This window comes from Falco punctatus (assembly GCF_963210335.1).
Source record: "Falco punctatus genome assembly, chromosome: 3".
Taxonomy (NCBI): Eukaryota; Metazoa; Chordata; class Aves; order Falconiformes; family Falconidae; genus Falco; species Falco punctatus.
In genome coordinates, this window is record NC_137582.1 from 59,499,392 (window position 1) to 59,571,480 (window position 72,089).

Here is a 72,089-nt window from a genome sequence, read left to right on the forward strand (position 1 = left end):
AGGCTGGAAAGGAGGGAAGTTCTGCATTTGATGTGATCTGTGGCTTCTGAAGGCCAATAAGTTGGATAACTAAATGCAGAACTGAGCTTTGTCCAAAATCACGCCTGTAATTTAGCTGTGCCATCCCATAACTTGTAATGCTGGGTATATTGTGTGGCTTGGTAGAATGTTGTGTAGTACTGGACTACATTTGTGCAGCAGACTTTAATTTCCTTGTGGCAGCTTGCCAGAAGGCACTCAGAGGTGACCTTCCCCCCTGTCCTGCCACAAGCTCCTTTCCTAACCCATACCAGGAAAGCTGGTGCAGAAGCTGTGGGTAGCTCCTTCCCTGTATATATGAGGGCTCACTCCCTCCCAACGCATCCTGCTAACAGAGGAAAGCAGGAAAAAAAAATCAACACGGAGGTTTTAGATTTTTAGACTTGCAGTCAAGTTACAGTTTTCATGGTGGTAACTGGGAGTCGGTTGTTCGTGTCTCTTTTGTTGTCATTGAAAGGAATGGTCCTTTTTGTCCTCAACAAAAAGGCATAAGCATCACAAGGACAGTCACAGAAGCGTGTTACAATATGCACTCTGTGGCATAAAAGCAGTAGTTCTTTACTTTCTCCATTGGTCATATTGCAGTAATGCATGTGGAAATATGTCCCAAAGAAAAACAATCAACAGAAGAAAAAAATCCCTCCCGCCCCCCCCCAAAAAAAAAAAAAAAGCACAGGAGGAACTTAAAGAAGTTAATTGGTATCATCTTGCTAGAGTGAACAGAGAAAGGAGCTTCAGGGATAGCTCCGTTTTCTTTATACACATAACTATTCTTCAATTTGAGAAGAAAATTACTTTCTTGATAACAGTCAAGAATCAGAAATGCTTTTTGCTCTGTTCAATTCCCTCTGCTATATGTTCACAGGACACAAAGGCAATGTATAAACTGAATGGTAGTTGACAGTTCATGCTTACACAATAGTATAATAGTGATGCATTGTGTAATTTCAGTATAGTCCAGTGTGTTGTCACCATTTCTGCCTTTAATACAAAATGCAAGTTAACAATGCAGGATTATTGTGCTGTACGAGGCTATGTTTATAACAGCATGTGCTTTGGACAATGCAAAAAAACCCACCACCAACAACAAAAAACCAAAACAAAACACAACAAAAAACCAAACAAAAATACCTTCTGGTGCTGGAGTGTTACATACAGCCTTTGTGTCTAAATGTGGTGAGCATATGAATGTGAAATGTAAGAGGAGATTTGCCAACTGCTGATATCTTTCTTATATCTCTGCCTCCATATGTCTTTCCACTGGCTGCCTCTTACGTCACATTTTCAATCCCTCTGCTCAGATGCCTCTATATCATCTTTGGAAGAAGGATCTGTGTACATCTAACAGAAGGCATGCATAATGTGAGCTACTTATTGAAACAGAAGCATTTTCTTGGACCATATATACATTGATTTTGCTGAGCTCTCCTTCTCAGCACACAGGTAGGGAGGCTGGGGGGAAAAAAAGCATTATCTTTCATATATGAATAAGTCTGCAGTCCCTCAGTGCAGGGTGAACCACAATAGGAGCATGATGCTGCAGAAGTGTGTGTTTACATGGCAGAAATAACATCCTGGTTGTGACTCAATGGTTCATTCTGTTTACATACACCAGTACACAAGATCATTATTATAAAACACACCTAAAATTCTTGGTATGGGTGATACAGATTCTTAAACATTTTTGAGACATATTCAGGTCTGCAGTCATATACAGTGCTGTGCTGCTCCAACTGAAGAATGGAAAATGCTGTTTCAAATGCTTCAGTAAAGTGAAAGATATTTAACAGGAATTGCTTTGCAAATAAATATTTAAGCTACTGACTTAAAACTCTTGTTTAAATATCAAAAAAGTGATTTCCTCATGTAACTTGAATTCTGCATAAATAAAATACACTTCCAACTAATATTTGTTCCTGGTTATACAATAGGCACAAACCAGACCTTATTAGGTATAACGTATGGTGTCAGAAACAGTGACTCCTACTACATCTTTTGGGCAATTAGAAGTCTAACAACTAAGTTTAAGATTAAAATAATTTCATAATCTTTATTTAAAGATCAGACTATTATTTTTTTAAGGGTACTTGTAAAATGGGTACAGTTTTGTTTCCCTGAAATAATCTCCAGTCCCCATGAAAGTAAAAAATAGGATGAGGTGATTTTTTTTATTTTATTTTTTTATGGGCTTGGGATGCTCTTTCTGGTCCTTGAAGTACACTCCTCTGGAAAGGATCATGTTGACCTTCAGTAGTGCTGTGCCTGCCTCCAGCCTGGCTTGCATCCTGGGCTGATGGGAGGCTGGATGCTGTGGGGTCATCAGATATTCTGCGGCACTGGCTGCGTGGCTGACATGTCCTGCCTGTACTGTGTTTTGCCACATATGCTTCTAGCTTAAAGAATGTGTTATCCTGAGTACTTTCACACCTCTTGCCTGACTAGTGTTTGTGTAGTTGGTTGATTAGCAAGGCTTCAGGCAGGTGTGAACTAAGGACCTGACACGAAGTGGTTTGGATGCTCATGCAGGGTTTGGAAATAGGCATAAATTAAAACTTGCAGTAAAGGCTTAGCTGTTCAGATACGGTATTCCCTCTCTCCAAGGCTGGGTGTTCAGTCACTTAAGATGGAGGCTTCCAGATATTCTAGTGTACCTGAAGAATAATTCTTTTAAAGGAGTGAATAATCTGTATTTGCTTTTCTAAGTGGACGTGAGGTACTTAAGAAGAGCCATTAGTTTACTGAGTAAATCCTTTAGACTTGCAGACGATTTCTGTGGCTGGCTAATACTGGAGACCATCATGAGCAGAAGCTGAGGTGATTGTATGCACCATATTTCCGATTATCTCCTTAACTGATAGCTGGAAAGCAGACTAAGTATTCTGGCTTGTGAAATACTGCTGAAATAATGGAATCTGTAGAAGTGTAACAAGAAATTCTGTGACAGTAAGGAGGCAGTATCGAGACTGTGCTGTCTCAAATGGACAAGTGTAGGCTTCTGTGTAAAGGTGACAGTGTTAAACCCTGGTTTTGCACACAAAAAGGGCTTTGAAATAGATGAACACTTGGGGAAGAAGTGTCCGTCCTGTGTAGAGCTGGCTTGGTTCATGGGTGCTTCAGAAGTTCTGGTGCCAAAGGGCAATGGGAGTGCCAGGTCTGGCTGAGCTGGTGGCAGCTGCCTGTCTCCAGGTGTGGAGGGACAGACTTGAAGCTCCTACCTGAGTGAGGAGGAAACCTTGTTTACCAGAATGGGGGTTTCCCAAATTAGTCATGGGTTTAGCCTTCCCACCTGTTTGTTTAGTGAGGGTTTAGGTGCTCCCTTTGAAGGAGTAAGTCAGGACGCTCCTGCAAGGTGTGCTGGAAAGCAGCTGATTGTGTGTAACCTCATCTTTTTTAATTATTACTTCAGTCCTGGTATTCTAGTTTTGCATGTATCAGGATTGATTGAATCTTATCTTTTTAAAGAATGATGTTTGCTTGCATAAATGATATGCCTACCAAAAATCAAAGTAGTCTCAAGTGTGCGCTAACTGATTATTTTATGCAAATTATCTTAAGTTTATCTTGGGTAACACTCTTGTTTCATTCTAGGGAGTGTAAAGGTGCACTTTGAGATGCAGACTAACATGACTAAATGAATTACACTTTAATTGAGTTTTGCTTCACCTGAGAGGTGTGTGGTGGGAGTGGGCAGCAGCGATAACAATTTAAACCAGCTAAGAAGGTAGAGAATATCTGCCTTTTACACCTGGAAGATCAGCACAGCATCAAAGATAATTGTAGTTTAATGGCTGTTCAGAGATCTTCATAAAGAAAAGCAATGACTGGGACATGTTTTATGGGTGTATCAGTTCTTGCTGCAATGGGAATGTGACACAATTGTATGATTTTTGTCATTATAAAGAAACTTCTACAAAAACCTCTTTAACACAGTGTATAATCACTATAACTCACAGGGGAGCATGTATTATTCAAGGGAGGATGGTTTATCTTGCATATCTGACACTTCTTCTAATTATGGTGTTTTAAACAATGGCTAATAAAGCAAGCTACACACTATCATTTAAAAGATAAGTGCAATCCACTTCAGGGGAATGGTGTTGGCTTTACTTCTCCACCAGATAGTGGTGGTCTTGTAAGATGCTGTAGTAGTAACCATTATATGCACATGCTGCATGCTAAATACTGAAACTGCCCTCATACAGATATGTTAATGGTAGATCATTAAATACCAGTCAAGCCTTTCTTATCTTTCATCTGTACTCTGGGAACAATTCATTCAGTGTGGTCTGACAATGTGTTGAATTGTAATGAACCACTAAGGAAAAAGAAACCCCTTTGTTTCTCTTATTTTCACCCTTCACCCCTTTTTCTTGGCCTCACTTCTGTATGTGAAGAAACATTATATGTTTACAGTCTCAGTAAGGAATTAGTGGCCTTCTGTTGAGTAGGGCATTTCAAGACGTTATTTGTTTCTTACTTGGGCTACTAGTCAGACAAAAATAGACATCAAATACAGTGTCAGTTTTGAGGTACGAGTTGCTTCATTTTGCCACTTTTATACTGGCAAAATAGAGCTAATAAATGAAAATGTCAAGAAACTCTTGAACTTCAGTGTGTCTTCATTAACGGATAATGCTACACAAAGGCAACTGATGAATTTTCTTTACTCTGAATGGGTTGGGTTTAGACTAAAGAAGCCTGTATACACAGACCTGAGAATACTGATGGTTTTGATCACTGTCTTTATTTTGTGTTAATTAACTGTGGCTCTGTATTCCCTCCCGCCTTCACCCCTCCTTCTCCTGCTGTATTAAACCTTTAGCAAAAGGTAGGATGAGACAGGATAAAATATGCCTCAGTAAAAAAGTTCTCTAAAGTCATATTGTACAGATGATTTGTTAATTTTATTTAAACTTGGTTCCTCAGTTCTTCTTCCTGCTATAATTTCTTGTCAACTGCAACAAACTTTTACACTTATGAAGGTGCAATGAACTAGTAAGAAGGAGAAACTCAGGCCCAACAAAATTCTGTGTGCTTTTCCCTGATCTCACTTAATTTAGATTTAATTGATGTGGAATAAAATCAACAGAACTTGTGGCATACTGTGATGACTTAGAAGATGATGCAACTTCACATAGAAATATTGTTTCTAAGCATATTTATGGCAGTTTCCTTGACATGCTGCTCCCTCCTCCCCTACTTAATAGCATGGGAGCTGAATGTTAGAAAGGCACGTTAACATCTCAGACCTGTATAATTTTCTTGTTAACTCTCCAAAGCATGCAGTTATTTCTGGCGGACATAAGGCCCGCTGACCACACAAATATATCATAAGATTGAGGAAAGTAACTTGTGTAACATGTCTTCTAACATGGCTGGGTGAGTTGAATGTTTTAGGCATGGGTTGCCAGAAGGCATATTGTTTAGAGGTGGACTTCTGCTGCTCTGAGGTCTGCTTGCTCCAAATGCCTTTTGCCTTATGTACATCAGATTATTTCAGGAAAGTGATAGTTCTATTGAGAAGAAGAATGGCGGGAGTACTGAGGCCCTAGGCAGGCATTCAGGTCTTGAGTAAAACACAAGAGGTGAATTATTACAGTAAGCAGGTGCCTGTGCTTGACCAGGACCTTGGCAACTCTTTCCGTTATCCCCAGCAATCTAAGCAGCCTCTATGGGCTTGGGATGCAAGCTCTTCCCCTCAGCTGATCAACTGCATCTGCAGCCTGCTCTCCTGTGATTTGGTATAGGGGAGAGGACTTGGGGCAGAAAACAAGGCCCATAAATAGACTCTTTATTTGGGGTTTCCCAGACCAGTGCCAGCTAACTTGCATGTCACTGTCATGCAGCTGAGGAGTTTCTGACCTACCTGATGAAGCAGAACTGTGTAAAAGCTCTCGTCATGGCTTGTTTTCTGCTCAGGGAGGCTGTAGCAGATTTCAACATCATCCTTCAGAGGTACTGAGGCAGTGTTATCCAGTCGGCAGTTTCCCATGGCACTTCCCTGGCATGCAAAAATTGTTTCTGGGTAGAAGCAAACACTGTCTGGCTTCCAGGGTTTCTGTATGCTATGGTAGTTTAACACTGGCAATGCAGTCAGCTGGACAAGGAGGAGGTGTTCCACACTAGAAGAATTAAAAGCTTAGAGCAGCAGAGTGTAATTATGTATTGTCATCCACATTGAACATTTGATTCCTGTAAGATTGAAGGTGAGAAGCAGCAGAGGGTAGACTGAGGTCTTTGGTTAAATGCTGCCTACATCGCCATGGAACAGGTCAACTTTCCTTCTGGTTACTCTTGATCAAGGGTAATGCTAGTTAGGCACAGTTAGTAGCTGTTTCCAGACTTTGGCATGGGACTCAGGGTGGGGTAGCTTGCCTTTGGAGCTTGTGCATTTGCTGTTTCAGAGCTGCTGGATGGGATGCAGGTGTCTGCACAAGCTCTGTTAAAAGGCTGAAAGTGGAATAAACAACTTACCTGAGGAGCTCCACTCATAGTTTAAGTGTTTTGGTTGCAGATGGGTGGTTTTCCAGCTTTTTTCAGGATCTCCTAAAAGTATATTTCAGGTCTAAGTGCTACAGGGGTAGGAACCTTTCCTATTTGTATAGCCTGCAGTCTTCAGCTCTTCACTGCCTGCCTGGCACTGGAGCTTGGTGCAGGTGGACAAGTATTTGGTGTTGTCACTTGGGCTCAATGGCTTGGCAGGGCTCAGAGCAACAGTGGGAGAGTGAGTTCAGGGCAAGCTTGGAATCATCTGGGATGCAGCTAGCACTCAGGATCTACAGCCACTTTTTTATTTTACACAGGTGCTGAAGTGTCTGAAGGACAAAGATGCTACCACTTCAACCTCCAAGGAGTTCAGGTTGTACTAAAGAAAGGCAGAAAACCTCAGAGACCTTAATTCTTGACTTGATGACAGCCATACAATGGCTGTAAGGACTCTGTGGACTTGCAAATAATGTAGGAATGGTTGAGTAACAGTTGCATCTGCTAATTCTTTTTAGGTGGTGGGGACATCAACAGAAAACTTTGCAGTAGATGTGCGTGTATGAAGCAATACAGGTTTAAGAGCAAAATAGTGTAAGGAAAGAACTAGTAATGTTGACAAAGCTACTTTGATGTCAAAAAACATAAAAATTGTCCTTTACCTTGTAAAGGACACTGAAGCTTCTTTCTGTGCACTCCTACACTCAGCCTGAGCTGTCACCTTTCTGTTTTTCTTACACTGTTGACAGCCTGTAAAATTTCCGATGAAGGCTACTGTGCAGGCACAAAGGCAAGAGATTACTTACTTGTAAGTGTTAGCTCAGGGGGAAAAAAAACCAAACCCAAACTACCAACAAATGTCTACCACCATGGCAGCTTATTACCTGTTTTAACAAGTTGTTACATTTTACCAATTGTTCACAGATCAGTTTAGGCTGAGTGCAAGAAAGGGTTTGTCTAAACCTCAGCTGCAAGTTTAAGGTTCATAAGGTTTTAGTGGTATGAATCCTGCTAAGTGCATTAAACATTATTTCTGATTGAGCTACATGTATCTAAATCCTCTGTAAACAATTATTTAGATAACGCATTCTCTGAGTTGTAATACATACTTACTGAGGCCTTATACAGCCCTGAGGATTAACTTATATGATGACTTCTGAAAGTGAAAAAGGTGTTTGCTTTCTCAAGTAGCCTGACTGTGAGGAAGGCAGAGGAGTGTAATAGTGTCTCAGCTGCTGCTATCACTTTACAAGTACCTTGAAAGTGCACACGTGTTCTACAGCGGTTCCATGTTTGGAAGGGACTCTCTGGTAGACTTCAATGTTGTTCTTTTCTTCCAGTTTTGCACCTGGACAGGGAAGAAATGACAGTAATGGCAGAGCTTCCTTTTGTCAAAGGTGATATCAGAGAGATATTTGAAAGTAAGTTCTGTGCAGTTTCAGGATGAAGTTCTGCACTAGATTCTGCCTTTTGTTAAGCATTTTCATTACTAGCTGATCAGGGACTTGGTATGTTCCTAATTAAACACTCTTCCAGAAGGACAAAATCCTCCATTGGAGCCCAGGCACAAATATCATGGGTAATTACTGATTTTATAATTAGTTTATGACCACAGGGCTTCATCTCCAGAGGTAAGATTTGTCTATTTCCATAAGCATTTTGTCTCCTGTGTTTCAAAAAATAATCTTCATTATTCTCTTAAGGCATTAGATTTGATACAGTCAACAAAACTCTTAGTGTAATTGAATACAAGAAATGGAGGTATCTGATTAATGAAATTGCCTATGAAATATATGCAAGCATGCCAATCTCCTTCTTTAAAACTAGCCCTTTCTATGGAACAACACCCCCACATCTGGATTCTGGAAGGAAAGTGTAATGGTCTTCATATGAATTCACGGAGAGTTTAAGCTTGTCATCTCCAGCCCAATGCAAAAATAAGTTTGGTTGGTTTTTTTTTTTTTTTTTCATATAGGAAGAGAGCTGCAATACCTGTGGCTTGGATTGCCCAATATTACAGTATTTAGGTTGTGTATGAATTTTTTAGGCTTTCTCAACTTAATTTTGACTTTTTCATGGATGTGGGCTTTGTGGGGGTGGAAAGGGATCTAGTCTTCCTGCAAGTTTTGAACAAACATTTTGGTTGTCTTGGAGAGCAGATATAAGAAAAATATATCTGCCTACATTTTTTTTATAGCTTTGGGGAAAAAATTAGTGTTGACATGGCTTGGAAGGACCTGAAGTTAAATCAGGTCATTATCTGGGGTCTGAAACATTTTCCCCCATATAGATGGATCCTGTTTGGTCTGTAGAACGTATTTACTTAGAAGTCTTCCTGGCACTTTTGTTCAGATGCAGTAGATCAAGCTGCACTGACTGATGAAGAAATGTTCTTGGTTCTATGGGCTTCTGCAGAGTTTTCCTCTGAAACAAGTAGAAAAAAAAACCCAAACTTTGGGCTTCTGGTGCTTTCTCTGTTTGTACCCAAACAGTATAGATGAGAAGCATCTCCTCTTCACTTTCACTGCAGAGGAGAGGGAAATAAGATAGGAAGGAGAGATGTGTTAAGATAAAGAGGTGGCAGGGGTCTGGGGTAGCAAAAAGAATAATGTGTGCTTGGTAGGAAAATAGTGTGTGCTGGTCTGATTAGATGAGAACATGTTGCTGTTACAGAAGACGAAAGCTTCATTGGCAAACTCTGTTCTGGATGTATTCAGCTTTTGAGTCTTTGGCTCAGATTATTCTCTTAATCTGAATCTCTGTAACTACCTTTTAGGTAATGTACTTGCAGTCCCTTGATAATGCCTATGTCTCTACACTGCCGGACGCTATGAGATAGAATGCTTCTACCTTAAAGTATGTGAGACCTAAACAGAGCAAGGTCAGAAGTCAAGACTACTACATAGTGACTACCCAGAGCACACAGCACTCCAGAACTAGTGGTTTAATCTTGAGTGGGCCTCTCCAGAGGTTTCTAGGTTGAGCTCTTTGACTTGGTTGGAGCTCCCTGTAGTGAGTCAAACTGCAGAGCTGAACCCAGACTGAACTATTGTAAGCAATTCTTTCTTTTCATAGCTGATGGGCTTTTTTCTTTGTTTTCCAGTTCCTTTGAAAAATTACTTCAAGACCCAAAGAAAAAGGAGGAGGAGCTTGGAGAATCCTCAGCTTGAGAGAAGAAAGCTTTGGTATCCTAGTATGAAGGTGGTGAAAAAGGAGTTGTGTAGAAGTAGGCATCAAGAGATGGTCCAGGAGGAGGTTGAGGTGGATGCAAGTCCAGAGGGAGCTCAGCAGCTCTGCTCACCAGTACAACTGGGGCAAGGAGGAGGCAATCTCTCAGCAGCACAGCTGCTGCCCCCTGGTCAGCAGCCTCAGGGAGGGGACGATGTCCATGTGCAGCTGGAGAGGCAGACAGCGCAAGAAGACACGGCCCCAAACATGGGACCACAACAAATGGAGCAGGGGTGGGAGTCCCCAGAGGTGACCGTGCAGGTGCAGCCTCAGAAGCTGAGCCAGGGGCGGGAGTCCCCAGAGGTGACCGTGCAGGTGCAGCCTCAAAAGCCAACACTGAGACAGGAGGCACTGCCAGTGACTGTGCAGGTGCGGTTACAGCAGTGGGGCCAAGGGCCAGCTCTCCCACAAGTAACCGTACAGGTACAGCCGCAGGAGTGGGGACAAAGTATGGCTGGCATCAAGGTTACTGTGCAGCTGCAGCTGGGCTGTGACCCAGAAGAGGTAACCTGCCTTCATCACCAAGGTGAGCAAGTGTTAAGGAATGGAGAGCAGCTGGCCCCAGAACAAAACCAGGGAGAGCCAATGGCAAGACCTGAAGGTGAGAGAGAACCAGCTGTGGTGGAGCTGGTGCCACAGGGGGTTCTGAGCCAAAAGCAGGGTCAAGGAGAGGTGACAAAACCCCAGCAGGACCAGAGCAAAGAAGAGGAAAGAGTGGAAGTGGTGGAGCTGCAGGACATAAAGGCTGGAGTCAAAACAGACCTGGATGGGATTCTGACAGAGAAGCAGCTGCATGACCAGAGCCAAGAGCAGGACCAGCTAAAAATAGACCTGCTCCTGCAAAAGGAAGGTCAAAGAGCTACAGAGATGAGGCAGGAGGAGCAAGACAAAGTGCAAGAAGGGCTCAAGGGGATGACGGAAGACCAGAAAGAAGACCTGGGGCAAGAAGTGTCTAAGAAACGTCCACGAGGGACTCCAAATTATTTTGTTGCTATTCCAATAACAGATGATCAGGTATTTTGAAGTAGCTGTTTTATCAAAACAATACAAAATTTAAACAAGAAGCTAAGCATCAGTTTAAAATTACCTTGGTATCAAAGCTTGTTAAGAAACCAAGAGTGAACAAACCTTGCTCCCTTACCTGAAGTGGTCTATTGGGTCTGGCTGGGATGGAGCTGACTTCCCCATAGCAGCCCTTGTAGGTGCTGTGCTTTGTTTTTTGTAGCTAGAACAGTGCTGATAACACACCAATGTTTTAGCTACTGCTAGGAGAAAATGAGGTCACTTGAGAATTACCTTTGCCCTTTCTATGAGGCCTGAGTGGATGTGTTTCTCCTCAATAATAGCTTCTATTCTGTAATTTCCAAATGAAAGCAGTGGCTTTCAGTCTTGCATTGTCCCATCCTACATTGTCTTACAGCCATATTTAGTGCAATAATATTGATTTGTTTGTTCATCTCCTTCCCCACTGAAGCTCACAATGGAGGATGAGACTTTCCTTCTGTTCTACAGAAGATTATACAGATTTGATCTATTGTCTCTTCTCCATCTCTTACCCAGCAAACTTACCCCAGCATCTTAGGTAGACAGTTAATTCCAGGAAACCTAGTATAGAGTCTGCATGATCAAACCTCATCCAGTTTTTTTTTGTGATTCCCGTGTCTGCAGCAGTCTTGAAAAAGTAATGGTTTCTTTTACCTCCATACTGTTAAACCCAAACACAGCAGAAATTCAAATAGAAAATTTTTCTTCTAGAGGCTTTGCAAGGGACCTAAAGCATTCCAGTTACCACAAGACATATTTCAGAAGAAACATTTAAAGACAGCCTTGCAGGGCTTGGATACTACAGGCAGTTGTACAATCTATGGAAGCAAATTGCAAAAAGGATACAAAAGCTGGGGAGACGGAATTCATACTTTGTTCTTTAACTTAGTATGATTGGTTTAAAGCCCCTAACATCTGCATAACTGTCTCTTTGTAAAATAAGAGGAAAGATATTGGCTCACCTTCAGCTACTTATTCCCATTCTGCTGGCATGAATTTTGAAGCCCACAAAAACTTTCTGAAAGGATATGGTGTGGCTTGTTCCCAAAGCAGTGCTGTCTGTACCTTAAGGAACAGGGTTTTTTCTTTTATGCTTTAGCCTCCCATAGACAACCGTGGCTTGCTGATGGCAGTGTTTTGTCAGCAGCTGCTCAGGCTATGCAAAAGCAGACAGAACCTTCACTTTGTACCAGTACCCACTGTACCCCTCTTGGCTGGGATGATGCTGGTGTTGCTGAACAGCAGCGTTGTGAGGTGAGACATGTCCCATGCTGTGGACCTTAACGTAGGGGCAGCAAGGGACTGTGCCCACAAATATATTATGCAAGAAAGAGAAAGAAAAGCTTTGGGGTGCAAAGACTAGAAACATCTGACAGAGGCAGGCAGGGGAAAGTCTTAATTTGAATCAGTAACTGCTGTGTCCCAGCTAACACAGAACTGAGAAGCAGCATATAAATTGTGTGAATTATTAATATTTCTAATATATATGCATCTTGGGATCTTTGCTTACAAGGCAAATACAAAAACTGAATGTTAACTTGTATGAATGCAGTGAAAATATAACCTGCTTCTGCTATTAGTTTATGGTGCTTTTTCCAATGAACAAAATGGATATTGCTTGTTGCAATATATATCTTGATTCCTTTTTTTCTAACTTAGGTTTCCATCTAGTATCTGGCATGACTGTATTTACACTACTGAACAGCAATAATTAAGTAGGATGGCTGTGTCTGTTGTGCATCTTTTTTTTTCCTCTTTTTCCTTCCCCCCTCCCCCCCAACGTGTCAAATTGTGACAAGCAGCTGTGGTGCAGTAGCTTGCTTTGGCAAGCTTTTTTTATTTTTACCTTAAAGTGTAGAAACTTTTCTGTATGTGTTAGAGGGAGACAACAAAGATGCCTTCCTCTTGGTAGGCAATTAGTTGCTCTGGCTTTGTCTGGAGTGGAGTAATCCCTGAAGGTTATCTGGAGGATGGCCTCATATAACTTTCAGTGATTCCTACATATGACTGGCTTTTGAGAGGTGAGCAAAAGTGCAGAGCACATCAGGAAGATAAATGCCAGGAAGGGAAAATAACTGTGTAAGCTGGAAGACAATGTTGGCAGGGGAACAAATGGGTATGAAGTGGGCAAAGAATAAATCTAGGCTGGAAACTGGAAAGTTTCCTGCCATCTGAGGAATGAGATCATGGAACAGCTTGAGAGGACATGAATGCCTAACTTATTCTGCTATTTTAATGAGATTTGAGTGTCCTAATATATGGCCTGTAACCACATCCTGTACAGCTCTATGAATGTCCTTTCCATCTTTCTCCTTTTTTTTTTTTTTTTTTTCTCTCTCTTAATTCTGTTCTTCCAGATTTCCCTGCTCTCACACCAGCTCTGGTAGTTTGGCAGCTGGCTGTGATTGTTCTGCCCAAGATATTCCCATTTATGTTCTTCTTAAGTCTCACCTTTAAGGGTGGCAGTGACCTGAGAGCCCCCTGGGTGAGGCCCTGTGACAGAAACACTGAAGGGCACAGCACTGTAAGGCTGGTACATGTATATGTGAAGGGTCATATATATGCATGCACATATAATACGTTATGCCAACAACTTCAGATGTTTTTACTTCTAAAGTAGTGGTTCCTGATCTCGCTGAACGTACAACATGGTTGCCTGTTGCACTGTAGGTCTTGCACTTTGTTACTACAAGGGTTTTAAAGATACTGTTCAATTTTTTTGGGTAGACTTAGTTTCCCTTAATTATATTTCTAAGGGAACTCCCCAGATGACAGGGCCTAGGCTGTCTCCATTCCTCCCCCCCACCCCGCTCCGGCCTTTCAACAGGACAAATGAAAAACCCCATTGCAATCCTGGTGGGTGCAGCAGCCTTTTCCCCTCGGTCACCAGCCTTCAGCAATAGGCTTGGGCTGGGGTAGGTCAAGGAATGCTGTGGTCTCAGGCTTTCAATACTCCATTACAAGTGCTTCCTTCCTGTCCCTCACACAAAAAACCAGTCATCCTATCAAGAACATAGTATTTATAGAAAAGTGCTACAGACTGATCCACCAAAAAAAAAAAGAAAAAAGTGTAGAGATAAGGTAGACTTTTTCTCATGGGAGAAGGATGAAGTTCTGAAGGCATATTTGTGAAGCTGATGAAAAAGGGTAAGAAAAGATGTTAAAATTGCTCTCCAGTAGATATCTACATGAAGGAATTTCACTCTAAACTTGGTTTCCCAGTTGTCTGAGTCTCCAACTCGGGAAGAAAAAGGATCTTATTTCAACATATTCTTAGAAAGATTGGGCAAGGCAGAAGAATGCAAGGCTGTTTCATGAAATTGCTGTTGATAGTTAGTCTAGTCTGTTGAAGCAAAGATTTTAGTTAGTGTGGTCATGCGACTTGTTGGCTTGATTCCTGCTCCATGTTTTTGAGATCTAAGCAAATGCACTGTAAATAGCAGGCCATAATAAACTGTGCCTCAGTTGCAGCAGGGATTACATAAATGTAAGTGTCATTTCAGTGATGTGTTTTTCATAGTGACAAACGTACTGTAAGGGTCTGAATTCATGGAGTTTTCTGTTTGTATCTTCACATGGATTCTCTTGTGTATGGCTTTATCCTGATATTTATCAGAAACTAGTTATACTAATCTCTGCTTCTGTGCAGGTTGTAGGACTATTTACTGGATTGTACAATGAATGCTGAGGCTTTATGTAGGAAGATTGTAAAACAAAAATATTGACCTAGCTGTTTCAACCTATGTAAGAATAAAGTGGAGCTCTAACATGTGTGAGCACCTAGGCATGTAAGCCAGAATTCACTTGGTGAAAATCTATAAATGACTTGGCTGCAACCAAAGCTTCCACCAGGTGCTTAGCCCCTGTGTGATTGAATTCTTCCCCCTCCTGCCTTGTTCCCATAACTGGCTTTTAAACCTTAAAATAACCAGATAATTTTGGAAAAAAAAATAAAAATTCTTTCTTTGTGCCTTTACACAACTGACTCCAGGTAAACCCAGAAAAGCTGGAAACTGGCCATGCTAGAGTTTTAGAAAATATCGACTCAGAAAACAGCATGCTCACCCAGTTGATCTCCTTCGTTTGCTGTTAACAGTTCCTTTTTAGGAAGAAACATCAGTTTAATCTGTGACCAGACTTGTAATCAGAAAATTGCACAAGATTGATTATGGAAATGCTATTCAATTTCCACAGTCTATTAACAACTGATAACCACATAAAGATCCCATTAATATTTACACAGTGCTGTGAGCTTTATTCTAACATGCTTAGGGTCAGATTCAGACCTACTTTTAAGATCTAGGGATAATGGCTCACATGAGAGCTATGAGTTTAGCCTATAGGCTTTAAAAAGGAAAACAGATGAATCAGTTCCTGAAAAATGAATTTTAAAACTAAAAGTTGTTTTATTATAGATCTCTGGGGGACTTTGTTTTGCAGTTTCTTGATTTAAAGTTGAGTTGCATTTCTGGGTGTGTAAGGCTTCAGCTTTCTGAACTCTTCCAGTAATACTTGGGCACTCTAAAATGAGAATATATTTCCCCATCTCCTGTTAACTGCACTACAGATTTTGGACAGAATTGAAGATGTCCAAGAGCTCATATTCACCAAAGAACCTGACCTGTTGAGAGCTCTTCTTCCTGTTCAAACTATGCACCTTACTATAATAGTAGCTCACCTGGGATCAGAAGAAGAAGTTAAAAGGTAAGAATACTGAAAAATTCAAATGCAGCTAATTTTTCTGTAAATGTAGCAGCCTTACTGTTGTTGTGAATAATTATGTTAAGCCTACACACCATTTCTTACTTTTGATCAGTTTCTGGCTGGCTTTCAATACCTGTGAGGAAAGACCTTTACTAAAGGTAGATGTTATGCTTCAGAGGCTGAAATTTTGTGTATCTGCCATGGGTTGAAGATAAAAAGCAGCAAGGCTTCAAATAGCATTACTGCTGTGTTACCGTATTATAACCGTAAATTAACTCAACGGTTGTGAAGTTCCCTGAGCTAATACCTTTTGAGAAACCACAGCTTTTCAAATCATCAAATCAAAAAAATCTGTGTTTGTATCAGCTGGAAAAATGTTAGCTGATAGGACATGTTACATGAAGAAGGTAACAAAACCTGCCTAGTCTCTTTCCAAGCTGCTGTCTTGTTCAATTACAGCTGTGGGCTGTTGCTGGGACTCTGAGTTAAGATGGGAATATGGAAAGATGAGTAAGGAATACTAGCCCATGGTCAGGAAGGCTCGAGCTGTGAGAAAGGTCCAGCAAATGGAGTTGGTATGCTGCAGGGTTTTTTTCTCTAATCCTTATCCTACTGTACCATACTGGGAAACCTGAGACTTCTTGGCATGAGGTAGCAGGGAGAGAAGTCCCTTGAGTGTCTGGGAAGGCATCATGTGGTGGAGGTGGAGAACCTGGTGAGAGCAGCCCTTTCTCTGAGGGCCTTGGTGCATGTGAGTGAATGAAAAACAGTGAGGCCTCAACAATATCTGTGACACAGGATCTGCTTGGGCATAAAGCAGAAGGTCTATCTGAAAAGCTGTCAAAAGGACCAACATGAGTAGAAAAAAACCCTCCTGCCCATACAGGCAGCAACAGTTAAACAGGATTAACTGTACACTTTGTAAACTGCAATGTTGTACATTCTAGAGGCTTTTTTGGAGGGCCTGAGTGGAAAAAGGATAGGAGGACCATTATGTGGCCCTAAGGAGCCTGCAGGCAGAAGACACTGTGTACAGTAATTCAGTAATAAAAAACCCGTGCCAGTGCTGCTGACTGGGCAGGCTGTCTTCCAAGATGGGAAGTTAGTGGAGAGCAGCAATGAAAATGGGAATCAACTGGTTAGGGAGGTGAGCGGAGCTAAGGAGTGTTAACTAACTTAAGAGTGGATGTGTGCCTGTAATATAGATATAATGGGCATACTTAATGAAAAGCAATCTTCCTTGCCAAATGCTTTTTATCCTTTGTCTTCTACCTACCTACAGAGCCCTATTAAATGAGGCTGTAGTTCAGTGGTTGCTGCTCTGTGCTGTCAAATAAAAGGCAGCCTTAAGGTGTTAAACCAAGTAATTCTTGCTTTTGAAGCTAATAGCACTGCTGAAAAGGTTGGCCCAGCCCCTCACAGCGGGAGGGAAGCATCTTCAGATTTCATGGCAGAAGCTGTTCTAGCAGCACTTAATGGTAGTTTAGACATTATGGACTTAAAGAGCTAGATTAGCCCTGCCTGTTATTAAGGTGGAAGAACCAAGATCCTCTGCAAAGAATTAATTTCCCCTCCACCTTCAGCCTGTCCTCACCAAATCTTCATCTGCAGAGTCTGCAGGAGTCTCAGAAAGAAGTAGTTCCCATGTTACAGCTGAAATAATGCCAATGTATTAGTGAGATTTGCTCATAATGTTGACGGGTTTTGGCTGAAGTGGCCTTTGTATGCATGAAATGTCCTTTCCTAAGGCAGTTTATTTGTGCTATGTGGTTTGCAGTGACTGACTTCTATTTGGGTAACGCTACATAATTCTAAGACTCCTAAATAATGAAATGAATGCTGTCAAAACTTATTCTAGGTGTAATGATAAAGTGGGCTAGTGTCCTGCAGTCCTCATGCAGTATTTTGTTATAAGTATGAAGCATTAGTAGAAGGTTTCTGCTCAAACTCTGAAGACTGACAGGATCCCCCTCCTGACACCCCAGGGTAGCTGTAAAACTTCAGGGGATATTAAGCTCCTGAAAGACTTGTTATCTATATCTAGAAACCTACAAGTTACACTTTTTCTGTGTCTTCAAGAAAAATGGTTGAATCTGAAGTATTAATGTCTTTGGGTAATTTGCTTTTTTTTGGAGATACTTCTGTGCTCACAAGGTGCACATCTATTTCCCATTTCAACAAAGTATAGAGCTCCCAACATAAGCATCAATTTTATATTTTGTTAGCTGTCCTGGAATAGGAGAATATAATGGAAGCAAATGCTATATGTGCTTCAGGGGGGAGAATTAATTTATTTTGGTTTAAAAATGAAACTGGTGTACCAGTTGAAAATGGCAACGATAAAGTTTTAAACTACATGACACAAATATAAGTTCAGTTTTATCCTTTCTAACTCTTTAGCAACATATATTCCCACAGCTGTTTCTGGCATATTAATGACTTGAACACTCACTTTGCTGGCAAAACCCGCTTCTAACATATGAGCTAAGGCTGAAGTTATTGAAAGACAGAATGTTTTTAAAATGCCTGTGCATTTTCTAAGGGTTACAAAGGCATTAGTGCTGAAATAGTCTGCTCGGTACACCTTGCATAGCACTGCAGAATGGGTATATTGTCTGGTATTAATAATGTAACAGTATTTCCATATGTAACAATGAACCTTCTTTCAGAGCATATATATTCTTGTAAAATTTTTTTAAGGGCTGTTATGGCACTGAAGCAAAGCAAGACTAAAGTGGAAGCCATCTTGCAGGGTAAAGACCTTAATATGACATTTAATGGGATTGGACAGTTTAACAATCAAGTGATATATGTGAAAATGTCAGAGGAAGACCAGAAAACACTGAGCAGAATTGCAGGTAAGTACCTAACGTGACTTCTACCACTTGTGGTAAACTAGTTTGTAGAGTCTGATAGCTCTTGTAAGCACTAGCCTGAGCTGCTGTGCATGGCCAGGATGTGCTACTTTTCCTCTTGTCTGCTCTTTCTTAATCTCTATACATGAAGCTGACAACAGAGATCCTGCAGAGCACAAGAGCTAAAATGAGATGCACAGACATTTGACATGTCAAGATCATATAGCAAGGCTCTCCTATCCTGCCCAGCAGTCAGAATCTCACAGGCCCATGGTGTATGTAGGGTCTTCAAAGTAACACCTCAAAGCCAGGGCTCTGTTCATTCTAATAAACTGGAAACCTTTAAAGTGTTGGCCCCAGTTGAGTTCACAAGCTCTTCCTTTAAATTGGAGCACACGTGAAATCATGAGTACCCCTGGGACAGCTGACAAACAGCAGTGTTTATCTGCATATATGTGTAGCACCAGCAAATCTTTTGCTTCCACTGTAGGCGATGGAACAGAAGCATGAGTGGCTTGTGTCCTCTGCTATAACTTCCCAAAGCACTGATGGGTTCATGCAGATGTACTGGATTTTTGACTGGCTTACCTGCATCTGAGTACAACTTCAGAAGGGCTTTATAACTTTCCCCTTCCCCCTTACTCTGTTCTGTTTTTAGGAGCTGCTTTAACCTGCAATGCAGAACCTAATCTATGTCCATGGGCTTCCACTTCCAACAGAGCAGAAATAATCAATATACATTATTTTTTCTTGCTATTTTCATACTAAGCAAAAAGGAAGCACAGTTCAACTAATGCTTCTCAAAGGCATGCAGTACAAAGACGCTATATAATCTTCAAAGGATATGACTTTTCAGAATAGTCTGTTTTCTTGTTGTTGAAGCTGCTTCCTACCTCCTCCAGTTCTTAGCTTTGATGTAATAGTCCTGCTCTCTTCTAGTCCTGTTTATTTTCCCTCTTAAGTCAGTGTTTTAACTAGATAGAAGAAGCTTCTTAATATGAACAGCTGCTCTGCCTTGGCTAAATAAAATTAGCCACTTCACTATCTATTACTTTTTGCTTGACTCTGGCCTTCATTTCTCTTATTGTTCCATCCGTGGCAAAGATAACTTTGACTTAAAACAGCTGTGCTTTCGTTGAAAGTACTCTGGTATTGCCCTTATTAGGATTAGAGTCTCAACAAATTCCCCATGCCCAAACTGTTTCTTCTAAAGTCTTTAACACAAAATGATCTTGACTGGAAGATAACTAAGTACAAGGTACATGATGCAATTTCCTTGAAGGTCATATTTGGTACGTGCCTGTCTAAAAAATGTATATACTCCAATGCCATTAAAGAAGGGGCTGCTTGACTGTTTTGATGCCTTCTTACCTTAGCTCTCTCCTTTTTCACTTATAAAAGATACAGAAGTGAATACCTCCTTTCTCTTGTCTGACTTCTACTGGTTTTCACTCCACTCATTGTTTTGTTTTACTGAGAATTTTATTCCAAATGAATCATAGCATATGAGATCAATCTTTACCGTGCTATTTTAGCACCAGCAGAAATACTTAATTTTGGTTCTGCAAAATGTGTGTGGTGATGCTTTTTTTTTTCTTATGCTGTTGGAGCTGCATTAACTCTAAAAGCCATTACAATAGTGGGTGGCAGATCCTTTGTGTTCTCTGCCTGTTTAACCTGCATCTTTAGCGTTCTGGAAACCTGCTGTCTAGCTTCTGACCTGAACCCCTTAATGAGATGGAGGAGAAAAATTTTGATTGCAGCCCCAGGAATGTTCTGTCAGTACTTGTGGTGTTTTTTTTTAACACAATATGTTTGTACACTGATTGCCTGAAATACTTCCTTGACTGTGAGACAAGCTGCCAGTTTTCCAGCTGTTAACTCGGTCACCAATGGCTTTGCTATTAAAAGAGAAACGTAACTTCCAGTGTTGTTCTCCTTTCTGCATAACTTCTGACCATTTTCAGAACTTAATGAGCCTGGGGGTTATGCAAATTTTTATCAAAATCTACCCTTTTAATGAAATTTCTGAAGAAATGTTTTTCTGATTTTTTTTCTCCTCCCTTTTTCCCTCAGCATAGCAACAGCATTAATTGTTATACAATGAATAGGGATTATTTTTTCTTACCTTTTAGTCAATATTTTTGGTTGCTCATAAGGTAGGTGTGGATTTTCAGATGCTGCCTTTTCAAAATGCATGATGGGTGAATGATATGAGTGGCGAAGGTCAAGCTACTCCTGCCAGCTGCTTCTGCATCATCATGCCCTTATTGATGATTTGTCAACAACAGTTTAACAGTTCAGCCTGCTCTAACGAAGTTTTTAAACCTCTGAAATATTCCTGGCATTAGAAAACTTAAAAATAGGTGGCTGGCTCTTCCTTTGCTTCTGTTCCTACATGACAGACTTCAGTTTCAGAGTAAAAAGATATCCTGTGTGTTGATCAGTTAACTGCAGCTAATTGCTAAATACTGACCGTTACTGGGTTTCTCTTGCTGCTAGTGACATCACCTGCTTTGAAAAAGAGGTACTGCTTAAGATGCCTTGAAATTTTCTTGAGGTATTTATCAAGTAGGCTAGGGAAGATAATGTCTAGAAAATTGAGTGCTGTCCTGACATGGGCAGGACATCAGCTATGAACCTTGTTCCTGGACAGACTTCTTGAAGATGATTCCTAGCTTTGACCTTCCATCATCAGTCTTACTGATGAAATTCTGCTCCTGGCAGTAAGACCTTCACCTTGCAGTAATAACTCCTTCCTGCTGTTTGGTAGGACTGGTGCTGGGCAGTGAACACGAGGAGGTGCTACTTTCAGGTTTTTGTCACGTTAAGCTTTAGCATTTTTTTTGTGCATCTGCAAGATGTTATTTGCCCAGATGCTGTGTGAGGAAATGTGGTTTTTTTTTTCCTAGAAGGAGTTTAGATGCTTTGCTGTATGTGTTCTCTGGGGCTTGTTGTGCTTTGATCTACTGATGTAGGAACAAGACATAATATGCAGAAACTCCTCATGTTAATGTTTTATTTGACAAAGTACCAGAGGCACTTCAGGGGTTAATTGATACCTAACCATAACCTAGTACCATTTTTAGATGTCCCAAAGTATTTGCAATGTCCACACTGAACCTACAGTCAGACTGTACCCTTCTGCAGTGGCAGCAGGAGACCAGGTGGGCATCCTGTAGGGCATCTAAAAGGGTATTAGATACTTCTTCAGGCAACTGGATGCTATTCTTTATCTTCCAGCTGGAAAACATAAAGCAGTTGCCTTGGCAAAGTGACCAGACAGCCCCAGCTGCTGTTCCCTCACAAATACTCTGAGATGAAACATTTTAATGTATTAATTAGCTAAACTCCAAGCCAGAGACTTGGCCTTGATAAAAAATGCATATGACAAACTAGTAAACATACATGTAGCTAAACTTCCTGATAAATGGAAACAGAATGGAAGTAGGGTGATTTCAAGCAATATACTCAAATATGATATGCTATTTTTAACACAAATTTTAACATTGAACTTGCTTCTCCCAGTACCTATGCAATTAAGGGGTAACAAAGATAGGTGGCAAGCTGGGGGGTCCGGCAGGAAAAGCCACGTGAATGTTGCAGGTTTCCAGGGCAGATGTTTACTTTTTACTCTTATCCCCTTCTTACAACCAAGGTATGAGGATCTCTGACAATAAAAGGAATTGCTAGAGAGAGGTCCTAAGCACCTCCCACTCTGGCCAAGGCTTTGTGTTATTTTGGAATTATTCTTTACAGTTTAAGCACAACTGTTGAAACCTTCGGCATTTGCCAGACTTGCAGGGGTCTGCCCAATGTATGTTTCACCTTACTATTCTTGTGAGACTCTGTATTGCCCTATTCAAGTTTCACGAAAACCAAGGATAAATCAACTTGGCTTGACTTGTCATTACAGTCTTTAGCTGAAAGATCTTGAATATAGATTCTAGAGTTGCTCACAGACACTTCTTTCTATGCAGAACAAAACCTTATTGCTTTATAACTATGTGGCCAATTTTTTCTACAGATAACACCATAAACACTTCATATCATGTAATCTGGGGAGGGGTGCTATGTTTGTGTAAAGTTTCCTTCTGAATTGTTTGAAGTGCTGCAGAGTTGTACTAGTTTTGGGAATCTTGCCACCTTTTTTGCTGGAAGCACTTTGTTTCTTTCATTGCTTTTTGCAATAATCATGGGGAATCTGTCTCATCACACCCCCAGCTGTGATCACTGATGGCTGCATCTTGTTCCTAGTGGGGCTGCCATGGGCATAAGCTCTCCTGAACTCACTATTGTAGTAGGAGGCCTGTGAATTCAGGAGGAATTGCATTGCAGACATAAAAGTTTGGATCTAATTTCAGATTTGCAACATATGTCTGTACGTCATGCACAACTCTGCTTATTTTTTCATTTGTGTGTGTTGCCTGTGATGGTATGACAACTAGTTATCTACTGTGTGTTTTGAATGGCGTCTTGCTCAGGAAAGGCATTTTGTCTAATCCTTCTGTAAATGTTTTTCTTTATCTCCCAACTGGTATTATTTTTTCTTATTTTATCTTTATACCAGAAGCTGTGGAAGAATGCTTTATTGAAATGAATCTCGACACTTCAGGGAGCAAGGATTTCAAACCACATCTTACTTTCCTAAAGCTCTCCAAAGCACCAAGATTGAAAAGAAGGGTAAGTAATTTGGTTTCAAATATTTTTTTTTTTACTGAGATCTGTTCTAATGATTGTTTTCATTTTTGATTAAATTCTTCGACTATATATTTAAACAATCATTGCAAGCAGAGAAAAATATAACTTCTGCTATTTAACAAAGCTTGTATAAAGGCTGGTCAACACAGTTGTTTGCTCATATCTGATTGCAAGAGATGGGGTCTCTTACTCTTAATGTGTATGACTATTGTAGACTACAGAGAGCTTTCCTTCTGCTGTGTCCAGTCAAATCTGCACAAAACTACAATGTCAAGCTGTTTCCATAGGGCAGGATGGTTTCTGAGCAATATTTATCTGAGAATAAGATTAATATAATGTTGGAAACCAGGCCGGTGCCTTGATTTATGCTAGAAATGCACAATGTGCTTTTCTAACCTTTACTGCAGCATTGTATAGGATTTTATCACATACAATTAAAATAAAAAACAACTCTGATGAGATTGCTTATTTCCCAGTGGAATATTGTCCTGCTTGTTCCCAGGAATAGTACTTGTATTTATGAGGTCAATATATTGCAAACCCGAAACATTAAAGGAGCATGCACAAAGAAAACAAACAAACAAAAAGCTATAATAGCTGAAGAAAATGACCTTGTATTTGTGTACTTCAAGTACTTCATATTGACTTGATATTTGCCTTCTGTATACGTGGTAGAATCAAAGTTGGATAGTACTGATAGTTCTGTGCTGGAGGCTTTTTCTTTAATACTGCCTATAGGGAATTTCATGAGTACAGGCATCAGCGATGTCTAATGCAAAAGAAAATATACAATAGGCATGTAGGAATTACTATTGACTTTTGCCCAAAGTATTTTCACACTTCCTTTTACAGTTCCTTTTTTTTTACTTTAAACCTGATAGTAATTTCTTCATGTTCTCCTCTGATCTCTAGCATAAATATGACTTATTTCTGCATTGTATGATTCATGTATGCAATCTCTTTGATTATAAATATATAAATATATAAATATGCAAGTGTATAGAGCTTTGAATGTTTGAATATCAAGTAAATGGGGACCCCAGAACTGGACCCAGGACACCAGCTGTGGCCTCACTAGTGCTGAGTAGAGGGGAAGGATCACCTCCCTTGACCTGCTGGGAACACTTCCAGTGCAGCCCAGGATACCGCTGGCTGCATTTACAAGGACAAAGTGTTGCTGGTTCATGGTGAACTTGGTGTCCACTAGGGCCTTTTCTGCAAAGCTGCTTTACAGTCATTCCTCAGCCTATACTGGTGCTTGGGGTTCATCCTCAATGGCAGGACTTTGTACTTCCCCTTGCTGAGCTTAATGAGGTTCCTGTCAGCCCGTTTCTCCAGCTTGTTGAGGTCTTGCTGGATAGCAGCATGACCCTCTGGTGAATCAGCCACTCCTCCTGGTTTTGTCATCAGTGAAGTTGCTGAGGGTATACCCTGCCCCATCATCCAGACCATTGATGAAGATACTGAACAGTACTGGACCTGGTATTGACCCCTGGGGTACCCACCTAGTTACCAGCCTCCAACTAGACGTTGTGCCACCAATCGCTACCTTCTGGACCTGGCTGTTCAGCCCCTTTTCACTCCAACTCTGGTCATCCAGCCCATATTTCGTCAGCTTCTTTATGAGGATCTTATGGGGGGAAAAAAATGTCAGAAGCTTTCCTGAAGTCCAGGTAGACAATATTCACTGCTCTTCCCTTGTGTACCAAGCTTTACTCATTCCTGTGCAAATTTGTTTGCACCTTACAATCATGACTCCTAAAATAGTCTTCTACACATCAGGGCTGTGCAACCAAAGTGGAGCAGGGCTGTAAAGTTAGTTATTAGGGGTCATGTGGACTCTGTATGTCCATGTACAAACTTCCCTGAGGTTAATAGGGCACAACCCTGGACATAAGTCTTAACCTCAAAGATCAGTGTGTATGTATTGGGAGAGCTGACATGTCAACTGAGAATATTAACAACTTACTGTGTCTTTTTCAAAATAAAAACATAATGGGAAAAGAAAGGAGGAAAACTGACTACTTCTATAATATTCCATTTCTAAAGACTGCAGGAGAGAAATCAACTTTCCTAAACATCAGAAGATGCCGAAGTAAGAATAAGACAAAAATATTACTCTAGTTATTATGATGCCATCTACTGGCTGTAATTACTTTCTTTATACCGTAAGTTTCTTTGTTATAAGGATGCGGTTTAAGTACTTCATGCAACTGAAGTGCTGTTTATACGAAGCTTGAGAAATTACTAACACTACCTGTTTATTTTACATGTCAAGAATACTTCAATGAAGACAGGTATGTGGTTATACTGGTGGAGTAGCTGCAGACCTTGCTTTTCGGTGGGGACAGAGGAGCTGGTTCTCTTTAAAACTACTACAACCACAAATCTGATTTTAGGAAATTGTGCATCTTTGACTTACGTGCCTAAGGATCCCTAGAGGTTGGAGAGCTTGGTTTGTGTGCTATTTAGTTTGAATAGCTACTGAAGGAACAGTATGTGCTCTTTGTTGATTAGGTTCAAAATGTGTAGTGTGTTCCTGGCATAAGTATAAAATATGGGCTCGTCAAGTTTTCTGACCTGTCTCTTTCCAATGAGTCAAAAGGGGACAGTTCACCTCTTAAGAGAATCTACTTCAGTATCTGCTGTAGTCGGAGTCTTGTCCAGCATGCAGACTGAAAACTGCTTTTGTCAGTGCTGGCTGTTAGCCCCAATGCTGGGCGCTGCCTGTGCTGTCCTATCCCACAGCAAAGCTGTGGATCAAGTACCTCAATACTAAAGTGGGTAATGCTTGTTCTTGCTTTTTATGGTGTTTAAAGTAGATTCACTTGGTGCAGGTCTGCAAATAGCTGTGGTCTAACCTAGGTGGTGAGAGACCAGCAATCCTGCAGAGTCACATAATTGTATTAAAATATTTGGAGTTTTTTAATGAAAGGGCAGTCTTAATCCTGCCCTCTTCTGGCTACTCGATAAGTTATCTTCAATGCCATGACCTTACTCGAGTTTCCATTATCCTCCTGAATTGTCCAGAAAACAGCCCATGCGCAGTGTGCCTCTGCATTTCAGCAGAACTTGAACCTGGTGGCGTTAAGGTGACGCATAGCTCCTGGCTACTGAACAGCCCGGCTGACTGACACACGGGTATCTCTGGGACACAGGAAAATGTGTGCAGTTTGCTTAATTAAACTTTGAAGTGTTCAGTCATCAGGTGCAGCAGTACCTTTGATGTCTTTGGATGTGAAGCTATTTATATCTGGTTTGTCCAGGTGACACTGGCCATTCTGGCCATCCTCTGGCGATCTCCACACTGGGAGGCGTGTGTGTTCACCTGCTAAAAAGGCTGTCATTACAAAGAAGGAAGCTTGTAAAGAAACTTTTTTCTGTTTTTAATTGTGCGCTCCTGTGCATTCAGGAGCAGGGCTGAACAAACTGAGTCATCTTTGAGGCAATGTGATGCAAGGGGCTCCTCGGAGCCTTATTAACTTGCTCGCTCATTAGGTTAAGAAAAGGCGGAGTCTATTCCCTCTTGCTTAATGATTCATCTGTCCTTCACTTCATCTCCGTATGTGACCCTGGCATATGTGGTTTGTTATAGGCTAAATGCTTTGTGGGAGCCCCTAATTTAAATTGGAAGCCTGTTGCTGGCTGTATTAAAGCTGTGGGCACCATGGAATTGCTGGATTGCCAACCCAACCCCAGCAAGACTTGTACAGGGGAGCCAGCGCTGCTGCGCCCAAACTCACTGGTGGAAGAACTGCAAAGAAACTGCTCAGATGGGGGACTAATTTTAAATCTTGACAGTCCGAAATTACAATGGTTTCTGAACGTGTGCCTTCATTATGGCAGTGGAAGTTACTTTTTTTCCCCTTAGTCTGAAAAGAACACATCAGCATCTGAAAACACATCTGTAGGAGTAAACACTTTCATTTATATGCCATGACTGCTGTAGCATTCATTTGGCCACTGGGACGCTAGCAATGCTTGGCGTCTACCTAAGACCTGCTGTGCTTTTTATTTTCTGGCTTGCTGAAATGAGCTTGCTTTCACAGTAAGTCACTGAGTTAAATTTCTTTTGAATACTTCTTTACTCACAAGGAAGTTGTATAAACTCTATTTCTAAACTCTCTAGCATGTGATTTAATTACTGTTGTGGAATGTGTACACCAAGGAGAAGGATTAATTTTTGTGTGTAAAGGTAGCAGTGGGATGAAGCTGAGAAAGGTAAATTTCAGGTGAAATAGAGAAATCCCTCCTAAAGGCAATTCAGGTGACTAGAGAATAGCTTCCCAATGGATGTGGTGACTGCAAACTTGCTTGAAATATCTAAAATTAGGTGGATGAATTTGAGTAACGGTGGGTTAAATTGATCTGTTTGGGTATCTGATGTGTTTTTGCTTGTGGAGGGCAAGGTAGATAGAGGATTCAGCAAAAGCCATACTTCCTATAACTTTCATTTGCAACATTTTCTCATTATCAGCTTAAACTATTACAGAAAGTTTATATTACTAATCTAAGGGGGATGGTGGTGCATTTTGCTAAGATATACTTGATATATCTTGTATCTTTCTAAAGTACATGTATTCTTGTGTGCGTACATATGTAATATACATGTCATGTTGCTCTTTTAATATTTAGGGCTTCAGAAAAAATTTTTTGGATCTGTATAAAGAATATGAAGACACTTACTTTGGCACAGAAGTCTTTAGTCAAATTGATCTCTGTGCCATGCGTAAGAAGAAACAAGAGTCTGGTTACTATTATTGTGAATGTTCAATTAATGTGGGCTCCAGTGGTATGGAAGAGAGTAAAAAGCAAGAAATGCAGACAGAAGATGTGGAAGAAACCACCAGTGAAGACCTTCCAAATAGTGCTGCAAAGGCTGAAGTAGGAGCAACTGCTGCAAGATGTAATCTTGCTTCAACAGTAGTAGCTAATGATAAACCATCTGAAAATACTGCTGAGGCTTCAATTGCAAGTAAAGAAAAAGAAATCAATGAGGTGAGGGGACAGCCTGAAGCTACAGATGGGACTCTTCTTGCAGCTGGAGGGATCTGCTCGAAGTCAGTACTTGGTTTGTTGCCAGCAAGTTCAGATGTGTTGAAAAGCATGGAAAAGGAACAAGAAAAAGCAAAGATAACAGATGGTAGCTTGCAGAAAACTGAAGCAATGGAACAGGCACCTAATCAGCCAACAAGTTCGGGATAAAGCTGTTTCAATCCTTGGTGAACTGAACCCACACTTGGTGATGGTGGAGAAAGCAGGCAAGCATGGTGGTACTGAGCTGCTCTGGGCTGAGGTGGGGGGTGGGGGTGGTGAACTCCATTTTTGGCAGAAAACAGTCTCTTTAGGAGACTGGCAAAAAAGTAGAACACAATCTGAGGGAAATATTATTGAATATTGTAGTGGTGAAAGCCTAGTCTAAACGAGAACCTACACTTATGGGTATGTAAGCATACGTATTACAAAGACAAATGAGCTCTGATTTATAGGATCATGCCCTTTGGACTCATGCATTGGTACCAAAGTTGTTGCAAGACACCTCTGGTGCCCAAATGCATGCTTTGTTGTGCTCCTTGTCGCCCTGCCTCCCCCGCTCTGACCCACCGCCCTGGTTTGCTCCTTCGTTCACCCACTTCCCGCAGGGTGCTGCCTGCGGACACCTCCTGCCCCGTCCTTGCGGCTGCTCCCACCTGCGCCTCCAAACCGTGACTGCAACGTGATGGTTCACTGCCTGTCTGTAAATGGTAGACTATCTTTGTTGTTAACATGCTTTTGTGAAATAATATGCTTTCCTTTGACGAGTAGCTACTTAATGAGAAAATTATTTTGCCTGACTTCTAGAAATAGTGGTTTTGGAATAAAATGCGGTGGAACACTAGTGTTCTTCATATAAAGAAAAGGCGAGGAAGAGGAATCCATAATGAATTTGTCTTGTAATGTGCCTTGAGGAAGAAATGAGGCACAACAGCCCCTTCCTAAGCTGAAGTTATGTTGTACTCTTGCATGTATGCACGAGTTTGATCCAGTTCTTTACTAACAACCATATTCATTTCTGGCAGAAAGATTAAGGGGTTTATACCATCGCCGGGGCTAAAGTTTTCTTGCTTTGCACGTTGCGGGCTGCAGCCGCGGAGCTGAGCCGTGCCTCGCAGCCGAGCCGGCCCCGCCCGCGGGTGGGGAGGGGACTCTGCGCGGGGGCACACGGCGGAGTGCCGCCAGCAGGTGGCGCTGCGGTCAGCCGGCCGCGGTGGGACTGGGCCCGGCTGCCCCCGCGCTCTCCTCAGCCGCTGCCGGGGCCTGGAGCGGCGGGGGAAGGCGCTGAGAAGCGCCTTACTTCCCAGTCCTGCTATAACCGCTCCCTGGAAAGCGGTATTTGGGCTCTTAAAAGCTCCATCTTTCATTGAAAAAAAAAAAAAAAAAAGTGCGTTTCAGAATAGCGTGTGATAAAGCAGCTTCCCCCTCAAAAAAAAAAGTGGCAGCTTTAAGCACGTGGTGTTTTGCCTCCTTGTACGTGGTGTGTGAGCGCACACCTTTGGGCAGAGCGGCTGGGGTGCACTCTGTTAAATTCATATCAGGCTGTTACAAACCTGTCCAGCTTGTTACCAGATTCCTTTAACAGGAAAAAAAAAAAGCAAAAAAAAGCAGCCCTGTATTTGTGCCTTTTTCCCAGGGAGGGGAGGAAGGCTGCCAGCCAGCCCTGTGCGTAGGAAGGGGAAGGCCCTGCATTTAATGAACCCGCTTTGTGCTCCCACCGGGTCCCTCGCTGCTCCCTGGCCTGCGGTGCTTGGCAGAGCTTTTATTTCTGTGTCACTTCACTGAAGGTTGCAGACTTTCAAAAGGCTGTCCCCAAATGGTATTCTAAATGCAAATCTGAGAGTAGAGATTCCCAGCTTCTCTGGGGTCTTCAGAAAGCGGCTGCATTGCTCGGTGCTAGAGGAGGACTTCAAAGCTGATTTGGGGGAGCAGTTAAAAGCAACGTTTCCATAGTACATCTCTGTATCTGCACATTCTGACAAATTTGTTTTCCAGAAAAGGTTGCTTTAAGTATACACTGAGAAAACAGTGTTTCTTAATGATTTCTTAATTTGGAAAAGGATCAGCAGTGTCATTCATTTTAGGAATTTAAGTGGATTCAACGGCCTAGGACTGAGTACGCTTTACAACAGGCTGTATTTTTTTCTTATTGAAAATGTTAATTATATTTTTATAGACAGATGGCACTGGAGTGTAGCAAATGTGTGGTGAACCTGCTCTCATAAATGTTTGGGGTTTTAATGTGTACAGGTTCCAATTTAAGTTTAATTCTGTTTTAGGATGGATTATTGTGGTGATTGTAGGATAATTAATTTCATTTATCTTGGAGTAGAGCACACTTGGTTGGGTGCGTTAAGTGAAAACAAATACTTAAGTGCATCATTGTGATTAACCTTGATAATTTAGAATAGTGCTTAAAACCAAATATCTACCAAATAAAGTGTTCAGTTCTTCAGTCTTTAATGACAATCAAGTCAAAATAAGCATCTATAATGCTGTTTAAATCATAACAGCATATTTTCAGCCTTATGATGGGGTATATAAAATAAGCTTTGAATTTTGTTGGTGCTCTGCTTTAGTCATGGGGATCCATCGTTTTGTTCCCTGGTGGTTTTTTTATTTAATTCAAATATATTTGGTTATTAGATATTTCTGATATGAGTAGGGCAGGTGGGAGAGTTTCTGAAATTAAAATAACTTCATACTGCTGAAGTGGACAGATTGCCCTTCTTTGTGACTACTGTAGGGGAAATTAGATTGTGAAATCTAGTTCCAGAAGTGATTTTGATTAATTTTGATTCTTGCATTTACCGTTCTTTTTCTATTTCCCCTCCTCTAACTTGCCTTTAAGTAATTTGCTTTACAAGCACTAGCAGTTTATGTGGAAAATAAATGCAGTCTGCTTATTTCTTCTAATTGGGTTTAGCTTAATGTAACTGGAGTTATTGAAGCAATGGTATAACATTGGGGTGGGAGAGAACCTGCATTAAATATTACCCACTGGCTGTGATTTTATTTTTTTTTTTTTTTCATTCTCCCCCTCTTTTGGAAAGTACTAAATGCCAAATTGCACCGCAGTGATGATTGTTTTCAGAGTAAGCTGAGAGGAGTCTTTGACAATAGCATCTCCCTGCTTCTTGGGTAGTTTTAATTGGATGTTTGCTAAACTACCTATTCTAATAAACAGGATGCAAAAGCCAAAGGAAGGAGTGTTCTGTTAATACCTTATTCTGAATACTGTTACTGGTTTCTGTTGGGCACTAAACATCAGATGGGTCTTTGCCATTTGAACAGCTGGGGCAGTTCTTGCTCCTGGACACTACATTTTTGAGGGGTTAGATGTAACTGAGCAAAAGCACTGTATCTGTGGGGTTAAGTTAAAATTAATAAAGATTATATTGGTTTGTCCAGCTGGCTTTTCTGTCCTATAGTCCTGTACTTCCTACATATGCAGAAGAGAGCAGATATTCCTCCTTGTTTACCTGTACTTCATGTCAGGAAGATGCCAGCATCTTCTGTTGGCAGAGCCGTCAGAAAAGTGGTAGCTTCAGGTTGGAGCCCTACAATCACCTGGCTACAGGTATTTTAAATGCCTCATGCTTCAGCTAGGAGCAGGCAGTTTCAGGGGTGTGTAGCAATTTGACCTTCTCAGGGCATCTCATTTCTGTGTGCATATTCTGTTGTCATTAGCCATGGCTTCTGCCTTGGTAGTATACTGTACTATAAAAGCCCTATTTTTTTTTTTTCTACATGCAGGTAGAAGGGAATAATCCCTCAATTAAAAATATTTACTGAAACTTTCTCTTGTTCCTCATAACCTCCAACTTAAAAAAAACAAACAAACAAAAAAACAAAACCATTCCAGGAGATAAATCCCCTACTTGGCCTTGAAGCAGTTTCTTGCACAGTCCCAGATACTTACATAGTCAACCTGACTCCCAGCTGAAGGGTTGCAGTCACATAGCCAAGAAAGGGGCGGGCTTATGGCACTCTGGAATGTTGATGGGGTAGATCAGACCAAGACTATGGATTTTTCTGTTAAGAAATAATCTTTTTCTTTCTTGCCATATTGTCACGAAACTAAAAGCAGATGCGGGACTGCAAGGCATTGTGTTTGAGTACCCCCATTCAAAAAGCCATCTCCCTGGGAACATTTAAACTGATAAATGTTCTCTTTGTGGGAATGCCTCTTCAGAGTTAGAGCCAAAAAGACACATCTGGGGGCACATAAGTCCTGAGCAACTTAGTATAATTGTATTGTACAGTTTCCTTCTCAAAACCACTCCCAGGTGGGCTTAAATCCTGGCACTGTGTAGGCTTAACACCTCTGAAGCTGGCTTGCTGCTGTGAGCTTTGGTCTCTGACCTGTGCAGCAGAAACATGGAGCAAGTCCCATAAGTAGACTCTAAAGAGCCTATATACTTAGACCAGAGTATGCTTTTCACACTCACAGGAGAGAAATTAATTACTTTCCAAAAAACCTAAAACCACCTTAGGTTTTTTTCTTTCCCATTCTGGAGACTAACTTTTAATCTTTTAATTAGAAAACTGTTTTTAAGATCAGCTGAAAACATCCTGACAATTGCTTTCAGCAATGTTAAAATTATTTTCCAAGTTTCAAGATGTAGATACTTAAGGTTTCTCATCTTAAATTTCAGTACTTGGATCAGAGGTAGAAAACCAAATCTTGGTTTTTAAACTGGACATACCACTTCAGCAATTCTGTCTTCAAAACTAAAAACCCAGCAAACTGCTGCCTGGCTGCTTGGTAACCTTGCAGCCTTCAGTTTCTTAATGTAAAGAGAGTTGATCACCTGTATAAGATAGTAGTTTACATATCTCTTTGCCAGAAATTCAGTATTTATTATCTGCTAGTAGGTGCCTGGTTCAACTCTTATGCTCTTGAATAAGAACAAAATAATGTTGAATAAGCATGAAATAGTGATACACTTACTAAGTAAATGCATCACAGAAATGTGACTACACATGTATTAGAAATTCAGTGTAAAGTTTGACTCTTTTCTTAGCTAAAGCAGCTGTTCAGCTCTACTTGTGAGTAGTGGACTGGAGCTGGAGATCTACTGAGGGTTTTCTGTGATAAAATCTCCTTAGATGGAGGGCTGAGCTTTAAATGCTGGTTGGTTCATAAGTATTCTTCAGAATTAAGTTGATTTGAGGTTAAATACTGCTCAGACTTTAGCTGACTCAGTGCTATCAGTGACACTGAGGTCTTAGCTGATGATGTTGAGAACAAACCAAACCTCCAGCTTTCTGCACAATAAAGTCTGTTATTGATGACTGGCTGGAATTCTGTTTAATGAAATTTATCTGGCAAATGCAGAGATTCTTTTGCACATGAGAAAAGTATATTTTTTTGTAATACTTTGCCTCCAAATACTGTATCTTGATCTGAGCATGCTGCTTCACAGAATAACTAGTTTTTATCTGTATACTAATCTATGGACTTGATTCCTGAGTCTTATCCTGGCTGGTGCTGTTTTCTTGCTTTTGGTGACCTGTGGTAAGCGTAGACTGAGCAGCGACCTTGGCCTGCTGAGAGGGAGAATGAGGTGGTTCCAAGAGACCCTGTGGCTCTGTTGGCAACAAGGTTTTCTTCTCTCAGGTTTGACTTTGTGAAAGAGATTGTTTTACTCTTGACTGGCTTTATTAAAACCCCCCAAACAGCCTCAGAGGTTGATAATTGAAATTATCGACTAATTCTGTACATAAAATAACTGGAAATAATTATTTAAATATGAACAATGTAAGGTCAGCCTGAATAACTGAAAGCCTTTAGATGCTGTTATGATGGGATTTATAAATTTATTTTTAGGGTCAATAACGTTGTTAGTCAAGACCTAATCAAATCTTGAGCCTGGCTTAAAAAAAAAAAAATACTTAAAAGTTTCAGTTCATTTTAACTTCCCTTCCACGCTGATTCTTTGTTGCTCATGTTTGGGTTTGATTTCTTTTTTTAACCCTTCTTTTGCTGGCACAAGAAAACTTAAAATGCATGAGAAGTGCTGTAAAGCTACCTCATAATTCCAGGAGCTTAAGCTTTGAGGAGAACTATTCATCTGATAAAAGCCTGACACCCTCATGCCTCTATTTGTTTTATGGAGTGGAGAAGAGATAAATGTCTTAGTATTCACTGAGGGCAAAAGCCGAGTGTCTGTTCCCCAGTATGCCTGCACACTATCTCTTGGCTTGTCCTGCACACCACCCACCTACCCCATGCTGCCACCCACCTTGGCTACAGGATTTGCAGTGACACCGTTCTGTTTTTAAGAGCAGGACATGAGCCATTGCTTAACTGACTGGCATTTTGTGCTTAGAAACGAGGTGGTAGTGCATGTGAAGGTGGTGCTTAAAATCAGGTCTACCTACCTCCTTTATACCCAGGAGATATACTTACATAGTTAAATCTGCCTCTCTGAGGCAGAAAGGCACTGAAACTACATCTCCTTTTCCCATCGTCAGGAGCACATCTTCGTAGAATCTGCAAAGTTGCTTCGTTGCCCCATCACTAGGCTTTCCTTTAACACTGCCTTTTCCCATTGCTGTTTATTTTCTATGCTACTTCAGTTTTATTCTCCCTCCACCCCATTTATTAGTTTGGCATGGGGTCCCAGACTTCTTCCTTTTTCATGATGCTTCTGCATCTGACTGCACTTCCCAGCTGGAACCCCTTGCTCCCTTTTTGAGTAGCAAACACCCTGCAGCAAGGGCAATGCTCACTGCACCATGTTCCCTTTATCGCTAGGATGCTTTTGTGACAGCCTGTTGCTGCAGGGCAGGGTGCTCAACATCACCCCTTCGAGCTGGTAAAGGCTCCAGGCTAGCTCACTTTGGCAGTTAGTCAGCTGCTTGCAAGCCTGTTTTGCTCTGATTTGCAGAGCCCCTGTTCAGTGGGGGTACTGAGCCATCACAAAGTCCGTGAGCTGCTGTAACCCTGCTTGGAATAACTGAGCAAGCATGCTGCTGGCTTACTGCAAATGGAAAGCACAGCCAGCACAAAATGGGATTGCAGCAAACGTACCGGTATCAGGGCCTCGCAGAGCAGCACCTAAACAACCAGCACCTACAAAGGACAGTGTAAAATCAGACAGAAAGGACACAAGTTCTTCCTGCAGTCTTCAATTTATGCAGATGACACAGAGAAGCAGCAGCAGAATGCAGGATTTAGGGTCATGGGCTGTCCCGTCCCAGGCTGGCTCTAACCTTGGACATGTAAACATAGGTCAGTACTAATGTGGTGTGAGTAACTGGGGTGGAGAAGGAGGAAATGGTTCCTCCATGTTCCTGAGGGTGCTGGGCTTCTCTACAGGGTGAGCTGAGGGATTCTGAGGTGGCTGCTGCTACCAGTATCCCTGCTCCTCGCTGAAGGACAGTCTCTGTGCTGCAGCCTGCAATACTAGGAAACGCTCCACCAGTCTCTGAAGGGGCAACATCCATTCAGGATGTAAGGATGCACCAGCCATGGTGCCACAGGGCCCAAAAGCAGCAACTTAGCACTAAGGATCTCCCTGCCATGGGGGAAATCAATTCTGTCTTAACATAGGCCCTTTCCTGTACGCCTGGTGTATGACGTAGTGCTGGTGGGGAGAGCTTCTCTTTCCTTTTGAGATGCCACTGCTTTCATAGGCAGCAGGTAGGCTCCTTGGCATTGCCTTCAGTTACTACTTGGGTTTTCTTCTTTTTTTTTTTTTTTTTTTTTTTTCCTCTTTTTTGGTAACTTTGGGTTGGCTCAGGCTAACCTCCTGTTTCAAGCAGCTCTGATCACCATGCTTATGCCTTTAAATCACTGCTGCGATGAGATGAGATCAGCTATTTCCTCATGACTTTCTCCATCTAGGACACCTGTTTTACCCTGAGTGCATATGTTACTCCATGTGTTGCAGTAGAATTTCAGGTTTCAGGATTTGGCTTAGTTCTTTGGGCTACATAAAAGTAATGTTTAGTTGTGCATAAACATGATGATTTATATCAGTTGTGTTGCTGCAGTCTGCAGATTCTAGCATGTGTAACATAATTGCTTACACTCTGTACTGTAACAGATTATTCATTTAAACAAAAGCTGATTAAGTTGTCATAGTTGATAGAGGAGAAACAGAGCAATTCTCAGGACTCTTCTTGACAGAAGAAGACCTTCTAATGCTTATGTATTTTAATATAGTAAACTTTTTGTTTTGATTGCTATTTCATAGTTATGAAGACTGAATACTCCCTATGCTTATCAAATACACATTTTAAGAGAAGGCTACATGCTAGATACTGCTCCCATTTACTATGTATAATGCAATTCTATGTGGCAGAAAAGAAAGCAAACAAAGATTAGGCAATCCAGCATCGTAGTAGTATGGAACATTTATCAGCATGTGTTTGAAATGGATATATTACTTACCAATGCTACCTCTGTCACCTAAAGCTCCTGTTGACAAAAACCTTCTCCACAGAGCAAAAACCTTCTCCAAAGTGCTCCCCCCACCCCCACCCCTCTTGCTATGTGTATTCTGGTTTTGTGTTAAAGAACAAATGTTTTAGGAATATCTGAAGATATTTAGGGAGTATTTTCATTTTCCCTGAGATTTATAAGCATTCCAACTGCCCAGAGGAATCCACATCTCATTTTAAAATAATTTGAATAACTTATGCCTTAATTTCCTAATGTTTTGACATCTTGAATCTACCTAAGTATCTGGGAATTTCTGAACACCGGTGGGGTAAAAATTTCCACTTCTACCAAGAGGCTGAGTTGTAAGATGGCAATTATACATAAAGGAGCTATTGTTGATACAAATCTGATTCTTGTCTCCCACCTAACCATTTCTCTAGGCTGGGATTAAACAAAATAATTGCATTCACTTTCTTTATCAGTTTTGCTGAAAAGCATAGTTCTGTCCTTGTTATGGTGGCAGTTACCTAAAGTATATTTGCCTGAATTGCCACTGAGATTTGTCTACAACTGTAAACTAAACTAATATATTCTACAGAACATTTTTAATACGTATCTAATACAGCTTGCTGGAAGACACTTCTGTCAAGAAATCTGTTGCCTATATGAGAATTAATTCAACCTGCTGGTGAATCAGCAGGCATAAAATGTTTGAGTAGAGGACTGCAGCAATTTGCTGGTGAAATGAAAGATATAGTAAACATTATCTTAATATTGCTTTACAAATGTAATTACTTTGAATGTGTCAGCTTCCTTTGACTTCAGGCCCCTTGGTTTCTCTGGATGCATCAGGTGGAGGCAGCTATGCAGGATGGATGTGTGCACCAAGCCAGGAAGAAATGGCTGCTGTAGCCCCAGTGGCCCTGGGGTGGTCCAGCTTCCCAGGGAGAGGACAGGAACTGTGCTACAGCTTTTATCCAGGTTTTCCCCCGTGTCTGCCAGAGCAGAGGCAGTAGATCCTTGCAAAGAACATCGATAGGAAGGCATCCTCATGTTTTCTGCATCAGTCCCAAACAGCTCCTTAAAAAGTGCAACCACTTCATTAAGGTGACAATGCACCAAAACTCTAGCTTAAGGGTCTAAAACCCCCAGCTTCCTTCCACAGCTTGCTTGTGTTATTCTCTGATCAGGTAGTGACACAGCCTTAGCAGCTGCCCTTGTTTCAATGCTGCTGCTCCAGACACTGTACATGTTGCAAAGACACAAGGACAGGAACTGTCCTATTTGCTTTTTCAAGCACTAAGGCAGCCTGTACTGTTAAATAAGTTAGCAGTGCCAGCAGCCAGATTAAAGTTTCCAAACCCCAAAGAGCTGCTACTATCATCACCTTATGCTGTGTTACCACAGTAAACTAATAAGCAGTGTCAGACTTTACCTCTTCTCATTTTAAGTTCCTCATTTGAAACAGAATGGCATCAGATGCCCAATATTGCTTGTGTCCTTAAATGTTCTGTGGGGAGGTCTTCAGAAAGTCTTAATGCTTCTGTGAAGTTATTTCCTGTAATAGTGTGTGTGATGAGTCTTAAAGATAGTGAAATAGGTTAGCACTTCAGTGCATGCAGAAAGAGGCTCCCTTAAAGACAAGGGATGGATCTCCTGTCAGAGGACAAGTGTTCAAGGCTCTGTTCCACAGTAGGCTACTCGCCTGATTTGTCATCGCTGCACACTGCCTATATTCTTCTCCCTGTAAAAAAAATAAATCTGGTCCTTGCACACTTTGTCTGTGGCTGGACCTCTCTGCCTTGTTTTTACAGAGGAAGATAGTCACCCAAGGCATGTTAGAGAGAAATACATTAAGAACTGTGAGGTTTTAATAGGGACTCTATAAGCATTTAAAAAAATAGGTTCTATTAGGTTCTGAGACCAAACTGTGTTTCTTTAAAATTACTTTTGATTGTAAAGTCAGTGAAGCAAAAGCACACTACACCCCTCAGAGAGACCTAAAGTACACTTCAGGGATGAGGGAGGAAAGCAATTTTATGGTTTGCAGAAGTATCACATTAGCTCATTGGGGATTTATCCTGATGGAGCTGCCTCTGGTGACTTTCCTGTGGTAGACCTCAGAAACACTGGTTTGCCAGGCCTGAGCAAGCTGGTTTTTGTGAGACCTTACCACAAGCTTCTGTGCTGCTCCGAGGTGTGAAGGGAGCTGCACCACACCCTGTACCAAGCCACCTCTGTTTGCAATGATATTAGCAGCTCCACCTCCTACCCAAACCGATGGTCGCGTTATGAAGTCCTGCTCCTTTACAAATGGCCGATTCAGTTAACGGCAACAAAATGGGACCTGCATGGTGCGGTATTAGCCTGCTCCCGGACAGCTCAGGGGGGATGTGCCAGCAGCGTGCCCAGTCTCAGGGAGTGGTGATGAACAAAGAGCAATCCTAGGGTACGTGATGGTATTGTACTGTCTTCTGTGATGGTGGGTATTGCGACGTCTTATGTTTCACAGTTCACAGCAAATAGAAAACTTAAACCAACCCATGATCCATCTTGATATATTTAGCTATTTCAGTAAAAATTGTGATGGTCTTCCAATTGTTTGGCAGTAACTATACCCTGACCTTGTGGGTTATGTTTTCCTTAAAGTTGGAGCTCATTTAAACCTTCAGGAAGATAATATATTAATCACTTGAATGCTGAACATTCACTTTTTACTTGTCATTTTTTACTTTAGCCATGAAGCGTAGTGGGGAATGAGCTGCTTCTCTAAAGCCAAACAATCTCTCCCCATTTCTACCTTCTGGTCTGACAGTATCAGTTATGTGGCCTCCCAGAACTAAATTTTTCATGGGAGAAAGGGGAAAGGAAAAAAGAAAACATAATACTCAAAATCTTAGATTGAGGAGAGCGAAAGAAACCTCACTGATGGAGTTTTTAATAGTGATTTTGCAACTTGTTTAGTTTGCATCTCTTTTGATACTTTCACCAAACAAGCTTTCTATTTCATCACAATGTAATTTAAGATGAATAACAATGGAGAGAAAAACTTTAAAAGTAGTACTGTGGCTCCACTGCATCTAATTAAAATATAGATAAAAGACTAAACAGTGAATAGACACAGGCCGTACTTCTTCAGTTCCTGAATTATTACGCTGTGATCCAGTCAGATCCTTTCTAGTAGCCTAGTTCCCCCATCCAGATTTTGATGCCATTTCACCTAATCGTGCCTGCCTCCGTTGGATGTCCAGGGGCTTCCTCTCTCTCCACACTTACAGCGAAAGCTAAATGGTAGAAGATATTATCTAGTGTGCTCACGTAAAGGTTTCCGCTTTGGAGGTTTTGGAAGTGGTAAATAGAAAGCCTGGCTTCTGAAATAAAATTGATAAGTGTACTCCTCCATGGAAGATTTTTTCCTGTGGCTGTGAGACCCTGTTTATCCTCTCACACTGTGCCTGCACATGCTGTGCATCTTGTTCACTGTTTGTGTGCCCCAAGTGAAAACCAGTAATTAAGCAGCCTGGATAAAGCACTGCATTATTGCTACTGACAGTCTTGGAGAGGTGATATGGAAAGTATTTTTTTTCTGAGGAAAGTTTGATGTATTGGTCTAGAAGAAGAAAAGGCAAAAAACCCCCAACAAACCCTGTATTTTTTAAAAGATTTTAATCATCAGCTACCACTGAGAACTTGTGTTTCATGTGGGTTTTATGTAGCAAGGTCTGATTTCTGGCTAGGTTATGACCAGAGGTTGGTTGTTACTTTCTTTGCTTTCTCCCTCTCTCTTTCCCTATTTTGACATGCAAAGAGAAATTTGAGGGACTGAAACATGTTAATGAGGCAAAGCATTAATTGGTGATCTACTTAAATTATTAGTAATCCTCATTTCTTGCTATATATACAGTCCTGTTCTATTGCATCCGCATGAACATATTCTTTAGAAAGAAAAACTGTTAAGCATTATCAAAGGCTGTTCTTCCTACTGAAATGCAATAAGCTTTATCATTGTGCCATCTCTATTACTTTTTAATAAAAATTACTGTTTAATTGAAGTCGCGTTGCTACTTCTGTGTAAACTGTTTTGGCTGTTAGGGGAATTCATGTTCTATCTCAGACTGCAGATATACAGCTATGTTAGTTGCCTAATTTGATATCTGTATGTGCACTACTGCACTACTACTCACTGTTGGGCAGCACCAGTCCTTGAAAACGTTGTTTAAAATGTATCTAAACAATACAGGGTAAGAAATCTGTGCTACAGTCCAGATATATAGCTGGTATGTCAACAGTTGGGGACTTTGGTAAATCAGTTCAGCTGAGCAGGTTAACACAAGGATTTAAAATACATTGGTAGCCAGCGAAAACTGAGCCAGAACTGGGTTACAGTACAATCATGTCAGCAGTTTCTCCAGAGTCCCGATGATTTTGTAATAAACAGCAGCAAGACTGGAGTACAATTAGGGCATTTGCCTGTGTCCTCAGACTGGTCCAGCAGCATCATAATGTACAGACATGGCCTTCTACCTAGTGAGGGGAGTATTCTGAGGGCTCAGGCAGAAGTTAATTGTTCATCTTGAAATTTAATATAAATGTCACAGCACTTCTATGTTAAAAAAAAATTAAACCAAACGGCGTATTTCTGGACCAAAATCTGATCTTTCCATAGCAAAAATGTATGCCTAGGTATTCTAGCTTAACATATCTTCAGGGATATCACTTTTGAAATAGGGGGACAAATGATTCCTTCTTAATAAACATTTTGTGTGGGAGCACATCTCTTTCTGCAACATGCAGGCAGGCAGATACTGGTAAGTAGAGGCAGCTTGTTGGCTCTTGAAAAGACTGTGCAGGAAATACTTGGTGGCAGGACACTGGAGACGAAGGTTAAACAGAAGAGACTAGATTGGAGAAAACATATAAGCATATGACAGGATGTACAAATGATGGCCAAGAGGGAGCCTGGCAGTCTTGAGCAGGGTCAGGACCACCTGGGAGAGACTCAAAACGGGTCAATGCACAAACCCTGGCACTCCCATCACTTGGTGGTTTCACCAGCAATGGCTCAGCTCCTTACCAGCTGCTGCATTTCTCTCCAGGGCTAATGGTACTTACAGCAGTCACAGCTGGTGCACGGGGGTTGGATTTCTTAGCTGTTTCCAACACACAGGCATGTTAAACCTACTTGTCCATCTTGAATTTTAAACAAAAGTTTCTGACTCCCAACTCCACCACTGAATAAGTAGCTGAACAAATAGTTTTAATTAATAAATTTTAAAAAATATTGACAGGTTTTTTGGTAACTTGCAAACAGAGAGAGGCAGCTTTCTCTGCTTATGAATCTATGTTACAAATCACTTCTAGCTGCTGTTATAAAAAAATCCAGTTTGATGAAAATTCATGTTTCACACCTTTTTTTGGCAACACAGGAACAAGCTATAATTTTATTTATTAAACCCAAATTCTGCTGTAATGTTATTATTCAGGAAGCTTTGCAGTAAATTAATCATCATCAGAATTACTGCGCTGCTTTGTTTTAAATCAATCTAAGGAGCACCCAGAGGCTTTTTTAAAGTTGTTTTTTTCCAGAGCACACTGTAAATTCAGATGACTAAAGATTTACTAGGAATATTTAAAAAAGCATTTGCTTCTCCCTCTCAGAATATAACAGCCCCCTGCCACATCTTCACAAGGACCCCACGCCCCAGTAAGTAGCACACATGACTTGCCTCTTCCCTTGTACCTCCGTGAAGGGTTTTTACATGGAAGGTAACAAACAAGGTGTCTTCAGTTGTATCAATAACTAACATCTCTGCCAGCACCAGGTAACACTGCTCAGATACATCATCTCATAAATCTTGCTGGAAGTCCCAGGAGAAGGATCAGATGTACAGGGGCATCGCCCATGGGGAACTAAAAGGAAAGACCCGTGCAAATGCCAGCACCAGCCGAGCTGCCTGCTCGCCACTTCACGTGGCACCTAATCCAGCCCATGCCAGTCCAGGCACCTTTACAACGTATTTTTGCCAGCTCTGTGCTAGCAGTTTGATAGAAAAAAATGCCACACTGATGTTCCTATTGTCAATGCACTCATTGCCACTGACAGGAGGAAAGATACTGCTGCCCGGATGTCTCTGTTGCTCCAGAGAACAAGCACTTTCTGCTTCTCCAGTTTCAAGATTCTGACATGGCAAATTGTTCTTTTTTTTTTTTTTCCTATTTTTCTTCTAAATTAGCCTTATTTAAGAAAGAATTTTGCTGGATTACTAAATGCAATTGCATTTAGTGATAGTTATATTCCATTTTGCAATGTATTGTAATGTAAGTAGGTAAATATGTAACTAAGCATTTTAAAACACGAAACTGTAAGAAAAATTTTAATTGCAACAGAAAGACTCTTGCCTGCCTACACATTGTATTTGTTTAATGTCAATTCCTCTTCCCGTAGTAGTGAAATGCCACATACATATTTAAAATCTGAGGTATTGACAAAATCTTCTGAGCACTTAAAGCTGTTTTAGCAAAATAAAAGAGTGCCTGCCATGCTGCAGCTACAAAAATGAAACAGATCATCAATTTACCAAAAATCTGCCTACAGACAAGGCAATCTCCAGCCTTTGGGAAACCTGATGCTTTCCTCACGCAGGAAGGAATCCTCACCATGCTGAAGTCAGTGAGAAACCTCCGCTGACTTCAATAGGGCCAACTGCTATGAGATTGACAGGGCTTCAAAATGAAGCTTATGCACATGCATTCACGAATAGGAACTGTAACAGCAGAAATGCTTAATGCAACAGTTATCAGGGAAGTAAAAAATCCAGAAAGAATATGCTGCACTTTGAGATTAATGTGTTACTCGTGAAAAGTCTAATTTTAATAGGTCAAAACTCCTTAATTTTTTTTTCTTTAGCATGTCAAAATCTCACAATTCTTCAGCTGTCACACAGCACTGTTAGAAACAGAGACAGAATCTGCTGATCAAATTAAAGTGTGGTTTCTCAGACTGAACCAGTATTTACTCTGAAATTACTCCTAAATTATTAATTACCCGCTTGAAAGCATAAGCAAACCTCTGGCCTCATAGCATCTCTATAATTTCTCACAATATAAACACAAAAGGTTTCCGATATCTGTAATTACTTACCAAAATAAAGGACTTTTGTGTGTGGCAGTTTTGTTTGTAAATATTTTATTTAAAAAAAAATATCTTTTAATGCTATTAGTCAATACATGTGTAATAATACTTAATAAAGTATCATGTAGTAGCAGGTATTTTGGATTCAGGAATGTAATGGTTTTAAATAAATCATCAGAGCTCTGTTCCGCTCTAATCTCTTCTAAATTGTCATTTTTTTCCCAGAATTTAAACAAACTCATTCTTTGTCAAGGTACGTCATACTTAAGGCCTTGCAAACTTTTCAGTGATTGAACCAAAACAAAGAGAGAGCTCGGCTTTCTTGATCTGAAGACCACGTTGCTCTTGAGCTTATAAAGGTGCCTGCAGTTTTCAAGCAGTTAGTGGCAAATCAGCAAGAAAGAAATCAGAGAAGAAGGGGCACTTGGAAATCAAAACAGTAAAGTGCACAGTTATACTGTCTGAAATTGTATTAATCTGATCCAAAGAACTTGCTGGACTGTGGATATTTAATACAATTTGGTTTGCATGGAACATACAATCACGATCAGACAGAAGGGATTTTCTTTTTCTTCCTGAAGTCATCTACAGGATTTACGGAATTCAATTTTCAAGGGTAACATACTGCATCTCTTTGGATATTGATCTCTTTCGTAAGTCCACAAGGAGATGGAGAAAGGGGGAAGGTGAGGAGGGTTGCAAGGTGTCCTTGTGCCTTCTCTGTTTTGTTTAGATGCCAGTATTTTCCAGTTCCCCATCCTCCAGCCCTAATGCAGCATGCGACCTAGAAATCATAAAGAGTTTCTCTTTATTTGTGTACTGTCTTTGAGTTTGCTGGGATTGCTCCCCTGTTTGTTCTCTGCTGGTAGCCTTGAGAGGGTCTGTCTTCTCAGCTGGTTCCTCCTCACAGTCCTGGATTTTACTGGCTGGGGTGTTGGCAACTGACTCCAAGGAGGTGCCTGCCTCCTCCAGGTGGCTGTAGCCCTTATCACTGCTGGAAGGCTCAAACTGGGAGCTCTGGGAGTCCGTCCCAGTGATGACAGGAGGGGCTGAGGGCGGTGACCCACCCAGATCCAGAGATTTGGAGTAGCTAGAAGATGCCTTTACTGAGAGGCTGGAGTCCAGGCCCGTGCTGACAGCCGGGGACTGAGGTGGCTCGGGGAAAAGGGGACGCCTGGCATCAGGCAAGCAGCTGGTGCTCTGCCGCCTGAGGACCAGCTTGTGCCTCCTCGTCCCACAGCCTCCCTTGATGTGGCTGCTGCTGAGGTCAGTCAGGCTCAGTTCAAACTCCCCCCGTGGGATCTCCTGAGCTCCCCGCTCACCTGGGGGCCTCCACCAGCCTCCCCCTCCACCGTTCGGCGCCAAAGGCAGGAGGGCAAAAGCACTCAGCGAAGAGCCAACAATGGAGCTGGCTGTACTGCACCGGCCCCAGCTCTCTGGTGGGCTGCAGGGTGGGCTGGTGACAGTGCGGCCAGCAAGGGCAGCATGCTCCTGGTAGATGCTGTACACAGCCTCAGCCAGGCTGGGTGGCGGCGGTGGGGTGCAAAAGGAGGAACACCGTGGCGAGGATGCCAGGTCCGGTGGGGAAAGGGAGACGCCCAGTCCCGGTGGCCAGGAGCTCTTGGCCAGCATGGCTGCAGCACCCAGGCCTTCACTGCCAGGCTTTAGCTCCAGGCCCCGGGACTGCACGTAGTTGACAAAGCCGTTGAGAGGGGCTGAGGCTGGGGCGCCTCTGTCCTTGGCCCGCAGGCTGTGGGCATCGATGACAGTGGAGTAGAGGTCACGCAGGTTGATGATCTTGGTCTTCTTGTCACGGTTCTCGTGCAATACTGCATTGGCGCAGATGAAGAGGAAGATGCCGATACCCATGATGAGGGGGCCCAGCACCTTCAGCTTGTCTGAATGCAAGTAGCTCGAGAAAAGTCGGAAAAGGAAACCCACCGAGGCCTGGGGGGATGAGGAAGTAGGGGACGACTGTAGGGACCCCCGGGTGGTAGCAGTGGTGGAAGTGCTGGCTCTGGTGGGTGGCTCTGGATGGATCCCTGCTTGTGCCCCTTCCTGGCTCCAGGAGCGGTTTTTTGGGGTGCCACCCTGCGGTGCCAGCTTCTGGCCCCCAGTGAAAGTGCCTTCGCTGTACACCTGGCTGGGCTTTGGCCAGTAGCCTACCACAGCCAAGGCGATGCCCACTAGCAGTACCAGTATGCCGCAGAGGGCGATGAGCCCCGAGAGGGAGCACAGCTTAAGCTTGCCTTTCACCACGACCACATCGTTCTTGCGCTTCTTTTTGGCCTTGCGTTTGCGTTTGGGGACTTGGCTTTGGGGTCGCAAGGGGTCCTGTTTCCTAGCAGAGATCCTCAGGAGGCCTCCAGTGGCGATCATGGCTGGCTACCCAGAGCACTGCCCCCTAAGGCCGCTCCAGCTCCTGCAGTGGAAGCAAGAAAAGAGGATGAGGACCAGCGGCAGACCTGCAGCACAAGGTGTTTCTGTTTTCTGTTCCTCATTCAAACTCCTGCTAATGAAAACCCTCAACAAGCGGGACAGGAGTTAACACCAAGAGACCAATCTCCCTTGCCCACACAGCTCCCATGTATGAGAAAGAGACCGGCAGACTGACAGCATTGAAGCAGCCATGTGCCCCACTACATTCTTGCCAAACAGCTAATTAATTTCTTAATTTCTCCAGGTAAACGATAGAGGGAGTGATATCTGCTGGTGTAAACAGAGAAATGACCCTGCTGGTCCCAGAAGGGGCTTGCAAAGCGCCAGAGCTCAGAGGATGCTGAGCCCCTACTCCCTAACAGGATCCGGGGTTACACTGCACGCTGGCTGTGCTTAGCGGTGTCACGCAGGATTTGAGGAGATGGGGCAAATCAAAGCAGGATATTTGTACTAGAGATGCCATTTGTTTCAGTACATGACTTACACATTACTGGGGGGAAGGTTAAACGTATTACTTGCCTTGCTTAAGTGAGTGGGAAAGGAATTACTGTGAAACGCGCAAAGGAAACATTTGAACAGTGGAATGTGGTGCCCTGTGAAAGTTTCTTCCTGGCCATTTGCACTTGATCTGCAATATTACAGAAATTCATCTCCCATCTGCGGTCCAGAGGCATTCTTGGTTTGGGAACATGTGCAATGCTCCAGGTAACATTATGTAACAGCAGTGAATTTGCCACCCCTACCCCCCCTTCCCTGAGAAAAGGGAGATGGTGGCTGGTGGGTAAGAGCTGGCATGTTAAATCTTATTAAAGGAGGAGCAAAGCCTCAGGAGTCACCTGGGGAAACGGCAATGGCTGCTCATAGGGAAATGGGCAGGGGACTAAACACTGAGCATTTTTGGCTTTTGTTTTACTGGCCCATCAGAAGTCACCTCTCTGTTCCAGCAATCTGAGCTACAAAATGCAGTGTGTAGGAGCAATTCCTGCACTACTGCAATTCTTTTTGGAAGATAATCCTTCGTGCTACAGAGAAGCAGGATCCCCTCCCCGCTTTCTCTGAGTGTCCAGTTATTTTTTCTTTGAGGGAGCAAAAGATGACAGCACCAAATATAATATGATTCACAAAGTTCCATTAAATGCACTGGAAGGCAATTAAGTAAGCACCTAACCCCCACCCCCACCCCCAAAACCTTGCTCCCTTTCTCCCATTAAGCTTTTAAATCTCATTTATTTTCTGTTCTATTCCCAGATTTGCCACGGATGCGGTATTTTTTTTTTTGTCCCATATACTCCGTTTGTATTTTCCCCAGAAAAAGAAGGGTGGTGTCACCCAGGACATTGTTAAATTACTCTCCGAGACGCTGCACGCTCAAAACAAAGGGCAGAGACTTGCCTTCTCTTTCCAATCGCCGAACTATTTATTTAAGAAAAAAAAACACCCCAAACACCAACACAAAAAAAAAAAAAAAAAAAGAAAAAAAGAAAAAAAACAAGCCAAAAACCCAGAAGGCAAGAAGAGCATTCTTTGTCGATGCAGAAGTGTAATTACCGGGGCACACTTTCCTCAAATTGTCAGTTCGCTGATCTCATTCTCTCTGCTGCCCCAATAGCCAGCACCCCGTCACCTCTGCCACAGCAAAACCCGATGATAACCGGCTCCGCGGAGCCTTCCCATCTCGGGGTCGCCTGGCGCTCCGTTCTGGCGACGGCGAACGCGGAGCTCGGCGCGCGAAGGAGGCACCGTCGGGCCGCCGGCCATTGCCAGTGGCCGCAACGCAACAAACCCGCCCGGGACCGGCAGGGGCTGGAGCCACCCTTCGCACAAGCTGACCGCGACCTCCGCCCGCACCCCAGCCCACGGCCGCCGGCCCCGCTGGCGATCCCCCGAGCGCTGCCCCGACCTCGCTCGGTAAAGCCCGCAAACAGCCTTAACAGGGCTGACGGCACCCGGGTTAACCCCCCCCCGCCCCTCGGGCGCCACGGACGGGGCTCGCCGGGCTCCGGCTGCCGAGCAGTGGCCGCCGCGCACCGTTCTGACGGAGCTCCGGCCCCGGTGCGCCGGCCGGGGGTGCCGCTGGCGGCGCCGGGTGCCCCGCGGGCAGGGCGGGGGCGCCGCGCCGGCCGGGCTGGCCCCGCAGCTCCCCGCTGTCGGGGCAAGGCGCCCAGCCCCGCCGGCCGGAGCGCCGCTCGGGGGTGGCCGGCGGACGGCGCCGCCGGTCAAAATGGCAGCGGCGGGGGGACGCGGTCACTTACCGAGGAGGACCGGGGAGAAGTCCGCGCGGGAAGCGGCCGAGCCGCCGCGGGGAAGAAACTTTCCAGCCCGAGCGGGCATCCCCTCGCGGCGCCCGCCCCGCCGCCGCCTCACCGCCCCTCACGGCCCCGGGCGGGCGGGCGGCGGGTCTGGGCCGAGCGCCCCCTCGGCCCCGCCGCCACCGGCCGCCTCAGGGAGCTCCGCGGGAGCGCTGCCCCCTCGCCATGCCGCATCCTGCCTGCCGCGGGGCCGCCCCCCGCAGCACCCGCCCGCCCTGGCCCCGGAGCCGGCCGTCCGGCAGAGCCGCTGCCTGCGCCGCCGCCGCTGCGGGCGGTGCGCGGCTGCCGCGGCTGCCGGCCGGACTCGGCGCCGTTGCTAGGAGACGGGAGCCGTGACACAGGGAAATTGCGGCAGGATGGCCGCGGCCGCCTCCCCCCGCCCCCCACCTGCGCACCTGCGCCCGCCCGCGCCGCCCCGCCCCGCCCCGCCGGCCCCGCCCTCGGAGGCCCCGCCCCCAGCGCCCTGCCCGGCCGCGCCTCGCCCCGCCATGTTGTACGCGCCGCGCCGCGCCCGGCCACCTTGTCCTGCCCGCCGGCCGGCCGCCGATGCGGTGCAGCCTGCCCTCGGCTTCCTCCCCCAGGTCGGGAGGTCCCGTCCTTCCCGAGCCTTCCCAGGGACTGCCAGGCCCCAGGCTTTGGAGCTCAACAGTGGGAAGAACATCCCACACCTTCCCAACGGTGATGCCTCGGCAGCCTCGGCCCCTCGCCTTTGTTAGCCACCCCCGTCCCCCCCAAGTTTGGCAAGGGAGGAAGACAAGAAGCAGGTGGAAAGATGAAGAAAGAGGGTGAAAGAGGAAAGTGGCAGCTGAGATATGTCAGTGGTGTCACCCAGGGCCTCTCATTTTCAGCAGAGACCGGGAAACGATGTTTTCTCCTGAGCTGCTTCATGAAAACTGATGGAACTGAAGCAATCACCTAAGCCAGACATAATCTAGCGTGTCCCATCACACTGCCGCTCTTATTCATGAGAGGCGATTACTGCTGATTGCCTTAGTCTAGTCTTGTTACGGGTGTGCCATGAGCTCGAGAGGCAAATCCCAGGCAGGTGTCTCAGTAAATACTGAAAACTCATCCTGTGGCTTGGGGTTTGCTCCTAACGTACATCACGTGGATTTCCAGGGTGGGTAGACCGAAGGTGCCTTTTTGTACACTGGCTTTAGATTCCTCCTGAAGCTGGAGCGTGACCTAGCCCGGGCCAAACCAGCCCTCTTCTGCTGCTGCTTGAGCTCTTGCGTGGGAAGACTATGCTGTGGGCTTGCCAGAAACTAAGGGGCAAGAAGGAGAGTGTTCATGGTGTCAAACCATGTTTTTAAAAGTAAAGGATCCAACACGGTTTGGGAAAATTGTGACTTTATGCCTATTCAGTTAAATTGTATATATTCCAGCCTCAACAACCCTGTGATTCTGTGTTCCCCCAGACTGTGCTGTTACATGTCTTTCACCCCAACTATCAGTGCCTGGTTTGAGAACAAACAAATCCTAAAGCTGCACATATGCATTTTAATGTCATTTGCAGTTTGTCTGAGTAAAATCACTTGGGACACATTTCTTTTAGTACATACATAAATTTTGGTTATTCAACAGGCTTGAAATTAAAGGTTTGCTATTTAAGAACTTTTTTTTTTTTTTTAAAAAAAGTGTATCTTGAATGGTCTCAATGAACCTCAATCTTCTGATGTTCAGTAATTTGCTTTGTGTTCAGCCCAGACTATCAGAGAAAACCAAACATACCACATCTGTTTCCACTGGAGACCTGTATCACATCAATAATGCAGCATCACCAGACTCTTCCTGAAAGGTTCCTGTGTTAGAGAAAGGGGAAGAACGAGAATGATTTTTTTAAAGGGCAAAGAGCTTTTTTCTCTGAGTCATATTTTCTATTTTTGTCAAACTAAACCATTCTATTTAGCTATCTTTTTATACAACAGCTTTTTCCATATTTTCATTGCTAAAGTTTTGAGTGATTATGCTACCATCCATTCACAGTTTTCAAATTACTCTTAGCAAAATGTGCTGTAGGTGAGGCCAAATCCTGGAAAATAAGAAATATGTTCTTGGATGAAAAGCTGCTGAAGGTGGTGTTCCGCAGTAGCTAGCAATCCGATCTTAATTTGCTGTACGTGTTAAGGACCAGTTGTACAATGGGAGGCTGAATCCCTCAGAGCAAGTTACCTTGCCGAGTTGCATATCCCTACCTATCCTACAGATTCTTCTCCAATTCTTCTTCTTGTTTAACAAAGGCGTTGCAAGCTTTAATGAAACATTTATGGATTTTTGTGTTCCCAGAAGCGGAATAGTTGCAAAAGGCAGCTTTCCTACTGGTCCGGTTTACTGGTTGCCTGAGTTAATTTGTAACTGTGTTTCCATTGACTGCTGAGCCCTCCTGGCAGGCTCAGCTCCCGCTTTATTAATATAACATTCTGCATGGTGCCGTGGATTTATCTTTAAACTGTGGTGAAACTAAATTATTAGGAATTAAAAGAGGATATTGGAACTAGGTTTTTTTTCTCCTTTCTTTCTCCTTTCCCATCTCCTTTTCTTTTTCCCTTTCCCTTTCTCTTTTTTCCCCTTTCTACTTCTCCTTTCCTCTCCCTGTTTATCTACATAAAAATCACTGTTTTTTAAGCATATATTTACTTTTGCTAGGTTGTTTGAGCATAAGATGGTAACCTTCATGTGGTCCTTCTTGGGACGTGCTTCAGTACAGCAATGACATCAGTTTTGGTGTATCTGCTTGAATAGGTTCCACCCCAGGCTGGCTGGATATGTCAGCTCTAATCCAGGAGATATGTAGCCAAATTAATATTTCTCAGCACTCAGCAGGCCCAAGGTCCAAAAACAATTCAAAGGACAACCTAAAGTACTTGCTGTACTTATCTGAAATACTGTAGCATCTGTGGGTTCCAGCCATGGACCTGCAGTTCACAGCGTAGAGACCCTACAAAACGGAATCAGAGAGAAGGCCCTTACTTGGCATCTGAGCACAAGATCACAAGGATAAATATGGAAAGGATTCTTAGAGGAGGAGTGTTACAAGCATAAGAGAGAGACATTTTGCACAGGCTTCAAGTTTCCCCCACTGTTTTCTCTTCACAGTTTCTCAGACACAGAGTAACAGAAGTACTGAGGGATCATTGCCATCTTAACCTATCTCCTGCTAGCAAGAATGGCTTCCAATCATAGCAGTGCCTCTAGCCTGAAAGCCTATTTAATTGTAGCTTATTTAGCTATTTTTAATTAGCTAATTTATTACATTACTAAAAATAAAAGCTGATGTACATTTTGTACACATGCTTCACAGTATATTGTGCCACATGCCAAGGTTTCCTGAGTCTTTGTTGCTGGAATTCATAGCTTCATCTTAATCAGTAGTTCGGAAAGTTGTAGGACCATCACTGTCAGTCTGGCCACTGGCCTCAGTGTTTGTTGTGTCTTATCTTAGCCCCATATACTTTGCTTGTTTGTTTGTTTCCCATGGCAGTGGGGATTTTGATATGCTTAGTGGTGGAGACTCTGGTACGATTAATGATAATTTGATAACCGATGCAGAAGAAAAGAGCAGCGCTGTGAATGAACTATAAGAAATCATCCTAAATGAGAAAAATATGTTTGAAATCCTTACAGGCCTACATCAACACAGTGAATCCACACTGTGTATTAGATTCGTTCAGCTTATTTGATATATGGTAGAATAAGAGGCAACTTTTCATTGTGTAGCAAGCCTGAGTCTAGATAATCCACTGAGAGCGAATGGCAATTTGCATGTCTGTTCTTCTTTCAAAATTAATTATAGCAGAGATACGCATTGCTGGGAACATTTGCTGGGGTGAAGGAAATACACAACTATGAAATCTGGTGATTGAAAGGTGAAGGGAATGAATACTTTAAGATGAACAAGCTTTTTCACATACACAAAGAAAGGAAGGAACTACTAGTTTATCTCACTTCAGTTCTTACTGACATTCTCTATGAATAGATTTTTATTTTTGAGGCATTAATGACACCAACCACTTTATAAATATATATATATATTTATTTGCATTTTGCAAAAGGATTGAAATTAGAGGACACAATGTGAAATACTCTTGGGTCAGTTCTGACATGTTGCAGGAAGTCTGTGATGGTCACACCCTCAGGTTATGAAGTGTGCTCAGGGGCAGGTGTCACCCAGTTGCATTTAAATATTCTGTGCATGACTTCTCAGCTGGCTTAAATAGAAGTAGGAACTATTCAACCATGTTATTTGCCTTCACTTTTGATTTGTTGTTACACGACAACAGCAAATGACAGCAAAAAACTGTGTCTGTTATTTGTGAACACAAAACCACATAAAGGCTAACCGAGACCGCTTCCCAAACTATTTGCCTGAAAGGTAAGACCAGTGCAGCATTTCCCTCAACCCACTGCAAACATTATTTTTTTAATGGCCTTCCGCCTCAGCTTACATTGTTGCTCTCTGCAATGTAAGCTCTTTGAGATAGAAGCCATCCCAAAGCAGCTTGGCCCTAGCTGCAATGAGATATCTGAGTACAACTGTTTTATGATTAGCAACGTCTTACTGTTTAAACATTTTTGTGTGAATGTCTACAGCAAATGATGGGGATGTGTATTTTATAAGACAAGTTCATAAAATAGCTTATTTTTTCTTCAAGCCTTAGCAATACTATTTTGAGTCAGCAGGACAACACTTATCTATGAGAAATAATGACAAAATATATTGGACAGAGGGTTGGAAAATGTTTTTATTGTAAGTGATATTAAAAGTACATTACTTGCATGCCAAAGCGCTTGTTGTAGGAGGAGAACATTAGAATGCACCAATAACATATGGCTTCCGCTGTCTTTTTTTTTTTCTTCTGGGGCAGTAGGTGCTAGAGAGATTTTTTAGCCGTGGTAATTTAAAATTGTAGATGTTCAAAAATAAACTTGATACCAGCATTTTTGCAACTCTGTGCAAAGGTTTTTCAACAAGGAGAGAGATGCTCATGCCTTTTATCTGCATTGCTCATTGCAAGTCCTGACGTCTGGCGACACAGAGAGTTCTGGTGACACAAAACCAGCTCAGTCGAGAAGTGGTCAGGGAGGAATGGCGGACAGTTTGCCATGGGGACAGGGTGTCTGTGAAATGGAGTTGGTCCACGCAGTCCATGAGCTGGATTAGCCAACCACGAGGAGCCACTGTCACACAGACCCTGACTAGTTAGCAGATATTTTACAATTTTAATGACATCAGTGTTTCCCCCTGTTTTTTGGGGATGCACCTGCTGCTTCCCAGCATAACCTCAGGCTGCTGGGGCGCAGGGCTGACTTTTCATCACACAAAATACACAATGCCTGTGTTAGCTGGGGAAATTCCTGACTGGTCTGGTGAAACACTGGAACAATGCAATCAAGCATAATCACACTTACAATTAATAATAAGATGATTTTCAGCAATCTGCATGAAAGCACAGTCTATTAGTCAGGAGAATAAAACAATGATTGCATTCTTCCTCTTTCAAGAGAAGGGTTTTCTCAGACCAGCACTTACTGCATACTTACATACTCATGCAGTTTGATAGGTGTCTTTGTCCTGCATTATTAAAGGATTACCTTAGCATTTAATAAATGGAAACTATTACAATATCTTTTTTATATGCTGTCAAAAGAGATTAACCCAAATTTTTGACCTGGTTGGGGTTTTTGTTTTGTTTTGGTTTTTTTGTCATTTCCCTTCCCCCATGACCTGCAATCACAGTTTTTTACTGTACACTGGACATCTGATCATCACTGTGGAAAGACAACAAGGTAACATAGAGTACTTGTTGTTGTGGATGGAGTGACACTCTTCACTTGTAATAAGAAGCATCAATAGGCTTATTGGTATAAAACAGTGGTTTAACTAAGTTTCATAGTAAATGCAACATAGTAAATGTTTAACAAGATTTGATGACAAGGCACACTTGATTATTTACTGTACAGAGGACAATCAGGAAGACCCTCCCTCTGAGTCATGAGGTTCAGAAAGGACCCCCTTGTGTTCTAAACTCCTTCCCAGGAAGGTGTTTAGGTGTGGCTAGATCCAGACTTAGTCTCAGACTTGGTCAATGGTTTATATCTAAAGGGTTGTATGTGCACATTCAATCCTTTATACCACTTAGCTAAGATTTCAAAGTTTAACACACTATTAATCACTTATCAATAGTCTGTTGCAGCAAGGAATCTCTCAGCATCAAGGAATAACCTTGAGAACCATCCCAACTCAAGGGGAGATCCTGTTGTACAGCCCGCTACAGTGCAGGAGACTCAAGGGGCTCTAGGCTGTCCACTATTTATGGAGTAAGATAAGTGACTCATAGTCATATTTGCACAGCAATGACAGAAGTTAGTTTCTTTCAAACCTGGATTGAGTTTGACCTTGACCAGCGCTGTTAGGTAGGTGCATTGTTCAAATTAGCCCTTGGCTGTCATGTTGTTATCTGTCTCCCCCAAATCCACTTTGAGTCATGTACAACCATCACGACCAGATGCATCCGTTGCAATTGCTGCTGGGGATTATCACTTGAGCATTGCCACAGAAACAAAGGTCAGGATGTGTGTGTGTGGGGGGAGCGCACCACCACCACGCTCATCCAATAGAAACAGATTTTACACTAGTAATGCAATTTATCACAACCCTGATGAACTGTGAAGGTCTTTAAAGCTCCATGTTTCATTGCTGTCACTTTCAGACTGGTACAAGATCTGCTCAAAACTGAAGGTCAAATTTGCCTAAGATTTACTGGTATATCTTGGGAACATAAAATAACCCAGAAAACATACTAAGTCTCTGATGGAGGAACCCTTGGGTTGCCAGAAGTCATCTTGTTTCTGCCAGCGCTTCCACAGCTTCTGTGCAGAGAAGGGACCTTGGGGTAAAGTCAAGAGCGTGTCTTAAATGTGCTAGGTACTGTTACTAACGAACATGGGTGTGAACAGCCTGGGGATTTCTTGCCAGTGGTAAGAGCTAAACCCTTCCCAGCCTTAGGGTAGCACAAGAGTGAATTGTAGAGTTCTTTGAGCTCTGCCATGCTCTGGACCCAAGTACCAGGGTCAGTGTGCTGATATATTTTCTCTTCAGTCACACTTCAGTTATGTTTATAAATTATTCTAATAGACAAAGGTAGCAAAGGATATTTTCATAACTTAATGTTAAAAAGTGAACTTTGCCTTAAAGTTGTAGAATGGTGATTTAATAGTGTTCAGTAGTTGCTAAGTCCTAAAAGTAGACAGAAAAATAAAAATCGTATTCAGAACTAGAACTTGCATTCTCTAGTTAAATGACACTTATGCGCTCAGATCTTAGGCCATTGTTTATTAAATATAATTCATAACACTTTGAATGGAGGACTTCATCATTATTCTTTTGATATTCATGACATATACTGTATTTGTGCTTTGATTTTGAATGCTGCTGTTGCAACATTCAGTTATGTTAGTCAAATGCCTGGTATTACACTAATTGTTCTCAATCAGTATTTTAACTTTAAAGGTATCAGATTATATAACACAAATAAAATACAACTTGCTAAATTACTTTCCTGCGTTGATACAGGAGAGATGAATTTACAGAATTAAGAAGATCTACGGGAAACATTGTGGTTTTGCCAAAGCTAGGGTATGTTCACAGCAGAAAGCCAATAGGGATTTTTTTTCTTTAGTATAGGAAACATTGCCATGAAAGAGTGAAATAGAATAAATGAAAAGGATTAGCAGCATCATGTGTGTTTGCTGTTCCTTTTGCTTTCGTTACCAAATAACTCTTTCCGTAAATTTAAAGAGAAGAAATAAGGGAACCTTTTAATTGTGCAGACTAGCAGGATGTTGCTTGCTCTGATCTTTTCAATGCTCCCAGTGGGGTAGGTTATGACCTAGTTAATCTATATATCTGAACAAAAGTCAATTAACTTGCTATAGAGTCTCACCAGAGACTCTGAAAGGAAAATTTGGCCTGCAGGTGCAGTGGGATTACGTATGTGAGTAAAGCAACTAGGCTTTGGCCCCAAATGGAAAGCACTAACTCTACTGCTCATGGAGCAAGGTAAAAGCTTTGGGAGCCTATAGAAGCGTGGGTGTTCCTTAAAACACAGATATTCCAGCCAGGAAGGAAGTGCATGCCTCATCTTGTGAAGCAGAACATAGATGATTGTCAGTCTGTGTTTATATCTTTATAGTCATTTGTAGAGAATTATTTTGCTGACTTTTGTTTATAGATATTAATGGTGCAGAGAAGGTAATTGTGCACTAAAGCACTCTAAAAGACACCTGGAATGATTTTTGCTTTTCGTGAAATTGAATTGTGAGTAGACTGGGCTATTGAACAAAAGGATGGGAAGGGCCTTTTCCTCATCTTTTTTCTCCTTGCCTGTTTGAGTATTTTTGGTGTGAAATGAAGCTTGTCATGTACACTGGTTAAAAAGCCTTAACTCCTTCATTTATTATGCATTCTTTTTTCAGTGAGTGCTTATTACTCATGCATAGCCAGGAGTATGAGGATCACAGATGCATTAAGAACTGCTTATTTAACTTTAAAATAGCCAATCAGAGCTTATGAAAATATTAGACAGGTATTTCCAAGTAATACCTGCAGATATAAATCAGGCCATAGCTAAACAAGTAACTGTTTTTATCACAGCTTCTGGTGAGGACTCAACCACAGTCAGAGCACTTACACTCTTGGTACTTTTGCTGTTCCTAGGTGTCCTCACCAAAAAAACCTGTGTCAGTTCCTATCTCAAATATAACATATTACATCACAAGTGGGTGGAATTTATCTCACCTAACTTTGGAAGGCTGTCACATGCCTACATCACTTCTAAAGCATGACAGATCTGGTCTTCTGTAGGAGCGGCAGTTTGAGTAGGGTGGTTTTCTGCAATTACCTGTTTCTTCCTACTGATTATAGCAGAACTGTGAACTCGAGATTTTGATGTTGCAGGTTTTCACATTACAGGCTTTTCCTTCTTCTTACCTGTACTATTTACATGACTCCCTCTGGAATGTTTTTTCATAGCATCACGATAGTTCAGAAAAGTACTAGTTCTTAGGGTCAGGTTCCCCAGGTTTCTAGTCTACGTCTCGTAGTGCTTTCTACATCACAATATCTAGCTATGTACACACTTCAGTGTCTTCACGCCTCTCTTCTTACTTATGGATCCTTGAGGGAATTCTGTGTCCATCTTCTACATTAGTCAGCTTTTCTCTCTGTATTCAGAAATTGAAATTATTCCTGATTAGAAGTTCAGCTGATGGGTGTGCTGAAGTGTAAACCACAATTTTTGAAGGGAAATGAATGGATTGGACAAACACTTCAGAAGAATGGCAGGTTGTTGCATTCCACTAAGCAACATTTTTGAGAATGGCAAATATCTCCTGAGTGGCAGGATCACATTGTAGTGGTGACTTAAATAACCACATAAATAGTTGCAGAACATTTGGGTGTGGAAAGACGTGTACATGTTACATATAGACTAGTCACATGCAACAGAGAGATTGGGCATGGAGAAGAGCCCATTTAAGCTTTTTCCTTGGTTCAGGAAACTAAATTGGGGCTCTTTCCATCCCTCGTATGATGTGCTTGCTCCAGCCTTTCAGCACAGATACCAGAATGAGAGGTACTTTGCTAACAGGGAAAAGTGCTTTGACTGCACAGGAAACCCTGCTATCCTAATCTACTGTTGCTCAGTGGGCAGTATGCCTGAGGTTGGGAAAGCCTTGGAGGAGGTCATAGATAAAAACATGTGACTAAGACCACTAAGCATATTCTTATTCACCAGGCTGAGATCCTGGAAGTGTTTCACAGAGAAACTTCAAGCAGTGATTGTTCTGAACCGAGGTTGGGACAATACCAAATGTTAAGTATGGCCTATGGGCACCTACTCCATTTCTGGCATTCTTCACATTATCCCAGTTATTCATCCACTCAAAGTCCTTACTCCACCATTAGGTACATGCTGCTGAGTCACCACAGTTAGTTTGCTGACTACAAACTGCAAAAAGAAGGTGCATAAGGTTCATTTTAGCAATAAAGGTGCAGGCAATGGTACTTTCTTGATTGGCATAAGCAACATACTGGGGACTCAAATGCCTGCAGAGATTCTGCAATGCTTACAGTATTCTGGCTAACTGAGGAGGTAAAAAGGAAAAAAAAAACCAACAACCTGAAAGAGCAAGTATGACCAGCTGAAGAGAATATTACAGGACTTATCGACAAGTGACACTCCCCTCATCTGACTCATCTGAAAGGCAGCATAACACACTGACCATGAACTCTGGGTGACTAAACTTCATGTAATAGATCTAAGCCCAAAGACTGCAGAATGGAGCTTAAATCGCAACTGCCTTAATTTTAGGTGTTGGTATTTGCATGATTGTATGTATGCCCTTTCTCAGCATGAAGGTAGATAACATCAACTTTAGTTAACTGCATCTTGAAAGAAAAAGAATCTGTTACTTTCCTTAAAGGAGAACTGTCCTGGTTTCAGCTGGGACAGAGTTAATTTTCTTCTTAGTAGCTAGTGCAGTGCTGGGCTTTGGATTTGGTGTGAGAGCAACAGGACACTGATGTTTTTAGTTGTTGCTGGGTGATGTTTATACTAAATCAAGGACTTTTCAGTTTCTTGGGCCCTGCCAGCGAGAGGGCTGGGGGGCACGGGAAACTGGGAGAGGACACAGCCAGGACAGGTGACCCAAGCTAGCTAAAAAGCTATTCCATACCATATGACCTCATGCTGACTATATAAACTGGGGGAAGAAGAAGGAGGGGGGACATTCGACATTATGGTGTTTATCTTCCCAAGTAACTGTTACGCATGCTGGAGCCCGGCTTTCCTGGGGATGGCTGAACACCTGCCTGCCCATGGGAAGTGGTGAATGAATTCCTTGCATTGCTTGCATTCGCGGCTTTTGCTTTACTTATCAAATTGTTCTTATCTGAACCCTCTTTACATTCCTTTCCCATTCTCCTCCCCATCCCTCTGGGTGAGGGGGAGTGAGCAAGTTGCTGTGTGGTGCTTGGTTGCCAGTCGGGGTTAAACCACAGCACGAACTCATCACTTGGGACTTCATGGTAACAGGGTCCCTACCTAAGCACCATTACCTGTCTCACAAGGTCAGGCTGAGGCTCCCGTGACTGCATCTTCCCTAGAGTTACCCCTTAGCACAGACGGCCATGCTGGTTGCAGCAAGTACACATATGTTAATCTCTTTATATCAAGAAACCACACTCTTCTTCATTCTGGATATATAGAGAAAACCCTGCCTCCCTTTCTGATCCCCCTGTAACCAATGCTTCTCTGTCTTAAATATAGCATAGTGGAGAGGCTGTTTTTCTTCCATGTTCAGTTTTTGAAGAGTTTCTCAGTACTAATAGTGGGGAAAGTCTTGCTAAGAATATTAGATATGCCATATGGGATCAAGGAGAAAAGTGATCCACTGAGTTCAGTCAGTATTGTCTCTCTCATAATAGCCTGAAGAAATACTAGAGTAAAACTGTGCTGTCTTGTTTTCTCTTCCCCTCCAAATATTAAAAAGGTGAGTCAACAGTCTGAAAACAAATGAAGTAACAAATATCTCAAACAAGGTGAATTACTTTTTTTAAAAAAGTACTGATATTAATGTTTGCAACAAAAGCTCATTTTGGTATTGTCAAAAGTAATTGTCTACATTTGTTAAATAAAAAAAAAAAAATTTTGAACCAATTATTGCTTAATAGTTTTGATTTTTGAGAACTTATTATATTTACTGAACAACTATCCCTTCCCCTTCCTCAAAAGGCTAGTGTAGCTGATCTGGACTCAGACTTACCCCATCTCACACATAGGCCTGTGAATGACTAAGGCAGGGGTCCTCCAACCTTTTAACCAGGGGGCCGGCACACGGATGCAGTGGCAGGCAGCCATCTGTGGCTGCTTGGTTTCCCCCCCAACCCCCAGCGGGGCAGGGGGGGGGGGGGGGGGGGGCGGGGGTTGGGGTGTCTGTAAATACCGAGGGCCAGATTGACGACCCTGGGGGGCTGTATCTGGCCCATGGGCCGTAGTTTGAGGACCCCTGGACTAAGGCAAAGATGCAGGGGAATTGTCTGAGGAAACTCGAGCATCATGAAAGGGACTGATATTCCCATTTGAAGTCAAGATGGAATCCCTGTTTAAATGAAATACAGAATAATGGAGCAAGGCTGATTTGGCTGGACTTTCTGATGGATTCTGGAAATGGGAATGTACTAGTTCATTAAACATAGCTATGTTGCAAGCAAATTAAACTGATTTGGGTTCTTTATCAGTGGAAGTAAAGAAAAATGTCTTTCATGTGTGTTATTTGAGACAAAATGGATGCAACAGTATCATCTGAGCAAGGAAAACACATCAGAGTATTAAATTCTGTGGTGACAGGATATGGTGATGGATTTCTATCCTCCAGAGGTTTGTGCAGATACTTTATAGTTAGTGATAAAATAAACGGGATGCTTGGCATTTAGAGGAAGGTGATCTGGGAACTAGTAGAATAGATAAAATGTATCTTTTATCAACTTTTCCCTAATTGATGTGAAAAATCAGGGAATGGATTTTTTTCCTAGTCATACCTGTGTAAATCTTCAGTAATACTCACCTCAGTGAATGGTGAAATGGATGTAACAGAAGGTGGCCTTTGTGTTTCAGACAAGTGAATCTCAAAATCTGTGTGCTGTTTTACTTCTTGTAGTACCTGCTTTGGTAATTTATTTTGCCTAGAGGGCCACTTAAAATGTTGTATGACTGTCTACACACCACTCTAAACTCACATCTGGGTTGAACAAAATTTAAATATGAAACAAACGGAACTTAGGTTATTCTAAGTGGACTATTTCCATATTAATGAGTAATAGATGAAATGAACTTCTCTGTGGTCTGTAATCACCCAATGGAGTGGAAACTTTGAGGCCAAATTTCTAGAAGATCCAGCTGAAATTAACCAAGCCTGTGGATTGCAGAAAGCCTTTCCCCCCACCTTGACACCAGCAGGCCACATCCATCTGCAAAAAGCCCAGGGTAACTTATGCTGTTACGAGACCCATAGTATCGCATGATCCTGGCACGCTACAGTCCTCCTAAACCTTCTGCCACTGTAGCGTGGAGATAATGTTCAAGCTAACATGGGTAGTGCTGCTCTGTTGAAATATCAGTGAAGTTGCAGATGGTTCGTGACATGGGAAGTTACCAATTTCTAGCTTGTTCTCCCCCAGACAATCTACTCATTTCAGAGCATCAGCCATGAAGAATCTCTTCTATAGATATAATGAGGATATCATGGAACCGGCAATTTCTAATTCCACTCTCACACTTCTCTAGAGTTGTTGCTGTTAGCTCCCACTCAGAGACAAATGTCCAACACTTTAGATGTGTTTGACATTAAAAGAACTGCAGACATGAAGCAGAAACACGACTGGGCTTGCAACTTAATTTGCAGCAATTTCTCAACCACACAAAGCACAAAAACCCTATTAATAAACAGAGGTACAAAGCCAGTAGAAAGCTGCTGTAAAGATGTTCTATACCACTTTTTCAAGAGATAGCTGGGATTTGTCTAGTAAACCAAGTAGGAAAAACTAGAGGTAAGGAAAAATTTTGTTTCATCTCTCAGGAGTAGTATCAAAATGCTTTCTTAAAACACTGTCTTGGAAAGCAGAGAGCATGTTCATATTTTTTCCAGTACTTTTTTCTACGTGTCTAATCAAGATTTAATAAGAATGTACTGTCATTGTATATTTTGGCTTCAAAGAATCATAGAATAGTTTGGGCTGGAAGGGGAATTTAGAGATCATCTAGTCCAACCCCCAATGCTTCCTTTAAAGCATAGGTTTATAAAATGCTCAACAGGCCTGTTGTCTGCCACTAGACAAAGACTCAGATTTAAAAGTGGATTAAAGTGATCAGTTGAAAGTGGCTAAAGCTTCCATCGGGCACATGGTCACATATTTTTAAAGCATTATTTGTATCTGCAAAACACCTGTTTAGCTAGCCTCTATTGAAGAAAATTTAACTGCTCCCTACGTTGCTGATAAATATAAGAAAGAGTCAAGCTTCTTTTGAATCTATTAACTAAAACAGTTTGCAGCCTCAAACATAAATATAAACAGCCATAACGACTTAAATCAAGGGGATTTTTCTGGGGATTTTTCAGTGGTTTTGTGCATATTTGTTTGTGTGGGACAAGCAGAAGAAATAGAAGGTGCCACGGAGAAGCAGAAAATGAATGATCAAAGCCAAGGGACATGATCTGAATAAACACTGAGAATGTGACCCTGAAATGAATGCAAGCCTACAGCAAAGCCTTAGGACTAATGTCAGCTAGAAAATGGTCTGGAAATAAGGCCAAAGTGCTAGTTTCCTTCTTTCAAATATCTGTTTCATGCTTTCCAGTGTAATATTTTGGGATCAGAGAAGGGTCTGTTTGGCTATTCAAAAAGAGGACTTTTTGTTATGAGGAAAGGAAAACATAAGAAGTAATATAGAGTCTTTAAGCAAATGTATTACCCTCCTGCGGATGCTGTAATAATGTGAGATTCTGTTATTGAATTGGACCATCTACAATTAGGAGCGTGATATTTACCTTATATATTTTGTAGTTTGTTTGCATCAACAGAACTGTGAAAAACTCATACAACTTCAGAAGGTGACTGGAAGGTAATTACTGCCCCAGCTCTGAAATTATCTTTCCAACTTTTGCCTTTCTGTGGCTGTTTGGTTGAATAGACACACTCCAAACACAACAGAGAAATACTACATGATATTATTGCAAACATGTGCTGCACCCATTTCTTAAAACTATGGGTGAATCAAAATCATGTATCCTGCAACAGAGCTAAATATAATTTAGTTTTTGAAAAAAACAATACATGGCATAAATATTCAAGGTCAGAGCCTGAATAAAAGGTTAACAGCCAAGGTAAGGCTTTTTAAATCCTAACAACATCTATTGACACTGGTATTTTAGCAAGACAGAATCTTACATGTGGGCAACAATGACCCTGCTATCAATATTGGCACCAGTTGATGTATATGGGGGATACTGGTGAAAGGACAATATGCCAGCCTGAAAATTTATTTGCCTTTCAATCCATTTATATTATTCTGTTTGGTTGTTGTCTTGAGTGATGACAAACTTAGTCTTTTCATGGCTGAGTAAGTATTTTATGGCACTATTCCTCTATAACAAATTATGACTCAAATTTTGTGCTTGGTTGAAAATGAGCAATTAATCATGGTGGTCATTTGTCACAGGCTCTGTAACTCTTGAGAAACAAATCTTCATAATCAAAGATGCATGGAGTCTGCTCATACATGTTAGTTGTTTCCACTTATATTTTTTGACAGGGATGCCATTTTTTTTTTCTTCTTTCATATGGTAAAATGCACTGGGAATCCAGTGGCTGTGGGGTGAGGCAAGTCATGAATTCTATGCTGTCAGTACTTACTGTGATAATGAAAAAAAATCCTATTTTTTCTCTCCACAGTGTTACAAAGTGCTTCGAAATGTGGTGAGAAAAAAACCATGAAAGCGGGCACTTTCAGTTAAAAGAATAGTTTTTTAAATGTGAAGTCCAATTCACTATAAATAATTGTTCCAACATTAGGCTGTCTTTGAAGATCTGAATCAAATGCTATTCCTGATTTGGTAAATATTTTCAGGAGCTTGTTATCTTCAGCAAGCAAGGAAGTGAAAACAAAGGTGGAAAAAAGGTGAGGATCTTACAAGAAATCTGGTCAATAACTTCCTTTTGTTATCCCGCACAAATGCTTTGTAAAAGCCCATAGTTGCAGTTAGAGAATAAGGACTTAACTGGGATTCAGCTGAAAGGAGAAGCACTCTTAGCTCTCACATACTTTAGTGCACTCACAGCTGCACTGTATCAAATACAAATTTACCTTGGTGTAAACAAGGGAAGACTAGACACAAAGCTTGGATGTTTTGGAAACCAACAGCAGGCTAAGTTGCTATAAAAAAACAGATGTTGAAACACTAGGAGCTTAGACCCTATTTTGTTTGAATGGACCTCTTCAATGTCAAAAGCAAGAATGCTCAAAGGCTCCTCTTCACTTGCTTTCTTGCTATAGGTTCAGTTTTGTCACACTGAATTTGTAAGTAATACACTCCCTCAAGCGGAGCTCCTTGCGTGCACTTCAGGTGGGCCCTGCTTCAAGTGGGGCTGGACCAGGTGTCCTCCAGAGGTCCCTCACAGCTCCAGGTACGCTGTAATCCTGTGGGGTTTGGCCCTAGCTTTCCATGAGGAAAATGGCAGGGTTTGATGTCAATTCTGATGTAACTGGTAGACTTATTTTTACTATATGGTGGAAAAAACTTGTGCTTCTTTTTATTTTTTTTATTTTATTACTATGCATTGAGATATGGAAGGTTTTGTGTGTCTGCTGCACTTTTTGTTTTGGCTGCTATATTTGAAAACTTTTGAATTTTTGTTTGGTTAGCAGTGATATTGCTATTGTCAGCCAATATATAACCATACCTAAATTATTATTTTTTTACTGTTCCAGTACTAAATTTGGCCTAACCCATTTAAGTCATTTTTAGAGACAGATTTGCATTTGAGCTGATTATGTGAATGCCAAGTTTCAGCCTACAATGACTGAAAACAGCTGAATAGTGAAATAGTGAGTGACACCGTTACGAAGGAAACAGCTCCTGACCCTTGATGACAGCTCTGTGAATATGATACAATCATTTGAGGATGTTCAATCTTGCTCACAGTCATTACAGCGTAGGTTCCTATTTTGTTGCCTTCCTCCATCATCAGAACATGTTTTGCAACTCACATTTTTACATTGCTGAATTTCACTTCTGTCCGTTTCCTCTGAATGATACCTTGTGAAAGGCCACAACATTTATAAAACCACTTGTAATTATTTTCATAGGGTTACACTCTGCCTTTGGGCATAGTCTTCAGACAGAGATGCTGCAATATCTTGTGCCATAGCAAGGATAACGCCAAGAATTAATGTGCTTCAGGCATTCCAATGAAACACATTTTCCCTTGTTTTTCCCCTTATCTATCTAGCAAATTGCTATAAGCCCATGTAGCAATGAGTTTGGCTATTTTCCCTTGTTTTTCCCCTTAACTATCTAGTAAATTGCTATAAGTCCTTGTAGCAATGAGTTTGGCTAGTCCTTAAATCAACTCACTTGTGCTGATCAGTGCATGTATGTGTGTGTCTATATACATAGTGAGTGTGTGTGGGAGAAGTATCAGTGCATAACAATAGGTGCATTATTGGGGTATTGGAGCCTGCCCACCTCTTCTTCTTCTTCCTTCTTCTTCTTCTTCTTCTTCTTCTTCTTCTTCTTCTTCTTCTTCTTCTTCTTCTTCTTCTTCTTCTTCTTTCTTCTTTCTTTTTCTTCTTCTTTCTCCTTCTTCTTCTTTTCTTTTTTCTCTTCTCCTTTTTTTCTTTTTTTTTTTTTTTTTCCCCATTTCTTAATCTCTCTCCTGTTCTACATGTTCTTATTCACTCCTGTGGAAGTTGGTCTGAGCTTTGGAGAAGGGAGGCTCAAGTACACATTCACAGTCCCCATGTTCCCCTCTAAGTCCCTCTCTAAGGGCTCTAATTTACAGGGAGCAATGCACAATTTTGTCTCAGAAAGCCTGATGAAAAGCTCTACTCCTGTCATATTTTGTCCAAAGTGCAAAGTGTGAGTGTCACCAATGTGTTTCATGAACTACACAGTCTGCAGTTTTTCCTGAAGCACATCAGTAAGATAAATTTCTGTATTTGGAGAATTTCCACCCTCTACTTAAAAAAAAAAAAAAAGAAAAAAAAGAAAAATAAAGTATTTTTGGGATTGTCTTTATTATTTCTCTAAACTGAATCCTGATTTTTAAACCTAGATGCTCCCTTACCCATTCATATGTGCATGGATGAACAGATTTAAAACATACAATATTGAAAAGACTTCACATAAAATATACATCCATAACTCTGTGTGTGTAGCATTTATTCATATTTGTGGAAGGGAATAAGGAGCTAAAGAGAAGGAGGAGCTTCTGTTCTCTCTATGGTGAGTGTGGATCTGGTACTCAGCATAATAAAAAAAAATGGGGGAGGGGGGCGGAGACAGAAAGCTTTGGATAAAATAACTGCTTTACACAGGGGCTTTACCCATTATTTTATGTCCCCTTGGTTTTGGGACTCCCAACACAAGGTGGATTTATTTTTTAGGGAAAAAAATATACATACATACATATATATATATAAATAAAACTGGAATATCTTTGTATGTATGGGTGCTTTTTTTGCGTCTAAATTCAGAGTATTTAATGTCATCCTCTGATTTACTGGGGTCCTACCAATTTTCTAGCAAATAAATCTTGACCTGTCAGTTATTGACATCGGTAGTTGAATGGGATGGGGACAGCCTTAAAAGTACTTGACCAATTGGTTCTGCTGTAATTTTTACAAAGCCTTTGGTTTAGCCTTGTTAGACATTTTGTGCCTCAGATTTTATACACTGTTCCAAGTGTCTCTTTATACATTATTCATGTTCCCATCAGCACAATATTGAATTTTGGCATCCTTCCAACGATTTGTAACATCTCAGTTTCAAAATGAGACTGAAAAGGAAAGGGGGGAGAAAAAAGATCATATTTCTTGGTTTTTTGCTCAAATTTATCTGACCGCTGACCTACTTTATTTTCTTAAATAGCATGAGAGGTAAAAGTGGATTGATGAAATAATTTCTACAGATATCTGAGTGCAAGTGAAATTAATGGAAGGAATATAGTCTTAAGGAGATCAGGCCAAATTCACCATTGGGATTATGCTATCCAGGGCTAGTATAAATTTTAATGGAGTTTTCTTATGTCAGAAACTGAACAATTAGATTTGTATTAGTACAAAGGTGCTATGATCTTTCAAACACTAAGGCTTGAGTAGTGCTGCAAGGGGCAGACAAAATTTGAGAAGGTGATGTTCTGGCATTGGCACAGGCCTTGTAAACACAGTTCCTTCAGGAACTTCTGCATTAAGCCCTGGATGCAGTAAATTCTCATGTTAATAGAAAGCTAAACCTTGTCTTCAAGGATAAACCATGAAGAAATGTTAATACTAATGCCTTCTCTCCATGAGGATAATGTTCATGTGGCTTGGAAATTGCCTCCTTTACCAGTAGAGAATACCTCTTCCTGCAGCTTTGGTAGATATGATGCCACAGAGCATGGTATTCTTCTAGCTTGTGCTGACTCTAAAATGAGTGCCTCTCCACTGGTTTGACAGTATTCATCAAAAAGTCAGGAGAAGGTAACCGATCTTGTTAAAGTAGGTACTTACTACCTTCATGCTATTGTCCTGATCCGTTTGGATTACCTGCTACAGAGAAGAAACCTGTGCCTTTTCATGATGTTTAGGAAAACAAGCACGTGAAATATTTGGTTGGACTTCAGTGGAGTAAGAAGCCAACTAACTGTGCACTGAAACCAAGTTCTATGTAGGCAAAAGCAAAAATTACCAGCCATGCTGATGACTGCTGTGTTTGCTCTCTAAACCTTCCTCTTGCTTAGTAGGATGCCACAACAGCTCAGAGCAATGAAGGGAAGCATGATCAGTGTTCACCTCAACCCAGCAGTGATAACACTGTCTAGAAAATGCCCAAACTAATAATACTGAGCAACAGCAAACTGCATATTATTTTTTCCTGTTATTTAGCAGGATTTCCAAAAGGTTGAGATATCCATACCAAAAGGTATGAATTGAAACAGCTATAAATACATTGGAATAGAAGTATAATTGTCACACCTTGGAATTCAAGCCAAAATGGGAAATATACTGTGGAATTAACGTTTTTTTTCTATACATTTCACATTATTAAAATGATAGCTCTTCATCAGAAGCATCTAAGATTAGCTGATCTCAAAGATAGATTGCTCTATAGGATACTCAGCTGACCTGATGCTGCCTTCCAACACATATTTCTCCTGTCATCCCCTAGCAGCAAGCATTTGTAAAGAAAAATCTTCATCATCTGAAGTGGTGACTGTTACATCTATGTTGATAAACTAGAATAACTCACATTTTGGTTATTTGAATTTCAGAATTACCACTGAAATGGACTGCAGAAAGGACCAGTGCAACTGTAATTTTTTTTTTTTCTTGGCAATGTTGACATGGGATCAGAAAGTCACTATTCTTGCTTCCACAATAGGAAATTCTTGGCATTTAAATTTTCAGGCACCTTCTCCTATATCAAAGAGGCTGCCTGGAACACACCTGTGCCTCATCCTCATTAGGAATTGCTTTCTCCCTTGCACTGAGAGCTGACCAAGAGAGTAGCATGCTTTAAATTCAAGCTCCTCACTGTGACCAAGCATGCATTCAAGTGCAACGTCTTAGGCACTTAACCTGATGAATAACTGAGTACTTCATATAATCATTCTCTCATTCACCACTAAGATTATGCAGAAGTGTCATGCTGAGCAAGGCCTTCCGATTGCTTCATTCTGTGTGGTATGCTATCCTTGACTTTGGTGCTGTTACCACCATTTTCCAGAGGGTTTAGTCTGTCTTTTTAACCTTCAAAATTTATCTTTTCTCCAGGCTCTTAGGGAAGACTGGGTTGAGAGATGAACAGCTTTCAGCTTATTTTTTTCCTCATGATAACTGTTGAATATTTATGTGCTGAATTGTGATGAGCTGTCCTTCCTATATTGCATATTACCAGGTATTTTAATTCATGAGATGGGATTCAGAGCAGAGAGCTGTTTCTGGAAGTTTTTGTAGCTCTAAATAAGTAGATGAGACAGTCAAGTTTCTGTCTTTTCATCTGCCTTTTCAGTAAATGTATTTCTTCCTCTCCTCTTTATTTTGTTGTTCTGCAGGTTTCAGTGACCTCAGTGATAGACACCGTGTGAATCAAAATAGATAATATCACAGACTTGGTATTCTCTTTTTTGAAAGAATAATAAAACAGAATTGAGAAACTGCTCTCCTTTTGCATTTGTTTTCTTTGTGAGTCTGTAACACAAATAGTTTCACCAGAATTATCTGGACAACATTTCTCAGCTGTCCTCCAAATAACTGCTAAGAAGTTGTCTCTCTTTGGCTGTGTTCTTCCCATCGTATGAGTATGAGAAGGCCTTTTAAAAATGTGTCACAGCAACAAAAGTTTTACCTTTTAATTTTTATCTTCCCCCCCATTTCCAAGCTGTTGTGATTTTCACTAACCTCAAAAGTCTGCTTTTTGTAAAGACAAGGAAAATTGCAGAGATTTTCAGAAAATATGATCAGTTTAACCTTTCCAGTATATATGCAAAATGCAATAGAGACTTTAAACATCAGCTTTAAAATCATGAACCTTTCCACTTTTTTTGATGTCTAAGGATCTGATTCTGCAAAAACATGTAAACCGGGCACAAGATTAGATAATGCCTTTGAGCTGAGCAAATGAATTGGTCAAATACTGGCCAAAAATTCTCATTAAATAACTAAAAATATCAATGTACCATTCATTACATGCTTTAAAAGACATGGTGAAAAATGTATGACTTTTTTAATGATTGTGTGTTGTAAGCTCCCTCTTCTTTCCTGTGGGTTTTTTTTTTTTTTTTGTTTTTTTCATTTTTCTATTTTTACTTCTGAAAAGGGCAGGGGAAGAACACGAAAAGCGATTAATTTTGGATGCCTTAAAAAACGGGCACTTTTAAAAAAAGTTCTTTTTAATGAAAGCATAATATTTGAACCATTATGGTTATCCAGATTTGTCAGGATTAATCCTTATGATATTTGAGAATAGAAGAAAAATTAGCTAGGGACTGAGGCATAGGTTTGTCTAAGCTCCATGTGTAGTCTTGAGGAAGTCATATTGTTTGACTGATGCCTACACACTGAGGGATACCTAGACTTCTTAGAACCACAGGGGCTGTGTAATATGCAGCATATTCATGTTTGCAAAGATCTGAGCTCCTGAGATGGAAAGATCTACAGCAGTGGGGAGTATTATTATTTCTTAACGTTATGTGCAAATGAACACAGGAGACAAATCTAGTAGATTAGGAAACAACTAGAAAATAAGGTCTGTTCCCTGAGTTGTTTGGCCACAGTTTTACTTCTCTTTTTTTCAACAATTACAAAATGATGAGAAGCTCGTTCTACCACTAGGAACCTTGAGCTTTCATACCAAATGGTCTTTATTTATATCTTTTTGGTAGAGTCAGGGAATAAGCACAGACTCACTGTGCTTCATGCTGGTGAAAGCCCTGCTGCAGTAGTTATGTCCTTTTGTCATGGGTAAGCTCACATTACCAAGACATTGTGTGGAGAGCAGCAAACCCTGGTAATTGCCATATACTAACTGTTTTTTAGAAATTAAGGTTCCACTACAAAAACTAAAATCCACCAATGTATGTATTTTGAGAGAGTGTCTGGTTATCCATCCAGCCTAATTCCACTGCAAGGAAGCAGGTTTTTTTGCAGTGTTTTCTACACCTTAATTATTAACAGAAAGAGGGGCATAATCTAGTTTCAAAACTTGTGTGGCGGAGTACTGGGACACCCTCAATATTTCTTTCTTCATCTTTTTTTTTAATGAGCATGTGGAATGGGGTACAATGGCCAATAAACAGTTTCACATAAATAGAGGTGGACCACTGGCTAGAGGTGCTATAGCCTCAACTTTATTGGACAGTGCGCTGTTTTATCAAGAACAGTATGTAAAAGAAAATTGTTATTATCAGATGTCAGTGTGTTAGGATCTTAGAGGTAGAGGTTATAGCCAGAGTAATTTGCTATGGTAGTAAATCCCAGTACTATTTAAGTATTTAAAGACTTCATGTTGAAAACAGCTTACAATAATATCAGAAAGAAAAAACATTTTGGAAGCCTTAGGGAAGTGAATGAGTAACTATGGCTGGGATGGCAGAGTAAAGTCATATGAAGTCTCCAGCTGTATGAGTGCTTTTTTCTTTAACAGTCCTTATTTTTATTTAAGAGACCTACAAGAATATGTTTAATGAGCTCCTGTGTATATAGTGAAACATAAGGGCACACGTTTCTTCAGGAAAGGTGGCTGAGGAGCCAAAGGTGTAGTATATGTAGGACTAGCTGATTATGGTTTTTTGGTTTTGTGCCAGGTTTTTTTTGTGTTTTGTGTCAGTCTATGGGTTTTTTTTTTGAGTTCAAAAACATGTGGATTAGAAATAGTTTAGTATCTTTGTCATAAGCTACTTGGGAGAAAGATTTTTAATGAGTTAAATGCAGCTTGGAGCTGTGTCACTGCAGACAGTTTTGTATATGGCTCTGTCACAGAGAAATCTAAATTCTGGACAAATTAAGAGAAACAGAAAGACCATTTTCTCTGCCTCATCCCCTGGGAAATGTGAGTCTGTATATGACCCTTTCTTCCTGTTCCTATGCTGGCATTTATTTTCTGAGAGGATGTTCTGTGTTTTACCATTACTTTCTAATGTTTGCTAGTCAGTCTAAATGAAAGAAAAAACCAATGGATTTTATAATAGCATAATTTGGTAGAAACTGGAAGCAAAACAGAACTGTGCAAAATGCAACTCCTTCAAGACCAAAATTTGTGAAGGAAGTCCAGTTAAAATTAACATTAAAAGTGTTTGAGCAGGAGAGAAAGAAAGATGCTTCTGATTTAGGGATCAATTCTGAAAAGCATGTGACCATCCTGAAGAAGCAGCAGTTCAAGAAACTTTAGAGAAGAGGAATCAAATAAAT

At 41.6% G+C, this 72,089-nt stretch overlaps 2 protein-coding genes across 2 annotated transcripts; one reads left to right on the forward strand and one right to left on the reverse strand.

The window, feature by feature from the left end:
• Positions 1-701: 701 nt before the first annotated feature.
• On the forward strand, positions 702-23,631 carry LOC308061369 (uncharacterized protein). Its single transcript, XM_080381254.1, has 2 exons — positions 702-13,941; positions 15,362-23,631. The coding sequence occupies exon 1, from the start codon at positions 9,601-9,603 to the stop codon at positions 10,771-10,773; it is 1,173 nt and encodes a 390-aa protein (XP_080237380.1). The 5' UTR covers positions 702-9,600; the 3' UTR covers positions 10,774-13,941; positions 15,362-23,631.
• A 10,738-nt stretch (positions 23,632-34,369) lies between these two features.
• Positions 34,370-48,818, reverse strand: TMEM200C (transmembrane protein 200C). Its single transcript, XM_080378990.1, has 2 exons — positions 48,307-48,818; positions 34,370-46,037 (listed from the first exon to the last, which is right to left on the reverse strand). Exon 2 carries the CDS (start codon positions 45,992-45,994, stop codon positions 44,345-44,347), a length of 1,650 nt encoding a protein of 549 aa, XP_080235116.1. The 5' UTR covers positions 45,995-46,037; positions 48,307-48,818; the 3' UTR covers positions 34,370-44,344.
• Between the last annotated feature and the right edge of the window lie 23,271 nt (positions 48,819-72,089).

Coding starts and splice junctions, on each gene's coding strand:
- LOC308061369 (XM_080381254.1), top strand. CDS start 9,601: ATGGGCTTTTTTCTTTGTTTTCCAGTTCCTTTGAAAAATTACTTCAAG.
- TMEM200C (XM_080378990.1), bottom strand. CDS start 45,994: ATGATCGCCACTGGAGGCCTCCTGAGGATCTCTGCTAGGAAACAGGAC.